Raw genomic sequence first — 72,089 nt, 5'->3', positions numbered from 1 at the left:
TACAACCTGCAGAAGGCTTCAACCTTCTCTCGTTCTCCAAACTTCCTTGGAAGGGAGCTCCAACCCCCTTTGCTCTTGTACTAGCTAAGATACTAGTACGTAGGTGCTAGCCTACAATCTTCTTTCCTTCAGGTACCACTTTTCATCAATTTTCAGACTGGATACTCCTGAAGCACAACATTACAATCTGAAGACCATGATTCATTCACAAATCATATAAAACAACCAATACTAGCATCATCAATCTTTGAATCACTGAACCACTGAAACCTTGTCAAACCCAGTCACCAGAACACAGAGCAGACTACAGAACTCTGCAATAACAGTCAGATCCAGCTGCAACCCAAAAATCAAGCTCCAAAATATATATGCTACTACTATGAAGGCAACCCGCGTATACACGTGGTTTTACCGAAGACAACTTGCGTACAGATATAAAAATCATTTTTCATAACTTGCAGCTGTACCAGATTTCAGTTATACCCAGAACATAAGATTGCGTCAGTATGCAGATCTAGAAATTCGCATAATCAACCATATAAAGATAGTTCATTTCAAACCATTTGATCCTGATCTCTCCTTAGATCTTGTTCTCCATCAACCGATGAGATCTCTCCTTAGCTCAGATCAAGCAATACACCATCAACCAATAACCTGCATACTGGATCTAATACTTCATCAGATATTCAAGACATTTCAGATACCCTTGCCTAAAGATTTCCTTCTCCTTATATAGCCTTAGGCCTTGTTCAATACCAAGAGCCAAAACCATAGAAATCCAATACCATCAACTTCAAAACTAGGGATCAACACGTCTGTCAAGACACCAAGGTCCAAAACCATAGGCACAACTTCCAAGGAATAACTGCCGTGGACCAAAGATAAGTTTTCCACATACACGTGCTTTTACTGAAGCCAACTTGCGTGTACACGCGACTTGGTATATAGCGAACCTGCATATACGCGACTTGGTATATAGTGAACCTGCTTGTATACGCGACTTGGGCTTAATGAACCTGCGTGTATGAACTTTCTCTTCTTCTTATAGTCTGATCATCAATTCCTTGCTGCTGACCTTCTGCACTATGATTTGTCATCAGTGTGGTTTGCCATCAAGGACAACACTTATCTCATAATGCCAACAATCTCCCCCTTTGGACTTGATGGCAACAACACCAAATCACTCTCCCCCTTTGACATCAAGGGCAAAGGGTTGTGCTCCCCCTGAGTACATGCTGATATCTTTGCTTGGCTGTGCTGAAACATGCTTCCTCTGACTGTAGGCAAGATCTGCAAAATATGTTCTTCAAAGGAACCAAGACTGATACACCATAAGGGACCTTCCTATTACCAAAAGACTCAATACATACATCCATACTCCCAACCAAGAGGGGATACATTAGAAACAACCAATTATATTACATCATTCATCCCAGGCATAGTGGGGAAACCAACATAGGCCGTTATATGACCTTGACACCATAAAAGAGATATCACAGAGGAGATACATGACATAGAGACAACAAATCTAGACCAAGACTTATGAAAGTCACAAGCAACATCTGATACACCTCTTTTAGATCAGCATCCAAGATTTCCTTCTGAGCTCCTTCTCCTGAAACCAACAGCAGTTGTGTACTAGAACCAAAAGCATCTAAATGCCAACAATGCTTTATGAAACTTTAATCTGCTCCCCCTGAACCTATGCCTGCTGCTCCCCTGAACCTGTGCCTGCTGCTCCCCCTGAACCTGTGCCTGAAGAATTCTGGCATACCCATCTCAGACCTTCTCCGACCAAAGTCTGCCCTTGCTGTTCAGAACTCCATATACACGACTTCTCCTGCAGAAAACGGCGTATGCACGCGGATATGCTTTCTACAACACGCGTACACCATACACGCGACTTTCCCAGCATAAATCGGCGTATATACGCAGATATCCCTTACGTAACTTGCGTATACCAAATTTTCTGTAGAACAGACAAGCTTCAACAGCAGGATGAAGCATAAACTACTCCCAGCTTTTGTCTGAGATATTCAAAAGTTTCCCTGGGCAGTGGTTTTGTGAGAATATCAGCAACTTGTTCCTTAGAAGGAACATACTCCAACTTGACCTTCTGCTCAAGCACTTGTTCCCGAAGGAAATGGTACTTGATTGGTATGTGCCTGGTCTTTGAGTGCATGACTGGATTATTTGAAATGCTGATTGCACTTGTATTATCACATAAGATAGAGACTGGTGAAGTGCAAGTGATTTGAAAATCCTGCAAGGTCTGTATCATCCAAAGAAGTTGTGTGCAACAAGATGCCGCAACCACATATTCTGCTTCAGCTGTAGATAAGGCAATCGAACTCTATTTCTTGTTGAACCAAGATACTAATCTGGAGCCCATAAAGAATGCACCACCACTTGTGCTCTTCCTGTCATCCACGCTTCCGGCCCAATCTGCATCTGTATAAGCATGAAGTGTGAGATCTGTATCTCTAGGATACCATAATCCATAATTTTGTGTCCCTTGAAGATATTTGAAGATTCTCTTCACTGCCTGAAGATGAGTCTCCTTTGGATTTTCCTAAAATCTCCCAACTATTCCGACTGCATGCATGATGTCTGGTCGGGTACCTGTCAAATAAAGCAAACTCCCAATCATGGATCTATAAGTTGGTTGATGAACTGCTGCTGATTCATCATTTGCACTGAGGCTGCATCCTGTAACCATGGGTGTACATACTGGCTTTGAATCTTCCATGCCATACTTCTTTAAGATCTGCTTGAGGTACTTGGTTTGAGACAAGAAGATGCCTCCTTCATTTCGTTGGATTTGCAATCCAAGAAAGTATGTCAATTCTCCAAGTAGTGACATTTCGAATTCTTTCTACATAACCAAGGCAAAGTTTTGACTCATAGTCTCTTCATTGCTACCAAAGATAATATCATCTACATAAACAACAAGTATTAGCAATTTGTTATTTTCAATTTTTATATAGAGATTTCTATCTGCTGATCCTTTCGAAAAGCCTTGTTGGTGAAGATATTTGTCCAATCGATAGTACCAAGCCCTTGGAGCTTGTTTGAGACCATAGAGAGCCTTTTTTAATTTGCATACAAGGTTTGGATCATTCCCAAGAATGAAACCATTTGGCTGCTCAATATATACTTCTTCTTCCAAGTCACCATTCAGAAAGGCTGATTTCATGTCCATTTGAAATACCTTGAAGTTTTGAAAGCTTGAGAGAGCAAGGAACATTCGGATGGCCTCAAGTCTTGCTACAGGAGAAAAGGTCTCTTCAAAATCTATCCCTTCTTGCTGCGCATACCCTTTACAAACAAGTCTGGCCTTGTTTCTAATTACTTCTCCATTTTCATTCAATTTATTCTTGAAGACCCATTTTGTCCCTATGACATTCTTATCTTTTGGTCTAGGAACCAGTTCCCAAGTGTTGTTCTTTTCGATCTGCTCAAGTTCTTCATCCATTGCTTTGACCCAACATTCATCTTTGCATGCCTCTTTCACATTTTATGGTTCAGTGGAAGAGAGTAATGCCAAATAGCTTGAGGCTTCTGCAATTCTTCTTCTTGTTTGTATTCTTGCTTCTTTCTGCCCCACAATCTGAGATTCTGGATGATTCTTTTGAACATATCTGGATGGAGTCTTCTCTTCTATTCTTGCCTGCTCCTCTGGTTCTTCTTGAGGTTCTTCTTCTTCATCATTCTGCCTTTGAGTGTAGCCTTCATCTTCTTCAATGTCTTCATGATGAACTTGCTAGGAATATATCCCTTCTCATCAACCACTACATCAATGCTGTCAACAATTTTGCCAAGTCTTTTATTGTAGCACTTGTATGCTTTGCTATATGGAGAATGACCAAGAAGAATGCCTTCATATGCTCTTGGTTCAAGTTTGCCAAGTTTCTCATCAGTATTCTTAATATAACATTTGCTCCCAAATATTTTGAAGTGCTTCACCGAAGGAGTCTCACCACTCCAGAGCTCATGAGGTGTTTGAGTGTTGTTTACTCGGACATTTGTTTTGTTAAGAATAATAACCACAGCATGTGCAGCTTCACCCTAGAAAGTTGCGGGAGTACCTGATTCATCAAGCATAGCACGAGCCATGTGTTGGATTGTTCTATTCATTCTTTCCACCACCCCATTTTGCTGAGGAGTTCTAGTTGTAGAGAATTCTCTTCTTATCCCATGTTTTTCACAGAAATCGAAAAATTCATTTGAGGTAAACTCCCCACCTCTGTCAGATCTGAGGCACTTAATTTTGTGTCCTGATTCATTTTCAACCAAGGCTTTGAAGGATTTGAATTTTTCGAATGCTTCATCTTTGTGCTTCATAAGTCCTAACCAGACAAACCTGGAGAAATCGTCAATGAATAATATCAAGTATTCTTCTCCTCGAGGTGTTCTTTTTCTGAATGGACCACATGTATCTGTATGTACTAGCTCAAGAGGCATGCTAGCTGATCCTTCCTTCTCTGGAAAGTTAGTTCTGGTTTGCTTTCCAAACTGACAAGATTTGCATATAGTGTTGTCTGGAATTTTGATATCTGGAAGACCACGAACTGCCTGATATTTGCATGCTTTCCTTATTTGTGAAAAGCTTAGATGCCCCAACCTTCGATGCCATAGCCAGTGTTCATCATCCTTCCTCAAATAGCATTGTTGTGGTCCTTCTTCAAATATGTATATATTATTTGGAGTCCTTCTTCCTTTGATCACTGTTTTACCTGTATCAAGATCACGAACACAACATCCATTTGATCTAAATATTACCTCTGTTCCTTGATCGCACATTTGACTGACACTCAGAAGATTATGCTTCAATCCATCAACATACAAAACATTTCCAGCTTTGACCTTCTCTTTAAATGGAGCCACACCTTTTCCTTTTATGGCTGCAGAGATATCGTTTCCAAAAGAAACTTTCTTCCCTTTTTCTAATGCGGTATATGACTCAAGCTTTTCTTTGTCCCCTGTCATATGCTTCGAACATCTGCTGTCAATGTACCATAGACTTTCTTGACCTTCTACATAAAAGGATATCCCACATCTTTCTGGTTGTGGTTCCTTTATTCTCCATGTTCTGACATTTGAGTTTTGCTCCTTCTGAATTGTCTTCCGGAACCTGCTCCTGCATTCAGAGTCTTCATGACCAAAGTTATTACAAATAGAGCATTCAACTTCATTTTCAAGAACCGAAAAGTTGTTATAAGTCCTTTTCATGGTTTCAGTCATTCTCCCTTGCTTTTGAGCTTCTCTAGTCATGATTGTCTTGTATGCAACACATTGAGCTGCTTTGTGACCGAAGTTATGGCAAGAAAAGCATTGGCCATTAAAGAAAATTTCGCGATAATCAGATCTATCATCCAACTGATTGTAGCTTCTATTTATTCTTGGAGCAAATTGGGAAGATTTTACCTGTGGCTGATTGTAGCTTCTGTTTGTCCTTAAGGCAGTTTGTCCCCAAATTTCTTGATGGTCTTTATTTGTTCTTGAGGTAAACTGTCCCTGATTCACCTGATTACTTTTATTTGGCCTTTTCTCGTTTTTCCTTGCTGCATCAAGATAACTTTTAGAGGTAGAGGCTTGAGATGTTTCTCCATGATATCCAAGACCTGTCTTGATCAGAGGAGATCGCTGCACATTGATAATCTCATCCAAGGTTTCAGATCCTTTAACAAATTTAAGATTAATAGCTTTTGTTTTCTCAATCTCTTTTCTAAGACCAACAATTTCACCTTCTAGTTTTTCAAGATGTTTTTCCTTTTCATCAATTTGAAATTGTAGAGTATCAATGATCATATTCTTTTCTTCTATACATCTCTTGAGTCTAGTAATTTCATCATAAATATTATCCACATCTATAGCATCCATATAATCATCATCTTCAAATGCCATTAACAACTTATATTCATTACCTCGTTCATCTTCATCACTATTCGATAGACCATCACTATCTTCATGAGTGTAGTAGCTTTTCTTATTTGCACTCTGTTTCTTGTTCCATCTAGCAGGTTCCTTTCCTTTATCCTTATAAGGAAATTTTGCAGCATAATGACCTACTCTTCCACAAGCAAAGAATTTAAAAGGTAACTTACCTCTGAACCTTCCAGAACCCCTTTGAATATTTCTGACAAAATTTGATTCTTCTTCCTCTTCTTCTGGGACGTGGCTTGCTTCATAATAATCTTCTTTGCCTGATGCCTTGAAAGCAGCTTCTCTTCTGTCTGATGGACCTCCCTTTCTCATTTCATAAGCAGTTAGAATTCCATGTAGCTGAGACATAGTAAGAATTCGTAGATTTTCCTTTTCTTCTATTGCAGATACTTTAGATTCACACTTGGGGGACAATGATCTTAGAACCTTTTCAACCACTATAGCTTCTTTTATTTCTTCACCCAAATTTTTCATACAATTAACAATCTCATCTACCCGAAGAAAATAGTTAGCCACACTTTCATCATTATACATCTTGAGAGTCTCATATTGAATCCTGAGAGTTTGAAGTTTAGCACGCTTTACCTGTTCATCTCCTTCATAGCTCGTGACAATTTTGTCCCATATCTCTTTTGCGGATTTGTAGTGCATTACCTTCATGAATTCCGTTTGGGATATACATCCTAATAGGGTACTGACTGCTTTCGCATTTGTTTCATACTTCTTTTTCTCAGCTGCATCTATAGGAGTAGCTGAAGGAAAAGTGTAGCCTGTTTCTACGATGTCCCAAACTTTTGTACCAAGAGATTGAAGATAGGCAGTAACTCTTACCTTCCAATAATTCAAGTTTGTCCCATCAAAAACCAGTGGCCTGATTGATGCTTCTCTCTCGTAGTTGCTCATGATGAACGATCTACCTTCAAGCGATCAAGCTTCTCTGAAGGACCTGCTCTGATACCAATTGTTGGAAATAATACTGAGAGGGGGGGTGAATCAGTATTATCAGATCAATAAAAAAATTTCAATGCTCAGAAACATATACGCTACTTCAGTTAAGTGAACCAGCGTGTACACGCTATTGTGTCTAAGGAAAACAGCGTATAACCAGAAAACTTATAATTCAGTTAGTTTATCTTCAGTTAAGTGCATCAGGTCATTATTCACCATATTAAGAGTAAACAGATGCAGTATAACAGAACAGATCATCACACAAAATCCATACACATGAACACCATGATATAAGGTGGAAACCCAATGTGGGTGAAAACCACCTGCTGCAAGTCATCTCTATCTTTCTTTAATAAGAATTTCAGTTTACAATCTTTTGTACTAGTGCAGCCTTATACCAGTACGCAGGCTACAACTTGCATAAGGCTTCAACCTTCTCTCGTTCTCCAAACTTCCTTGGAAGGGAGCTCCAACCCCCTTTGCTCTTGTACTAGCTAAGATACTAGTACGTAGGTGCTGGCCTACAATCTTCTTTCCTTCAGGTACCACTTTTCATCAATTTTCAGACTGGATACTCCTGAAGCACAACATTACAATCTGAAGACCATGATTCATTCACAAATCATATAAAACAACCAATACTAGCATCATCAATCTTTGAATCACTGAACCACTGAAACCTTGTCAAACCCAGTCACCAGAACACAGAGCAGACTATAGAACTCTGCAATAACAGTCAGATCCAGCTGCAACCCAAAAATCAAGCTCCAAAAGATATACGCTACTACTATGAAGGCAACCCGCGTATACACGCGGTTTTACCGAAGACAACCTGCGTACAGATCTAAAAATCATTTTTCATAACTTGTAGCTGTACCAGATTTCAGTTATACCTAGAACATAACATTGCGTCAGTATGCAGATCTAGAAATTCGCATAATCAACCATATAAAGATAGTTCATTTCAAACCATTTGATCCCGATCTCTCCTTAGATCTTATTCTCCATCAACCGATGAGATCTCTCCTTAGCTCAGATCAAGCAATACACCATCAACCAATAACCTGCATACTGGATCTAATACTTCATCAGATATTCAAGACATTTCAGATACCCTTGCCTAAAGATTTCCTTCTCCTTATATAGCCTTAGGCCTTGTTCAATACCAAGAGCCAAAACCATAGAAATCCAATACCATCAACTTCAAAACTAGGGATCAACACGTCCGTCGAGACACCAAGGTCCAAAACCATAGGCACAACTTCCAAGGAATAACCGCCGTGGACCAAAGATAAGTTTTCCACATACACGTGCTTTTACTGAAGCCAACCTGCGTGTACACGCGACTTGGTATATAGCGAACCTGCGTATACGCGACTTGGTATATAGTGAACCTGCTTGTATACGCGACTTGGGCTTAATGAACCTACATGTATGAACTTTCTCTTCTTCTTATAGTCTGATCATCAATTCCTTGCTGCTGACCTTCTACACTATGATTTGTCATCAGTGTGGTTTGCCATCAAGGACAACACTTATCTCATAATTCCAACATAATAAGGTGCTCATAAGTTTAATCTGAGCCCTTGGATGTTATAAGGTTAGAATTATATAGTTTTCTTTTGTAAAATAAAAAGAAAGGAAAAGGGTTTGTTGGCTTAAATGCACCCATTAAGTGAAGAAAAAATGATAGGATAAGCAAAGGGTAAGTAGAGAAAGGTTGCCGAAGTATGATGATTGATTGGACAAAATGTACAATTATCATGTTTACTATATGTTTCTATGTCCATGATGTAATTACACAAAGCAAATGAAGGTCTACAAGATAAATTAATTAACTTCCTTCATCCCTATTCATACCTCTCTTTACTAATTTCCATTTCCCACCTTCGTACAGTTCATATTCACTCATTTTCCATAAAAACCCCTTTTCCTAAGGTTGAAATCCTTTTTACCTAGGAAAAGAGAAAACCCCATGTTAAATCCACTTTTAGCCAAAAACCCACAAAAAATTGTTTAGCCTAAGTATTAATGTATATATGTGAAAATCAGATAACTCACAAAAAGCATTATACTTAGTCTATTTTCCTTTCCAATCATATTTTATATTAACACTAACTTAATGTATTAAACCCCTAAAAGTTCCCCTTTCTCGTATATATTAACACCTTTTATTTAAATATCACAAAACCTTTAGTTTTATAATAGAACTATATATTTAATAAAACATTGCATCAGCGGATTACAAGCTTTTTAAAATGCATACACTCTCCCCACATTACGATATGAAATTGCGATGCACCCAGACCCGACACAATATATATCACAATCCATCGTCATATCACATCCACCCCTCATCACAAGTCCCGACTGAAGCAATAACGATCCGCCATTGCGATCTGCGATTATGATGTGCGACAGACCCAACGCAATATATATCATACCTCAATGCCACTTCACATCTACCTCCATCACAAGTCCCGGTTAAATTATTACCCTCTACCATTGCGATCTCCAATACATGATGGGAACCTAAACCTGACGTCATTTATCCACCCGCATTCATATTATTTCAAGTCTGCCATATCTGTTTTGCGGAGGATTTCTTCATTAAAATGTTTTTATGGTTTAAACATAAAACCCCTCTAATCCTAGTTTTAACCCATAATAAAGCCATCTGCCACGATAATTAATCATTGGGACCCTCCCCGCTGCTCTTTTGCTCCACCACCATTCGATCTAAGGCATTCAAATCCAATGACCCTCAATGATTTTGGGTTGGCTCTCTGTACGAGCATTACCTTCCCGAAAAACAGTATTCCACTGACCTCCCTTTGGTACGTGTCAGGCTCAGATTATTTCGGGTGACCCATCCCAAAACCGCCCACGCCTCATAATGTGGTGTGAAGAAAACCAAAACCACCTCCCGCATAATGATGAAATAGCCACTGCTCATTTTGCGCCATAATTCAAATAGAAGACTATTTTTCCATTTAAATGCAAAAATCATCATTTTGCTCTATTTTCCCTGTTTTCACATTTAAACCTCCATAAGCTGCTGCAACCAATAAAACCATCAATTTACCTTCGGATATGCTCTAGAATCCTTCCAATATCATTTCAAGCTCAATAAAGCCATTGAAGACCTCCTCTATCACCTCTGCTTTTCTTAACAATTTCTGTGTTTTGCAGGTAAATACTTTTGTTCCAGGCTTACAAAGAGAAACCTTGCATACAGTTTGAAGAAAAATCTAAAGGGATTTACTGTTGAAAAACACAGTAAAATCCTGAAATCCATGGTAAAGGTTACCAGCAGGGTTAAAGGATATTCACAAAGTTTAAAGAGTATTAGATGAAAGATCAAATGAGGGAATTAACCAGTGTATAGGATACAAACAATCAAGTAGCTTAAAGGGGCAAAATATCAGACAAACAAAGCCAGCACAACCTGAATAAAAGGGATAGCAAGAAGCAGTTCAATAGCTACCCCTATCTTCTTGTATGAAGATCTTTCCTTTCCTAGAACAAACCTTAATCAGTTTAGGATGTTTCCTTAGCTTCATTATTGTACAAATAACTCTCTTCTCGAGTTATTATGGGTTTGAAGTTGAAAGTTCATTATCATTGCTTTAAAGTCTTCACTATTCATGCTACTTTGAACCTGGTTGCACCTTTGAAGGAATGTTTTTGTAGACACTTGATGTACTCAGTCTTTCTGGAACCTTAATACAAAGAAGAGGATTCTAAATTTGGTTTTACATAGTTTGTGTTATCCTATAAGTTTTTCCAGTTATCAATCATTATGTTTTTCTTCATATGCTTGCAACTTGTAGAGATATCTAGGTAGGAATAATTGTGTCTCAATTTATTCCTATAAGCTCCTGAAGTGATCATCTATTAAGAGAATGGATTAATGAACTATCTGTTTAGCTAATCCCCTCTAATCAATAAATCATCAACATCTTGGGTAAGCTTAAGTATACTCCCTTGAATATTTGGAACGTAGTTCTAAAGGTTTTCACACTTACGATTGTTTTGTTTTACAGTCTGGAAACTGTGATAATCATATTATTTTATGTCTTCTTCTCACCACTATTTTTTATCTATATCACTGTGTAAAGCTTTATAGCAGTCCTTTGCTGAGATATTAATATTACCCAAAGGATTAAGTATTTCAATTCTAAATCTCCCTTTATTCATTGGTCTTCCAAAATTAAAACCAAAAACCTCCAAAACAATTATTTTAGATGCTCTGGCATTGGTAGCTGACCTACTACTATCTCAGAGGTACAACATTGACTACACAAAAGATTTCATTATTCTCTCCTTTTCCTCAGAGCACACTATTGTTGCAATAGTGATGTAGAAAAATCAAGAGTTCCATGAGCAGTCTATAAAATTTTTTAGTAGGGGACTAAGGATGTTGCTCTAAAATATAACATAATGGAGAAGAAATATTTTGCATTGGCGAAGGCTTTGAAGGATTTCAGGATCTACATATTGCATTCTCATGTAATTTCCTTTGTTCCTAATGCTGTAGTGAAGGAGATTCTCACTCAAGTTGACCCAGAAGGAAGGAGAGGTAAGTGGATAACAATTATTTTGGAATATAATGTTTAAATTAAGCCAACTAAACTAATAAAGGGTTAGCGACTAGAAAAAATGATGGTTGAGTCAAATCTACACGCATTGGAAATTAATTTCATTGTCGCCCAATGAGAAGATAATGATGAAGAATATGTTCAATAGGTGTCATAAAGGTTCCTCTCTTCCACTTGGCACATTGATAGCATATATGTTTTGTAGCACCTACATGCTCCACCTAGTTTAACAAAAAAAGAAAAGAAAGCTTTATTAAGTTGAAAGCCATAAAATTTTGCATTCTAGATCATTGGTTATATTGGAAATATGCACGAGGAATATTATTGAATTGTTTATTAGAAGATGAGGTAGGAAAAATAATGGAGGAGTTGCATAAAGGTGACTGTGGGGGGCATCATTTCTAGAAGACCACGACTAATAAAATATTGACAGTTGGTTTCTATTGGCCTACATTTTTTTATGTTCACAAAAGGGTTTCTAGTTTTCAGGAGTGTCAAATATTTGAAGGGAAGAAGAAAATTTTACCTCTACCCCTAAAGCCTATTTCAGTGGAGGTACCTTTTTAGCAGTGGGGATTAGATTTCATTTGGGAGATTCATCTAGTTTCATCAACTCAACACAAATAGATATTAACAGCTACGAATTATTTTACTAAGTGGATTGAAGAAATTCCAATCATACATGCCACATATTCAATGATTATTCAATTCCTAGAATGTAACATTCTCACGATATTTGGCCATCCTCATAATATTATTACTGATAACATTGTTTCATTTAAGTATAAAACAATGATTAAGTTTTGCAATAGATATAACATAGTGAATGGCCACTCTACTGCCTATTACCCACAAGGAAATGGTTTTGCAAACTCCTCTATCAATAGCTTACTCAATATCATAAAGAAATTGTTGCAGGAGAAAAAAATACTTGGCATAAGAAATTAATTAATGGATTATGGGAAGATAGGGTGAGTACTAAGAAATAAATTGGGATGTCTCCTTTCCAATTGGTTTATGGAGTTGATGTTTTTTTTCCTACTTCCCTAGGAGTTCTAGTAATGAGATTATCGCGGGAAGAAGAGGTGGAACCAAATGATATGCAAAGGAGGATTAATAAAATGATACAGTTACAGAAGACTAGAGAGGAGGTCTGTAATAACGCTTAGTTGATCTAGGATAAGATTAAGAGGATTCATGATAAAAAGATAAAGGATGATGATTTCAAGATTTATGACCTTGTGTTGAGATGGGATGTTAGGAATGAAGAAAAGGGAAATCATGGAAGATTTGAAAATTTATGGAAGGGACCTTATTAAATTGCAACTTTTCATGGCAAAAATGCTTATTTGCTGAGATATTTTACATGAGAACTACTTGTTGGAGGGCTTGTTAATGGAAGGCTAATCAAACACTATTTTACCTGAATTCAACTGGTTTGAACACATATTGTACATACTATTTTAAAATTTTCAGTACTTCAGGTATGGGTGGTTATAATAAGAAATTGAAGAGAGAAGTGAAGGCCCTGATTTTCATATGAGTTGCTACCATATGTAAAAAATGTTACAGTTAGTCAAGTCAGCCTTAGTTTTTTGAGAGTCAATAAATTTCCCAATTGATAAGGCTACTAGTCTATAGTGTTCTTGGCACCTCACATCAAGGATGCCATCCCCATTGGAGCCTATGTTAGGGTCCTATATATAGGAATCTTGATCATCTTAATATTTCAATTTATCTGAGATTAATTTGTAATATTAGTCATGTTGACCGCATTATTATCATTTAAAGAGGTTTAGATTTATATTAAGTGTCATGTAAATTTATTTATCTTTGCTAAAGGTTGAAATGTCTAAATTTTTTAGGTTTCCTTATTAAATGGTAATCGTAAGTAAATTATGATCATTATGGACAGATTATAAAGATCATATCATAAAAATCCTTGGTTATTATAGGTTAGTCAACATCCTTGCTCATCATAAGTGGGTCACCTAAGTTTAGAGGTTAAGTCTGTGATGAGCCCAATTTTGGTACAATTTGGGCTCATTTTGGCCTATTCTACTTGCTCAAACCATTCATTTTTTATCGCTTATGCATGCATTTCTTAGTTTATTCATGTTGTTTGTAGGAAGAAGGGTAGGCACTCTCTCTAGGTGACTAATGCATTATGATTCCAGGTTTTGGCATTAAAAGGGAGCAAAAGACAACGAGAAGGAGATAAGGAGACAACGAGGTGGCACTGCGGGTTTTGGGAGAGGATGTCCACGGTTCTAGGGACATCCCTCGTGATTCCCATCAAGAACTCAGAGCTCTAATCCATCTCCCCTCCGAGCTTAAAAAATGGCCAGCTGTTCTACAGGAACAACAGTTATAAACTGCTCTACAGGAACAGCAATTATGACCATCCTACAGGATCAGCAGTTAAACTCTAGTTGGACAGCCGAGCTCCTAAAATGTAGGACACTTGTTGGATCATAGTTTTTGTATAAGTATGAAGGCTTTAGCCTTAGATAGGTTGTTGAAACTCTCATATTGCTATTGTACTTTTGGAGCACAGTTCAATTTTCGTTCCTTTTTGTAAGCCAATTTGGCATGATATCAGTTATGAATAAAGAAGGCAGTTTGTGATCTAGTTCTGAGGTTTTCTTAAGGAGACTATAGCTCTCAGGTTAGGGCCCAACCTGAGAGCCATAGATCCCCTCTGCTATAGTGTTGTTTCCATTTCATTTCAGCACTTTAAGCTTTTCATTTACACATGCAATTCGAATTACAGGTTGTTGAGTTGGTTTTTTTCATGAGTTAGATAGGAGATTGCTTACGGTGAATTTGTTTCCACTTGCTTAGTGTAGCAGAGGATAGATATAATCGATTGGAGCTCCAACAAAAAGGTTGTTAAGGCTCACGGCCATCTCATCTGGGATTGGAGTGAAGTCCATGATTAACCACCAAAAATACGCATTTCTTTATTCCATGGTTGCTGCAAACACAGTCACGTTATGTTAGATGCTTCCACATGATTCACACCTGCACCACACTCCCTTACCACAGCTTCATGCACATTCTCCTTCACGTTTAGATTGTTGCTCATTGAATTTACAAGCATAGATAGTTTAGGTTGATGCATTTTTGGTTAAGTGACAGTCATAAGCATTTGTTTCACTTACACTGCTCTCTCTCGTTCCATCACTTTGTCCTCCATCTTGACCACGCATGCAGACATCTCTTTGACCCCTGCTCCGCTCTGTTACCTCACAAAGTCTTTCATTCCTCACGTACTTCCATTCTCTAGCCTTTCGTTGACATAGCCCTTCACCTTCCATCCTCCTCCCTACACTCACTTCCCATCCTAATCTTCCACTTCTAAAGCCATCACCAGCCTCATTCCTACCTTACACATCTCCCCCTACCATTCCATTATCCCTCCATCACTCCAAACACTCACGGTAGGTTATCCTGTAGCCAGTTGTAGACATCCTGGAGAAAATAGAGTATCCTGTAGGATTCTCCATAGCCATCCTGTAGGAGGCCACTCTCTCGGTTGCTGAGCATCTGAATGTGAGGAACCTCTGTGGATGGGTGCTAAGGATTCTTAGGGACCTCTCCTAGCCTCCCCAACCTATCCCGTGTTTTCCTTCCTTCTCCATCCCATCTGCACAACCAAACCCTAGTTAGCACAAGATCGCCATCATTCCACACACTTAAAGGAAAAATACAAAAACATAACTTTCATGATGCAAGTAGTTTAGATCCATGCATTTTCATTGATTAGAGGTAGTGACAGCATTGGTAGAAGTTGCATTTACATTCCTTGCATTGTAGAGGTCAGACTAGTTAAATTAGGGTTTCCTAGGTTTACATGCTTTGATTTGCTTTCAGTTCATTTTTGCCAAGTAAAGTAGCTTTCCTTTGAGATTAGCTTTCGTCCATCAATTAGCAAGCTTCTTCTGAAGAGCCTATAGAAGTTGGCTTGAGCCCTAGCGGACTTGTGCCAGCTGACCAAGTGACAGCTGCGACAAGAGCTAGTACTTGTGCATATAGCACCGTCACTTCCAAGTTTGTACGAACTACCGGGTTGATAAAATGAGAGACAGGAAGCCCCAGGAGTTGTAGCATTATTGCTACAATACTGGAGCTCACCATCTTTTTGGCGCCATTGCCGGGGAAGCGTCAGAGTATTAGTAATTGTTGCTTTTCTTCTACTTCCATACTCTTACTTCTGCTCAGTAGTTTACTTCATTTCCATTTTGCAAAAGTAGCTTAGCATTTCTTGCTTTCCTAGATTAGCATTTCCTGCTTTCCTAGATTAATATTTCTTGCTTTCCTAGATTAATATTTCTTTCTTTCCTAGATTAATTTTTCTTGCTTTCCTAGATTAGCTTTCCAATTTTTCAATTTCATTTGAGCAATATAGTTAGTTGTAGATCACTTTGTTTCAGTTTTGCAGGTACCAAAGAAAAAAGAAAAAGCACTCAAAACAAAAGAAAGAAAAGTCCTTTCCATTTCATGCCTCCTAGGAACCGTGATAGATCAGGAAAATTCCTACCAAACACCCCCACCACATCACTGAGTCACCCTTCTCTCTTCTTTGGTGACAGTGACCCAGAGGAACCTATAGGTGAACATCCGGAGATATACCAAGACCCTATAGAAGAAGACGAGTTAGAGACCACTCCATCTGTAGCCATGGCTGATAATAAGAGAGAAGATGAAAGAATAGAAGGAGCTTTCCCCATCCGAGAAACCAATGGAGAGATGAAAATGAAAAACATTAGCCCCTCTGCTTTGCCTCACTTCCATGGACTAACCACTGAGGATCCTGATACCTTCTTGTTTGAGTTTGCTGTCCTTTGTAGAACCTATGACTATACTGAAGATGAGAAAAAGCTGAAGCTTTTCCCTTCCACTCTTAAGGATGCAGCCCTACGCTGGTTCATGGGATTACCTGGGAATAGCATAGCTACTTGGGCTCAGATGCAGCAAGCCTTCAATACCAAGTATAGGGATTATTGTAGGTCCAAGGAAACTAAGGGAGAGATCTTTCGAATGACCATGGGGAATGATGAGTCTTTAGAGGATTACGAGGAGAGGTTCCAACTTAGCTATAAACGGGCCAGGTGCACACTTGACCCTGAATCTCTCAAGTTGGTTCTACTCCGAGGAGTCCCTGAAGATCTCTTAGACACCCTTCACATGTTAGCTGGGGGGACATTTACCAACTGCCTTATGAGGACATCAGGACTGTGTTTCGAAATCATTCCAGGGCAGCTAGAAAACGAGGTAGAGGAAATCTCCTCTCCACTGGTGTCCCTTTCTACAAACATGATTTTACAAACCAATTAGAAGATATTAAGAGTGAGGTGAGACAGACCATTGCCATGCAGCTGGACACATTCAGGATCCAGCAGAAGAAAGAAGAAGCTGAGAGAGCCTTGGCTATCTTCTGTCCTAGGTGCACCAGAAGACACCCTAAGAACGAATGTCCATTGCATTCGGTTGAAGTGTGTTTCGTTTGTGAGGAGGACCACCCAACAAATCAGTGTCCAACCTTACCTAGGTTTAAAGCCATGTACCAAGGAACCGAAGCCCCCACTGAACCTCTCTACTTCATCAACCAACAGAGGTCTCAAGGATCTAGACCTTATCAGCAGGGGATGCAAGGGGCATCTCAAGCTTATTACAACCCCAACCAGTGAACTCCTATGCCTTCCTGGGGTCCCCCTGCTCATCCTTCATGGTCCATGCCTCCTCCATGGTCTTATCCACCTCAGTATCCTACTCAACCTCCCTCTCATCCATATCACTCACATACCCAGTCGCAGCCTCAATGGAGTGCTCCTCGGTCGGGGTGGAGGCCCCAATACAACACTCCTCCTGCCATTTTGCCTCCACCACTAGTTCAACCTCAGCCTTTACCTCCTGCTCCCCCTAGGCAACCTCAGATGCCTGCTCAACTGAACCCGAACCCCAACAATAGACAGGATCAGCAGGTATATACTGGGGAGACCTCATGCCCTACCTATGCTGTGGAGATCCAGGAGATCAATCTTAGATTTGGAAAGACTCTTCCAGATCGCCAACCTCCTCCCCCAGAGGATGAGGAAAACCATCAGGAGAGTGAACCAAAGCCTATTCCACCCTTTCCTGAGAGGCTAACAGCCACCACACAACCTAACCCAGAAGAAGATGAGATTTTGGGTGAGCTCAAGCAGTTGTGTGTAAAAATCCCACTTCTCCAAGCCATCAAGGATGTGCCAATATATAACAAGCTGGTTAAGGAGAAGTGTTTCAAACACCCAGGCAGATGGAAGAAAGATGCCTCAACTATCAATGTCATAGGGCAACTGTCTAACCTTATGCTAGGACAAGTCATCTGCCCAAAGTACCTAGATCCTGGAAGCCCTGTAGTAGATGTTCACATCAATGGCACCATTATCCCCCACACCTTGATTGATCTGGGGGCAGCCATCAATGTGATGACTAGAGATACCATGCTTAAACTCAACCTTCAGGGTTCCTTGAGGAAGACCTCGACAGTACTGCAATTAGCAGATCGCTCCACCGTGACTCCCAAAGGGATTGTGGAGGATGTCTTGGTCTCTATTGATTCTTGGGAATACCCTGCTGACTTTCTGGTTCTGCAACCAAAGGCCAAGCTTACTGGATATCCTCTCATCTTGGGAAGGCCTTGGTTAGCTACTGCAGATGCTTACATAAGTTGTCGGGCAGGAAACATGACCATCAAGAATGGTCCCATGTCCAAGCAGCTAGTCCTATACCCTCCTACCCAACCTTCTTTAGAGCATGATTTACCACTCTGGTTGGAGGAAGGAGAGGAAGACAGGGTGTACTCTGCACCTCTGTGAACCCTAGATACCAATAGAAGAGACCCTCCTACCGAGGATGATTTGATTGAGACCCTGATCCAGAATCCACCTTCCAGTGCACTATCTTTAGAGAAGTTGGTGGAGGATGCCCAAGCTAGCACCTCAGTGGACCTTTGTACAACCGGCCCGGTCACTCCCAGAGTCAAAAGTGTGGAGTTCGGCCCTGAGAGAGCATTAAAGATCAACTCCTCCCTATCTCCTTCCCAGGAGAAGGAGTTGTGTAGCCTATTGGCCAGCCACTTAGATGCCTTTGCTTGGTGCTATAAGGAGATGAAAGGAGTCCATCCCTCGGTCTGTACCCATCATATATACATCAAAGAGGAGTGTAAACCAGTTAGGCAACCCCAGAGGAGAATGAATCCAGCCCTTAAGGACATTGTCAAGGAAGAGTTGCAAAAACTGTTGGATGCCGGATTCATCTACCCCATCTCAGATAGTGAATGGGTGTCCCGTCTAGTGTTGGCTCCCAAGAAGAATGGGAAGTGGAGGATCTGTGTAGATTACCGTGAGCTGAACAAAGCTACCAAGAAAGACCATTCCCCCTACCCTTCATAGATCAAGTGTTGGATGGACTGGCAGGAAAGAAGTTCTTCTCTTTCCTGGATGGGTTTAGCGGGTACAATCAAATCCAAATCAGCCTGGAAGACCAAGATAAGACCACCTTCACTTGTCCTTGCGGTACCTTTGCCTACAGAGTCCTTCCCTTTGGGCTATGCAATGCTCCTGCTACTTTTCAGAGAGCTGTCTTGAGCATCTTCTCGGAGTTGGTCCATGATGCAGTGGAAATATACATGGATGACTTTACCCCTTATGGGGGCAACTTCCAGGAAGCATTGACCAACTTGGGAAAGGTCCTAACCAAGTGCACCGAGATGAACTTGTCCCTTAGTCCAGAAAAATGTGAATTCCTAATGACTGAGGGGACCGTGCTAGCCCATACTATTTCTTCCCAAGGATTGCAGGTGGATCCTAACAAAATTGCTCTCATCAAGAGGGTTCCACCTCCTCAAAAAGTCAGGGATGTCCGGAGTTTCTTGGGATTATCAGGATACTACCGGAGATTCATTAAGGACTTCAGCAAGTTAGCCTCACCATTGTTTGGTCTGTTGGCAAAAGATGTGGAGTTTAAGTGGACTGACGATTGTCAGAAGAGTTTGAATGAGTTAAAGGACAAGTTGGTGTCAGCACCAATCTTGAGAGGTCCAAACTGGGCCCTACCTTTCCACATCCACACTGATGCCTCAAACAAAGCCATAGGTGCAGCCTTAGGAAAAGTGGAGCAAAAACTTCCATATGCCATTTACTTCGTTAGAAAAAACTTGTCCAAAACAGAGCTGAATTACACTGTAACCGAGAAGGAATTCTTAGCTGTGGTCCATGCACTGAACAAGTTCTGACATTATATTACCGGTTACCAGACTTTTGTACATACTGACCATGCTGCTATTAGATATTTGATGAATAAACCAGATGTGAATGCTCGTATTATTAGATGGTTACTTTTATTGCTGCAGTTTGATCTAACCATTGTTGATAAACCAGGGAGAGAAAATGTTGTTGCTGACTTCTTGTCTAGATTGGATTTATCTGCAGGTGAAGATGGGACGGTGGATGACCAGATGCCTGATGAGCATCTGTTTGCTATATCAGTACTCTCTCCATGGTTTTCTGATATAGAAAACTACCTTGTTTCAGCTCAGTTCCCTCCGCACCTCTCTTCAAAAGAGAAGAGCAAAATCATCAGAAAGAGTGCCTCATTTACATGGATTGGGGGCAATCTGTTCAAGCTTGGCCCTGATCAGATCTTAAGGCGTTTTGTAAGGGAAGAGGAAGTCTTTGACATCCTCCTCACGTGTCATGATGGGCCTTATGGAGGACATTTTGCAGCAAAGAGAACTGCCTTCAAGATCCTGCAGGCAGGCTACTATTGGCCCACACTGCATCAAGATGTCAGAAGATATGTCAGCCAGTGTGACCAATGCCAAAGAATGGGGAAACCGACCCAAAGGGATGAGATGCCTCTCTAACCTCAAGTGACTCTTGAGCCATTTGAGAAGTGGGGCATGGACTTTGTGGGCCCAATCAATCCCTCTTCGAGGCAAAGATCCTACATCATTGTGTGCACTGACTACCTGACGAAGTGGGCAGAGACCAAAGCCATCAAAGCAGCAACAAAAGAAAAAGTGGCCGAGTTCTTGAGAGAGAACATCTTCTATAAGTTTGGCTATCCAAGAGAGCTGGTCACCGATCAAGGGAGCCAGTTCACCTCCCACTTGGTTGAAGATCTCCTAGCTCATCACAAGATAAAGCATAGAACCTCCACTCCCTATCATCCTCAAGCAAATGGGCAGGTGGAGGTCACCAATAGAGCATTAGAAGGGATCTTGACCAAAGTGGTGAGCAGCAGCAGAAAGGACTGGGCAGATCGCCTGGTTGAAGCCACCTGGGCTTACAACACCACTTGGAAGACCACCACTGGCTTCACACCTTATGAGCTGGTCTATGGGAAGAAATCTTTGCTGTCCATTGAGTTTGAGTATAACACTTTGAGGATGGCAGCTCAGCTAGACCTAGATCTCAGCCATGCACAACAAGGAAGGTTGTTGCAGCCGAATGGACTGGATGAGCACCGCATGCAGGCCCTCCTTCACTCAGAAGTGGTTCAACTTCAGAGGAAGGTGTGGCATGACCAACATCTCCATGACAAGTAATTTCAGCCGGGAGATTGGGCTTTGTTGTATGACTCCAGATTCAAATATTTCAAGGGGAAGTTGAGAACCAGATGGCTAGGACCATATGTAGTGGAGTAGTGCCATGACAATGGATCTGTCCTCATTCGAACCATTGATGAGGAAGCCATTCCCATGCTTGTCAATGGGCACCGATTGAAGATCTACAGGAAGCCTCCCTCAAGACAAGAGTTTATCAGCACTATGGAGAAATCTGTTTTGGTCATAGAGAAGGGTTCTGCCTCCACTTTGGGCATACCCTGAAGAAAAAAAGAAAAAAAAAAAAAGAAAAAAAAGAAAAAAAAAAGAAAAAATAATAAAGATCCTTGGGTGAAAACCTCTCTGAGGCGCCCAAGGCAGGCAGTAGGGGTGAAAACCTCATTGAGGCGCTCCTATTGTCTTTCAAAAAAAAAAAAAAAAGAAGAAAGTTTAAAAAAGATCCTTGAGTGAAAACCTCTCCGAGGCGCTCAGGGCAGGTAGCAAGGGTGAAAACCTCTTTGGGGCGCCCCTGCTATCTTTTCAAAAAAAAAAAAAAAAAGAGAGAAAAAAAAAGAAAAAAAACAATGAGCACAATAAAAGTTTTGCATGCAGATGTTCTATGGAGGAGAAGAAGCCTCTCCACTCCAAGCCAGGGGCCTTCATCATGCTATCAAAGGATGTCATCAACACCTCCTCCAAGAATAACAATGTTTTTCAAGGTATGTGCAATTTTTATCATGATTTGGATCTTCTACAGGAAGATACAGTTTTCTACAGGAACAGACAGTCTTCCTACAGGAAGATGCGGATCTTCTACAGGAAAGTGCAAAATTTCTACAGGAAGCTCTGTGTTCTACAGGAAACTTCCTGTAGAAGGTTGCGACGGCCGAAATGTGTTTCAAATGAAGATATAGCGACCAAGGAGTGGATTGAATGCATGCATGCCACTGATGGCACCCCTGAACATTGCTATTATCTTGCTCCACCATCCTCGTCGCCATGCAGCCAAGATCTGCAGCAGCACAACAAAGCAATGATTTCTCGTAAAAAAACATCTTTCAAAGAAAAACCAAGCACTGAGAGCCATACCACATCCACGTTATGCATCAGAAGCGCTGGGATCGTGATCGAGAAGCCAGAACCGCCAGCATGCAGCATGCACCCAAGGAGGTGAGACTGTTGTAAGGCTCCCGCGGGAATCCTGTAGCAGTCAAACCTGCAGGAGTGGATGCCATTAATCGCCCAGCCATCTGCAAGCAAAACGCGGGCGCATGCAACCAGAACGTCCACCACAGCGCCAACATCCTGTAACCATGAGCCTCCGGGACTGTGTAAGCCACATGCAGCAGGTAGATCCGTCGTCCAAAAACCTGAAAATCATATGCAGACGCGCGCAGGTAAGTGTTCTAATCCTTCTCTCCATCAAATCGCATGGATATTACTTTGATTTGTTTTGCATGGCATAAAGGTGAATGGTTGAGCGGCCGTAAGGCAAGTTGACTGGCCACATCGGCTAGTGAAGGGATAGTCAGATGATGAGGTGGCAGCCACGACAAAAGACACACGTAGCACGAACGTGAAGATTAGTCCCGTCAACCGTGAAACGAGTTTAACCGAAAAGGGCGGCGGCAGATCTGTGGGAATGAATGCGACAGCAAGCGAATGTGCAGGCGGATGATGGGTGACATCACCCAACGGTCCGGTGGGGATAGCTCACCCCCCGCGCCACGAGCTGCGCCGATTCAAAATCTAATCGGCTCGATTAAGCGTGTATATCCATCAACCTCACTTCAAAACTCGAGTAGCTCCTCTGATTACCTCTGCATGTTGATACGCCAAGCTCTCGGCTACCTGAATGCTGGTAAGGCACCTCTCGACCGCTGTCCAACTATAGCTCCCCCCGAAGTCTGCGCACTGCTCCTACAGGAACAGTTTCTACAAGAACGCAGTCCTACAGGAAGCAGTATCTACAGGAAAGCAGTCTCTATAGGAAGGTGAAGTCTTCACGTAAAAAAGGTGGCGGAAAAGAGGTAACCCTGAAACTCCTTCCGCAATTGGTTTTCGAAGGTGGCAAGGTCATTATTCACAGTCTGGTCATAAAAGGTATTGGATTGTCGTGCCCATATTATCGCTTCTACAGGATAGAGGTATAATTAGGCTGTGGTTTTGTGAATTCATTGCATGCTCTGTCTATAAGACCGAATTTCCTTTGTATCTACCGCCTTTGGTCAAAACCACTGTGTTCATCATGCCTAGTGGGTTTATCAGGCGAGAACCCACAGATTCCGCCAAATTAAGGAGAAATCCAGCAGTGGTTGAGCTCTTCACTAGAGCACAATGGATGCCTTTTTGTGATAAGCTAAAAGGCTACGATGATGAAGTAGCCGAGGAATTCTTGCAGGCCGTGAAGCCTAAATCCCTGATAGGTAAGTTTCAGAGGTCTCAGCCTCCAACTCACCCCAGAGCATATAAGTCGAGTCACGGAACTGCCCATGGGTCTGCCGTGGGATAAAGAAGAGCTGAAGCAGAGCCAGCAAGCAAAGAAGGAGTTCTTCCCGCCTGAAGAATCATTCACAGAGGACAAAAATGGGGTGAAAAGGACCAGCATGTTGCCACCGTGGAACGAAGTCAGTTTGCAAATTATGAAATATATCACCTGTGAGGGTTGTTACAACATCATATATGCGTATCACTTCAGGCTGCTCAATGAACTAAGACACCAGATTGACCTCCCTGCAGCACAGAGGCTGAGCATTCCTTACTTTTTACTGCAGTCCTTGATGGAGTGCTCTACAAAGCTCAAGGACGGAATCCCTGATCAGATAGCCCATCATGCACTGATAAAATTGCTTGTGGAGGATGCTCTCCACTCATATAAAGTCCCCCTCGCATGGGAATCATTTAGGAACTTAACAAGAGAAGGGGACATAAAAATGTTGCTTGAAGAAACGGGGTCCTCTAGCGGTGAAGAAGAAGAGCCCGTAGCCAAGAGTAAGAAAGGGAAAAGCAAAAAGGTCCCGACTCCAACACAGAAGAAAGAACGAAAAGAGAAGGAGGAGGGAAAGGATGACAGAGCAAAAGAAGACACCCCCATCCTGTCAGCAAGGGAACAGAGGTTGAAAAGCAGGGCAGTCAAAACTGAGGTGGTCCCTGCCAGCCCAAGCACCTCGTCAGCTCCTGCAGGCAAAGCCAAAAGCAAAATCCATGCAGCCAAGAAAGAAAAGGTGGCGGAAGTTGCATCTACAGGAACGCAAGCACATGCTTCTACAGGAAGCCCGAAAACACAAAAATAGGCTTCTACAGGAAGCCCGAAAACAAAGACAAAGGCTTCTACAGGAAGCCCGAAGATCAGTAAGGAGTAGGCTTCTACAGGAAGCCCAAGAGCAACAACCAAGGCTTCTACAGGAAGCCCGAAAATCATTGGAGGACAGGCTTCTACAGGAGGCCCAAAAACGGAGAAAGAGGCTTCTACAGGAAGCCCGAAAGTGCAACCACAGGCTTCTACAGGAAGCCCGAAGACAGAGATAGGGGCTTCTACAAGAGGCCCGAAGGTCATTGAGAAACAACCTCCTATAGAGAATCTGAAGATAAAGAAAGAATCTTCTACAGGAAGCCCGGAAGCGGGCAAAGCAGGGTCTTCCACAGGAAGCCCGAAATCTAAAAAGGCGAGGCCTTCTACAAGGAGCTCCGAGAGAGCAAATCGCAAGAAAGAGAAGGCTGGCATTCTTGAGAAGGAGGCAGCAGTGGCACTGGCTGCCCTCAGCACACCTCCAAAACCGAAAGAGAAAAGGGAGAGGGAGACCCCTCTACCACCTGAAGTCAGGAGAAGCAAGAGGATGACCACGGGCAAGCCACAACCTCATCCCAGCAGCCAAACCACTTCAGGGGATGTCCCTACTTCACCCAGTCCAAGGACCCCCTCTAAAACATTAGCCACCCCAGAAAAGGGGAGCCCAAAAATAACCTCCTGGACTCGAAAGATAGGCCAGTCGCCTTCCGAAGCCTGACTCAAGGAAATGGAAAAGGGGAAGGAAGCATCACCTTCATCACCACCAGGGGCAGAGAAGGCAGGGCCATCAAAAGCAGAAAAGAAAGAGCCTGTTCTGGTCCCGAGTCCTCGGCCAAGGACAAGGAGCAGGAGCAAGGTTGCTCAAGGATGAGCAAATGGTTCAACTGGGGGGTGATGATGAGCCCCAATTTGGTACAATTTGGGCTCATTTTGGCCTATTCTACTTGCTCAAACCATTCATTTTTTATCGCTTTTGCATGCATTTCTTAGTTTATTCATGTTGTTTGTAGGAATAAGGGTAGGCACTCTCTCTACGTGACTAATGCATTATGATTCCAGGTTTTGGCATTAAAAGGGAGCAAAAGACAACGAGAAAGGAGATAAGGAGACAACGAGGTGGAACTGCGGGTTTTGGGAGAGGATGTCCACGGTTCTAGGGACATCCCTCATGATTCCCATCAAGAACTCTGAGCTCTAATCCATCTCCCCTCCGAGCTTAAAAAACGGCCAGCTGTTCTATAGGAACAGCAGTTATAAACTGCCCTACAGGAACAACAATTATGACCATCCTACAGGATCAACAGTTAAACTCTAGTTGGACAGCCGAGCTCCTAAAATGTAAGACACTTGTTGGATCATCGTTTTTGTATAAGTATGAAGGCTTTAGCCTTAGATAGGTTGTTGAAACTCTCGTATTACTATTGTAATTTTGGAGCACAGTTCAGTTTTCGTTCCTTTTTGTAAGCCAATTTGGCATGATATCAGTTATGAATAAAGAAGGCAGTTTGTGATCTAGTTCTGAGTTTTTCTTAAGGAGACTATAGCTCTCAGGTTAGGGCCCAACCTGAGAGCCATAGATCCCCTCTGCTGTAGTGTTGTTTCCATTTCATTTCAGCACTTTAAGCTTTTCATTTACACATGCAATTCGAATTACAGGTTGTTGAGTTGGTTTTTTTCATGAGTTAGATAGGAGATTGCTTACGGTGAATTTTTTTCCACTTGCTTAGTGTAGCAGAGGATAGATATAATCGATTAGAGCTCCAAAAAAAGGGTTGTTAAGGCTCACGGCCGTCTCATCTGGGATTGGAGTGAAGTCCATGATTAACCACCAAAAATACGCATTTCTTTATTCCATGGTTGCTGCAAACACAGTCACGTTATGTTAGATGCTTCCACATGATTCACACCTGCACCACACTCCCTTACCACAGCTTCATGCACATTATCCTTCACGTTTAGATTGCTTCTCATTGAATTTACAAGCATAGATAGTTTAGGTTGATGCATTTTTGGTTAAGTGACAGTCATAAGCATTTGTTTCACTTACACTGCTCTCTCTCGTTCCATCACTTTGTCCTCCATCTTGATCACGCATGCAGACATCTCTATGACCCCTGCTCCACTCTGTTACCTCACAAAGTCTTTCATTCCTCACGTACTTCCATTCTCTAGCCTTTCGTTGACATAGCCCTTCACCTTCCATCCTCCTCCCTACACTCACTTCCCATCCTAATCTTCCACTTCTAAAGCCATCACCAGCCTCATTCCTACCTTACACATCTCCCCCTACCATTCCATTATCCCTCCATCACTCCAAACACTCACGGTAGGTCATCCTGTAGCCAGTTGTAGACATCTTGTAGAAAACAGAGTATCCAGTAGGATTCTCCACAGCCATCCTGTAGGAGGCCACTCTCTCGGTTGCTGAGCATCTGAATGCGAGGAACCTCTGTGGATGGGTGCTAAGGATCCTTAGGGACCTCTCCTAGCCTCCCCAACCTATCCCGCGTTTTCCTTCCTTCTCCATCCCATCTGCACAACCAAACCCTAGTTAGCACAAGATCGCCATCATTCCACATACTTAAAGGAAAAATACAAAAACATAACTTTCATGATGCAAGTAGTTTAGATCCATGCATTTTCATTGATTAGAGGTAGTGACAGCATTGGTAGAAGTTGCATTTACATTCCTTGCATTGTAGAGGTCAAACTAGTTAAATTAGGGTTTCCTAGGTTTACATGCTTTGATTTGCTTTCAGTTCATTTTTGCCAAGTAAAGTAGCTTTCCTTTGAGATTAGCTTTCGTCCATCAATTAGCAAGCTTCTTCTGAAGAGCCTATAGAAGTTGGCTTGAGCCCTAGCGGACCTGTGCCAGCTGACCAAGTGACAGCTGCGACAAGAGCTAGTACTTGTGCATATAGCACCATCACTTCCAAGTTTGTACGAACTACCGGGTTGATAAAATGAGAGACAAGAAGCCCCAGGAGTTGTAGCATTATTGCTACAATACTGGAGCTCACCAGTCTGCATCAAAGAAATCATGAGATGGATTAGGCATAGATTCAAAGGATGTGGTGAGTCAGTTTGAATGTCATTTCAATGATAGGTTATGATTTTAGTCGGAAAATAACGTTAGAAGGATATTCCTTTCCTTTTCCCAAACATTGCATTTTTAGGAGGTGTTGCACATTCATAATTTTCATTTCCAATGACGATTATCACCATCATATTTGCTCCCAGCCGTTTTGCAATATTATTTGAACTTTAGTCTTCATTCCACATCACTAATTTTTTCTCCATTTCTATCAAAAGTTGTGGTTTTATCATTTTTATTCGTTGTGAAAGGGAATAAGGGGCGCTACAAATCCACACAGTGCTGCAATTCTCACATACCGTTGATCGAATCTTCTTCATCGGTGCAAATCTAAGTCTAATTTTTTTCCTTAGTCTTGAATGAATCTTCAAATCACATGTAGGAGTTAGAAAAACTCTAAAAATCTTGCAAGAGAGATAAATTCATCATCACCACCTTTTTGAAATCGTTGTGTTTCTTCCTTTTGCATTACATTTTTATCCTAGTTGTTTCGATTCCACACATCAGTCTATATTTCGCAATTCCTGTTGCCAAATCTATGTTTTCCCTCTATGTAGCCTCTATATGCAATGTATTCCATGGTTTTAAAACTAAATTAAAGCTTATTTCCCTAAGTGTTTATTCTTAAATTTCTTCAAAACCTAAATACTCTCCCCACTAAATTTCTGCCTTTTTTGCACTATGGCTGTCCCATTTGTCAACTATTGTGAATTTGCAAGTTTTTAGTGTTTGCAAGATGTTGTTAAGAATATTATGGATCATAGAAGTCTTAGTTCAAAAGTTTACATTGTTTAGTCTTCTGTGTAATGATTCTTGTCTCTTAAGTCATCATAAAAAATTTAAGATATCATATCTCCTCCACTATTACACAAAACAAATTTCTTATAATCCTAAAATATTTACTACTGCAAGAGAAAAATCATATCAAATTCAAATGACAAGAAGCACAAGGGAGGTTCCACTGACCGATTTGAGCCATAAGATTTCATAGTTATCAATGAAGAACCAACCATCATAATGGATTTTGAGCAAGTGGGATGTATGAGGTTTTCTGAAAATGTTTAGGGGTATCATTTACAATCGACTAAGGATTTTGCTAAGTGTTCTGATGGTTTGTAAACAAAGGTGGGGACACTTACTTTTCTAGTCACAACCTAGTCAATAGCTGGGGTTACTTAGATACCTTTGAATGGTGAGGAATGATTTAAGGGTGTGAAGTTTGATATCATTCATTTCAAATATTTTATCAAACCAAAATACAAGAAAGGGTATGGGTCTTCTATTCCAAGAAGCTATCTAAAAATCTGCCATAGTAAACTGCTAGAGGTGATTTAAGGGTATTTCACATTTGAAGTGAGGTTTAGTAAAGCCTATCACTATCATATTAGTCTACAAATGCATTTTAAAAGTAAAAAACCTTTTAATATTACTTCTTACTTGTTTAGGAGTCTTTTTAAAATGGTTGAAAGAGTTCAAGCCAAAGGGAGCCCTATTGAACCTAGTCTGTTTCATTTCTCATTAATCAAACTACTAAAGGTAAAGAAGCTTGAAAAGAGAGAGCAGTAATGCAAGGAATTTTTGGTTTCCTCATGGTGTGTAGCACAATATTCTAACATCCATAGGACCAAGAATGATGCCCCATCAGTTGTAGTACAAGAGGCCTCACGTGCAACTACTAGTTCAGTCAAAATTCCTTTTACTAAGAACAAATCAGTTGATAAAAGGAGTGCTAAGAAGCTTCACTTCTCATATGAGGTATAAAAAGTGGCCAAGATACCGAGAACAAGAGCTTTGGCTAAGAGGTTTCTTGTAGATTCGACACCTACAATTGTTCAAGTTGTTGAATTAGAAATTACACATAAAGAAGAAAAAGTTGATGAAAGGGACCAGAATGTTAAATATTTGGAAGATCAGTTGGATAAGGCTCATTTGACAATAGCATATTTGCAGCAAGAAAATAGAGAAATTTTACATAAAGTATCATAAGAATCTGTTCAACGCAGTGAATGAGAACCATCAAGGAAAACATCGATACATGATGACAAAGGCTAAAGAAAATAGGTCATTGATGTTGAAGAAGTAAAGGAGACAGTTGAACAATAAAAAATACCTAGAATTAGGTTTGTTTCCAAGGTGAAAAATCAAATAAAGGAGACTATTCATCCAAAACAAAGGTTGGTGTTTTATGAGCAGAAAGAGTTTGAAAAACTATTGGAGCATCTTAAAGGAGTTCAACAACAGGTATATCAACTTGCAGAAAAAGATCACATGGATAAGTTGTATTTTTTAAAATAGTTAGAAGCTATTAAACCTTTCCTTGAAAAAGATAAATAAAAGTTTAAGTGGACCTTTCCTTGTCATAGGCAAGTGAAAAGTTTGTATGTTCATAATTTAGTGTTAAAAATAAGACTCACATTGGTAAAGAAAAATCTCACTAAGGCGAAGGAATCTAGAAGAAAGAGGAAGAGGGGAAAATTGCATATTCTAGCAGAGGCTAGTACAAAGGTAAATATTCATCAGGAGGATACCACTTAGATCTATTTTTTCTCTTTTTCTAAAGAAATAGAAAAGAGTCAGTTTTGGTGAAGCATGCAAAACACAACAAGGACTTGCTGCATTTTTTAAATTGTCTTTGATTCTTTAATATAGTGGTATTTTGAAGTTTTGATTGTCATGAGAGGATAAATATGAATGTAACAACAATTATATTGAAACCTCCAACATTTATACCACAAGAAAGTCGTCATATGTTCAGAATTTTGAAGGCATTGTGAAAGGTGACAGTTTTGCTGTGAAAGTGGGGGTTATTCAATAAAGAGGTCTGCAAGCACTATGAAGCTTATATAAGAGGTTAACTACCATGACATGAACATTTTAAAGACACATGTTTGGTCCATTTTTCATAGGAGGGTTGCAACAATACAAAACATGGAGGGCTACTTCAACATGCTACAAAACTGGCTGATGCGCTGCGAAAGTGGACAATCAACACCATTTCATTTCATATTTCAAATTTTTTGTTTCTAGAATTAGTTTGGATAATTTACATAGGTGGAGTATTTTCTTAGGAGGTGTAGTTAATGTTTATTTACAAATATTCCAAGTTGGTGATGTTTTATACATAGATTTGTTGCAAGTAAAACGACTCTTATTTTTAGGTATATGCACCAAAAATTTGATGTATCTAGTTAGAAGTTTGTTTTGTTCAATAATTTTGACCACCTAGAGTGGGGGATCAAACCTCATGATGTATATAGAGTGTGAAAACATAGTAAATGGTTTTGTTAGTAAGATTAGAGGGAAACAAACTTTTATGCACTGTATTTTTTCAAAAAAATTCTAGTGAGTGAATGAAAGGAATAAGGTGATTTGTAGGGATTCCTTTGTCAGATGTTGATGAGGTGTTGTTATATATTATTTTAATTTTGTATTATGTGTAACATATCTTGAATTTATGTATTATTTCTTGGAAAAACCAGATGTTTAATTCAGAATTCATCCTAATGGTGCTCTAATTTATTTTTTCCACGTAATCTATGTTTTCCTCTTAAAGCAACATTTATAATTCATCTATAGTTTTGATGCTCTATGTGTTGTCTTCCACCTTTCTTACACTCACCATATTACAAAAATTTAACTCGATTTCATCACCAAGACTACCTACATTGCCTCTATGGATATAACCCTTTCTCTTTTCATCATCTCACTAGACAAAAATTAATTTGACATGACTCCATGCCCAATGGTTCTATCACTTCTATCATCAACAAACATTTGAAAAAGAGTCCTTATTTAACTTTATACCTAGCCTAATATCATATCAGTTGAGAAACCTAAGTGAGAGAGCCCTCTCCTAAGCTAGAAGTCTTAGGCTAGAAGGACTAGATTCTAGCCTAAAAGTGGTTTGTGATTACCTCTGAAATTTCTCTCTTCAGCCTAGGGAAATTTATAGAGTGTTAACACATAATATAATTATTTTTTTGGGTCTACGATCTTTACCAATGGAGCATGTTTCAACAACTACTTAAGATTCTAAAAAATAGCCTCACACTCTTCTGTCCATTCAAACTTCTTACCTTTCCTCCGCAATGATGTAATACGATAAGAAATCCATGAGAATTTCGTGATGAACCTCCTGTAATAACCTACCAATCCCATGAAGGATCTCACCTCATATACATTTATAGGTGTTGTCCACTCCATGGTAGCTCTTATCTTTTCTGGATCCACTGCAATTTCCTCCTTGGAGATAACATGTCCCAAGAAATGTACCTCAATATGAAAGAAACCACACTTGTTGATGTTAACATACAACTGATGATCTCTCAAGAACCTCAACACTGCTTCCAAATGCTCGACATGCTCTTCCTCATTTTTCGAATATACCAATATGTCATCAATGAACATAACAACACAATTTTCCAAATAGTGATGCAACACACTATTAATCAAACATATAAAGGTAGTTGGAGCATTAGTCAAACCAAATGGAACTACAACAAACTCATAATTCCCATACCTGGTCCGGAAAGTTGTGATGTAAATGTCCTCCTCTTTAATGTGTACCTGATGATATCAGGACATGAGAATAATCTTCAAGAACATTGCTTCCTCCTTCAACTGATAAACAAGTCATCAATTTTCGACAACGTATACCTATTCTTGATGTTCACTTTGTTCAAGTGTCCATATTCAATGCATATCTTGAGAGTACCATCCTTGTTCTTCATAAACAATACTGGTGCACCCTAAGGTGATACACTTGGCCTACTGTATGCTATGTCAATCATCTCTTTTAGTTGTAACTTTAACTCTACCAACTCAGGTGTGCTCATCCTATAAGATTCTTTTGATGCTGGAGTTGCCCCTCGTACCAACTCAATACAAAAGTATACCTCCCAGTGAAGTGGAAACTATGAAATATCTGGAGGAAATACATCCTAAAAGTGTTGTAGAACTTGGTACCTTCTGAAAACATCTACATATTAAACTTCTTTACCTTTGTCACTAGAGATATGTACTAGAAATAAAACACACCCTTTCATGTAACTATGCTTGGCCTGCATAACAATCACCATCCTAAATGATGTGGCTTTCTTCTTTCCCTATAAGACTCTCGGTTCCCCATTATCATCCAAGAACTTAATGGATTTGTCATAACAATCCACCTCGGTCTTATGAAGGTATATCCAGTCCATACCCAATAGCATACTATATGATCCGAACGGTAATACGTTCAAGTGCGTTGATGTACATGTTCCAATAAATTCAAATTCATAAGATCTTACCCAATGATGTACTCTTTTCTTTGTGCCTATAGCCAACTACACTAACCAAGATTCTACATGCACTTCTTTATTCAAACCACACTTATCCACCAAGTCAGGACTAACATAACTATAATTAGATCTAGGGTCAATCAAAATAGAAATAAATTGATCACAAAGCTTACCATCCATCTCAATGATATATGTCTGATGGTATGCCCGTATGTTGTCCAGTGCTGAATAGATACGTGGAATTCTATGTCCAACATCCCCAATAGTTTGTGCCTCCTTTTCACTATAGATCTAAGGCCTACCATGCTAATTTTGTGGAAATTCTCCCTTAAGGTTGTAGAAAATCTATGATAGGTTAACCTAATAATGAAATATAAATCAAAGTAGAATACTATAGCCTACTTATACTATCAATTCGCAGAAGCTTAAAGATTGAGCTAAATGATATAACAACAAGAAGAAGAATCAATGGCACAATACACATGAAAATACTTTGGGGAAAGTCTCAGATAAAAACCCCACACTATTGTATTATCACACATGGTGGAAATACATAGGAATTATACAAATCCTTAGCTCTCACAGCTAGCCAACTCTCAGTACAATCCTCACGGATGCTCACAGGCAATATTGGATTCTCTCTAGCCTTCCTCTCTACCCTCCTAATCTGAAAATGAAATATTAAATCAATATTAAGGTATTAGAGACTCATCTGCAGGAATGCCTATATTATTTAGTGCAACGGATCGAAAAGATTGAGAATAATATAGACAATGAACATAATAAACACACACATCAACACAGAAAATAATCAAGGAGTTCACCAAACTTCCTGGCTACATCTCCTGGTCTAGCTTTCAATGTCGACCTCTATATTATGTCTTCAAGAGCAGATGATTGAAAGTGTGAGCTCGAATAGAGTCTCAACACAACGGTGACAAAACAACAGGGATTTACTTGAAATCCTTAAGTCTAAAAGAGTGCACAGGCTCTCCCTCTTGCTCTTTGTCTTCTGCTTTCTCTTTATCTCCTCTTCTCCATCCTCTTTGTCTGCCCTAGAGTTTCTTTTAAGCCTCTTGGCTCTGTCCATTCATCTACATTCTTGGGATTTTTGGCTACTGAATGTTGTCTATTCAACTCCTTGTTGAGTGTTAAATAATCATTGTAAAATGCTTAAGGTATGGTGGCCACCTATTTTCAAACGGAAAGACTGGCACGACAAAAAATCCCAAAGAATTACTTCTTTGTTTACATAGAGAAATACACAGGAAAAACTCTAAAATAGAGGAATCAAATGGATGTTATGCCTCGCCCATTATCAGTCCTTTGGCATCCCACACCGTAGATCTATTCTCATCCGACGGTTCACATCCATCCTGATCATCCAACCTGCTCATGCATTCTACACTGTTGATCTGCGACCATTTGATCTGATGGCTAATGTGCATTTCGGATGACTTAGTTGTGCAGATGTCACCCGCTCAAAAAAATGGTTTTATCTCTCCTTGTTGCATGCTACATGTAGGTTAGTGTATGGGATCGAGTAGATCCCATCCAATACCACTTACCGCCTAAAGCCCACCTAAAATACCATTTACCATGGAACCCAAATAACATAAAGTTGCATTCATAAATCATTTTGGGTTCGTGTTTTATCGTTGTAGCACCATATGCCATGTCTCCTTTGTATTTCAGTTTTATAACGGAAATACACCAATACACAGAAAAATCCTGATAAAACACTTTTATATCAGAACTCAAATTTTATAGAGTCACATTTATAAACCCTTTTGGTTCTGCCTTGATCGCTATCACAAATTGCACGGGCTATGGGTCTTTGCCCCTTTGTATTATTATGATGTGATATGGTGATACGATATATTGAAATCAAATATTGCATGGGCTTCAGGCCTTTGGTAAGTCCTTCCCTTGGAAACCTGCAATGAGATGGTGTAATCCCAGCCATTGATCTGCATGCTCAATCAACAATTTGTGATGTGTCACTGATCGCAGTCGTATTTCCCATCGGGTTGTCCCCAATACACTCCGCCTATGGGATATCGCCGAACCCTTCGATGTGATTCGCCGATTTGATCTAGACCATTGATTGGTTTGATCCAATGGCTCTGATTCAAAGATACTTCAACCTTCGTTGTACTCTATTTTCTACCGTTATTCATCGTTTTTCCTCTGTGATAGTGTTTTCCGATAGTATTAAAGAGTTAGACTTAGAGGTTTTAGGATCCATTTTGGATCACGCCTTCCCATTGAAAATATTTTGGACCACCAAAAGATGGTTTTTAGGCATTGATCAAGTGATGATATAGCCCTATCACTTGTGTAACTTCCATCCATTGTGCTTTGATTAGATTTGAACCTTTGAGCCCTATTCTCAGGTACTCAACATCCCCTCAACACATAGTTCTCACCTTCCCATCCAGAACCGTGTCTTCCTATAACTCATTGATATATTCAAGCAACAGATCCTCAATAGAAGACAACTAACTTTTCTCTTCAGCATCTTCAATCATTGATGGTTCATACAATCTCAAGTTTTCTACATTAACGACTGAATAGATCTGCATATAAGCTGGTAAATCAAGGTGAAAAGCATTTTCACCAATTTTATCAAGTATCTTGAAAGGTCCATACCTTATTGGTTTTAGCTTCTTACCTTCACCCTGCATTCTGTCTTTGCTGATGTATAGGCAGACTTGATCACCAACTTGAAAATTATGCTCAGCTCGATGCTTGTCATGTCTTGCCTTGTATTTGGCTTCACTTCTTTCCAGTTGTTCCTGTACTGTTTGGTGAATTTTCTGGACTTGTTCAATGAACTTGGTTGCTTTGTCCACATCACTATGTCCATCAACTGCTATGTATTTACCAAAAACAAAATCCAAGGGAGACTTTGGTATAAAACCAAAACAAGTCTCAAAAGGAGATCACTGAGTAGAAGAGTGCTTGGCATAGTTGTAACCATGTTGCACATAACAAAAATGCTCATCCCAAATCTTGGGATGGTTGCTGCAATAGCCTCTAAGAAACTGGATCACTGTCATGTTGACCACTTCTATCTAACCATCTATTTGTGGATGAAATGTTGTGCTCTTCTTCAATCTAGTGTCCATCAAATACCATAAACTTGACCAAAACATCCCAACAAATTGAGACTCTTAATAAGATACAATAGAAATCGGTAACCCAAAATGAACCCATACATTCTGAAAGAATAACTTTGTTGTTTTTTCAGCTCTAACCTATTTGTTACATGGTATTAAAATACACATTTTATTGAACCTATCCACAACAACATACAAATAATCATGACCTTTCCTATATTTTGGCAATCCCCCAACAAAATCCATGGAAACACTTTCCCAAGGATGAGAAGGAATTGGAAGTGGAGTGTACAAGCCTAATTTTCGATTATTGGACTTGCTTGTAGCACACATATTACACCCTTTGATATATCTAGAAACTGTCTCATGCATTCTTGGCCAATAATAGAACCTTTGCAATTGTGCAATTGTTTTACTTACACCAAAATGACCGGATATGAGAGAAGTATGTTCTTCTCAGATTATGTTAACTCTTTCAGTTTGTGGAATGCATAAATTTCCTAAATGATATAAGAGTTGGTTCTTTACATAATAATCCAAATCTTCTACTTGCTTGCCATGACTTAAAGTCGCATATACATCTTTAAAATCTACATCTTGAGCATATTGTTCAATGTAGCTTTCATGCATTACTAAGTTATGATTATGTATAGTAGATGCATTTATGATTGGGCTTGATAACATGTTTGCAACCTTATTGTGTATGCCCTTCTTATATCCAATGACAAGATGAAATTGTTGTAGAAAACCCATCCACCTATAATGTCTTGATTGTTGTAATTTAGTTTGTGAGTGTAAATATTGAAGTGGTTAATGATCTGTATGTATGTTTGTTTCTTTACCCATTAGGTAATGTTTCCACTTTTTCACACTTTGTACTAATGCATACCATTCTTTATCATATGTGGGAGAATTAACTACTGCAGAAGTAAATGTGTCAGAATGATAGCATATGGGTTTTTCGTGTTGCATCAACACCGCTTCCATGGCATAGTCACTAGCATCTGTCTCAATCTAAAATGGATGTTGAATATCTGGTAGTGCTAGTATCGGTGTTGTATTGATTTTCTCTTTTAAGGTGTCGAAGGCTTTCTGTTGTTTGCCTCCCCACTTAAACACTTTTTTCAATCTTGTTAAAGCATGTAATGGAGCTTCAATCAAAGAAAAGTTAGCAATAAACTTTGTCTAGTATTGTGATGCCCCTAGGAAACTCTAACCTCTATAGCAGATTTGGGTTTAGGCCAGTTCACAATGACTTCAACCTTAGAGGGATCTATCCTCAATTCACCACCCCCTACAATATAACCAAATAATTTAAAGATGTTCTGCCAAATTCACATTTTGATAGTTTTACATAGAGATTTTCTCTTTTTAAAACATCGAAAGTGTGCTTTACATGCATTATATGCTCTTCCCATGTCTTACTAAAAACAAGAATGTCATCTAAATAAACAATTACAAAGTAATCAATAAACGGTCTGAGTGCATCATTCATAACTCTCATAAATGTAGCAGGAGCATTAGTTAATCCAAAAGGCATAACCAACCATTCATAAAGTCCTTGCTTTGTCTTGAAAGCAGTCTTCCATCCATGTTGTTCTGCAACTCTGACCTGATGATAGCCACTTCGCAAGTCTAACTTAGAAAAGTAAATTGCTTCTTTCAATTGATCTAATAAATCATTAATACGAGGAAGAGGATAATGATTCTTGATCGTTATTTTATTTAGTGCTCTATAATCAATGCACATTCTCCATGAACCATCTTTCTTTCTCACCAGCACGATTGGAGATCCACATGGTGATGTGCTTGGTCGTATAAACCCTTTATCGAGCAACTCTTGTACCTGCTTCTTTATTTCTGCATTCTCTAAAGCTTACAACCTATACATTCCAATGTTAGGTAATCGAGCATCTTGCTGCAAATAAATATCATGTACTATTTCTCACTTGGGTGGTGTTATCACTTAAGAATTCTAATGCCCAAATTTCTCACATTAGTTTGATGGTAAAGGTCGTTGCTAGTCTAAGTTAGATTTTTGTTTGCCTTAGAGTCTGAGTCTTAGGAGTCTTGATGGTACACTTAAATAAAGGTCAACTATGCATTCTCATCCATCACCGGTCTCATAACCATGTGTCAGCTTTGTTCAAAGGTTACTATGTGCCACAAAGCTCCTTAGGTGATTTTGTAGCGCATATATCCTTTTAACTCTTTTTAGCAGTTTCGCAGCGCAACATGTTTTAGGTGATTTCGTAGTGCATAAATTATATTTTAAAATGGCTGCGCTACGAAATCGGAGATTCGTACAATCCGTAGCAAATCTTTCCTAACTGTCAAATCTGTCAAGTTCAGTTATGGTTGCATCATTCACTGCCAGCTTATACACTCCACATATCATGTCCAACCACTTATCTCCATCATTACAGCCGCTAGATACCTTGGTACACTCAGATTGCAAGTTCAAAGAAAAGCCAGGTATTCACAGTCTTAACTATGATTGTATTCGTTGCATGAGGAACAAGTCTGCAAGTTTTCAATTTGAATGCATTGTTATCAAGTGAGGTAGTTATCAAGTGAGGCAACCATTCAAGCAAGGCAGAGATTGAATTTCGAGCAGCGATCGTATTTCAAACCTTCATTACGCTGAAGTCTCATGGAGGGATCGACAGAAAGAAAAGACCACAGATCAGGCAGATGTTTGAGAAACGAACCTGAAGGTGTAGACATTATATTGAAAAACAAAGAAGTTGAGCATGAATTCAATCAGGTTTGATGTTGGAATTTTTGTGAGAAACTCCAGGGAGGTCATGAACAAATCACCAAGGAATTTGCTTTGCATTTCACTGGGCTAAATTCAAAGGTTAGGATGCTTGAATTGCAAGTCTCACTAGAGGTAATATCCAAAGTTACTGAGATTACAAGGGGACAAGAAACTTGGTTTAAGAATTTCAAATTTGATATGACCCCCTGCAAAGAGTTTCTGAAGCCGAAGTACATTGACTCAGATTTAAACAAGTCTGTGCCTAGAAATTATGTCAAGGACTCATATGCCAACCTTCTTACCTATATACAGAGGCACCTTACCTATGAAGGGAGATATAATAAGGTGTATTCATATCATTTCAAGCTTCTGCTACATTTTACAAGAAAGATATCCCTTGATTTACCTTTTTACTTATTTCGTAGCTTAAGCAAAATGTGTGATAAGGTGCAGCTAAGGAAAGAAGCCTGTGAGACCTCATTGCTTCACCATGGTTTAATTAAGATGATCGTTTTTCATGAAATCCAGAGAGTAGGTAAGGACTGGCCCACATTCATATTCATGTCTGGTTTCAAAAACGGGACTGGTCTCAGTCCTCAAGCTACAAAAGATCTTCCGACAACAACTAGTCATCAGGCAGAAACAAGATCCAGGAGGTTTGCAAATTTGAAGGCTAGGAAACAAGTAAGGGAATCCACGAAGCCATTGACTATTCAAGATACATCCCAGCAGTCCCTTAAAGAGAAAACTCAGGTCAAAGAAGGTGCACATGAATCAAACACAGGTGAAGGAGTCAAAAGAAGAAAGACTAGGAGCCAGATAGCTAAAGAAAGAGGCAGGTCAATGATTATTGAGGAAAGCCCTGTTTCAAAGGGAGACTTGAATGACTTACTGCAAGCCATTGATATTGAAGAATCTCCCCTAGTTCAAGCAGATTTGATAGAGTCAAAAAAGACAAGGTTAAGAGAGTCAAAGCCTCGAAAAAACTCAAGTTTGATGATCAGGTTGATCAATTTGTCTTTAAGCCATGAAGACCCATAACGAGGAATTTTAAACAAATACAGGAGGTACTGCCAAGAGCAATTGAAACAGGGAGGTAACACAGCCTCATGAAGGAAGAGATAAAGGAAAAGCAGTTACCCTTCAAGAAGAAGATAGTATGGAAGAGTTGAAAAGGAGGTTAGAATTGGAAAACTTTGAAATTGCTAGATTAAAGAAAGCCTCAAAGAAATTTGCAATTGAGGAGGCTTATTTTAACCAAATGCAATCTCGGTGGGAGGAAAAAACATTTCAAATACCCGAGGTGGTTGATTGTAATGTTCAATTCTGTAGCTGGACTATCCCTGCAATAAAGGAAGCACAATTCATCAGAAAGGTCAATACAAACCTGAGAGCTGGGATCACAGTCATGAAGAAACAAATTGAAGACTTAAAGATACAGTTAAGCCAATAGAAAGAATTTCCTTAAGGGAGTCACACATCAAGTAAGGTTATGTTTCAAATTTTGATGGTTTTCCTTGTTATAATCTTTCTTGAAGAATCATACGTTTCCACTCAGTTTTGAAAAGATTTGGAGCAATTGAAAAGGAAGTTTAAATATCAAGAGGCTCAAAATAGCAAAATTTTGGGTTGAAACTGTGTTTTTGGAATTACACAGCAGTTTTGTAGCGCGCTACGAGACTGCTGAAGATGATGACTAATGCATAGTAGTTTCGTAGCGCACTACGAAACTGCTGAAGCTACATAATTTAAACTCAGTCAACCGATTTTGAAAGACCGAGGGAAATTTTTTGAAAAAGGAATATCTTCAAGGGATCATCTAAAGGTATCAACTTTCAACAAGGTCAAGACAGGTGGAGGAAATCAAATGATTACAGTAGCATTTCCCTTATCAATACATTTAATTAACAATCATAAACATAATTTAGTAATAGATTTCTTCACATATAATCATTTGATATCATTAAAAACATAACTAATAGAATGCATATAGGTGTAATTACTCAAATCTTCAAAATAAATAAATAAATAAATAATAATAATAGTAAATAAAATTTAGAAATTATAGATAAATAACTCACTAAAACCCAAAAATAAAAAATAAATAAAAAATAAATTATAAAAAATAAAAATAAAAATATATAATAATAAATAATAAATTTGTTAACTAATCTATTCATTTAATTAACTATCAAAAATTAGTTAATTAGTAAAACATAGTAATTAATCAATAATATATATATATATATATATATATATATATATATATATATATAAAATAAAAAATAAAATAAAATAAAAAATAAAAATTGATTTTTCATAAATTTATTAAACCTAATAATTAATTCAAGAAATAGAAAAATAAGTAATTAATATATCCCTGTAAACTTATTAATTAATGAATTAATTAATCAAATTAATAAATTAATAATGTAAATAAATGAATAAACATATTAATAAAGAATAAATAATTAAATTAATTAATTTGATTAATCAAACAAATTAATTTATTATTTAAACAAATTAATGAATCAATTGAACCAATTATTTAAAATAGAATTAATAAACATAATAATTAATTCTATAGATAATAAAATTATTTGATTAAGTTATCCCCTTGAATAAATTAATTAATTAATCAATAATAATAATAATAATAAATAATTTAATTAATTAATTAAATAAAAAGATAAGAGCAACCTATTTTCTTATTTCTTTTGTTTTAATAACTTATATATATACCCTAATTATAGCTCTTGGATACATCATTATGATTTTAAGAATATCTATTGACGCATTCTCCCCTGATGATGGACTCACTTGGTAGTCCGAAACGTTGGGTTCATAAAACTCTACAACAGGTCATTCCTCCTCTACCTAAAACTATCCTCACCTGTATGGATTCATTATTTAAAAACATCAAATCCTACCATGGAAGGGATATGATGGACAGCGCATCAGAACTTGAGAAATTAAGATTATCGAGAGCTAAACTCATTTCGAATCTAAATTTTCTTAAAAATTGTAGAGATAACAATCTCATTCCTAAATTTGCTATATGCAAACATCCTCTCCAGTTTGGTAGAAATCTATCAAGCTTCAGAAAATTAAGTGAAACCCTGGTTAGAAATGAAATCAAATGGGTTAGGTCAAAATTAGTTAAAACTTCTCATAAACTTTTTTCCTCTCATCTATACCTTTCCTCATATCTCAGACATGATCTATGGCATTCTTTGGATGCTGTTACATTTATAAAATAGGATAAATGGCTAATTAAAGACACCAGACAGAAATTAAAGAAGCTAAACAATAAATGGTTGTGAAGAGCATAACCAGTGCTCTTATAAACACCACGCTTATTCCAGTTTAAGGATCCGAAATCTTGATGGCCACACCATAATTCAAGCTCAACAAATGCAGAATCCGCTTAATGACATCCTACCAAACTCCTCATCCACTAACAATGTTCCTCTTCTCACCATTTATGAATTATATAGCACAATTAATGAGAACAATATGTGTATAACAAACAACGTAGTTAAGAATAGTGGGTGTGTAAGTGAAGATGCGAGGGGAGAAAACTTGATAGACGGAGAGGATACCTCCATAATGCAATCCAGCTTACAATTTGTACCTCATCTTGAACGCAAACCTGTTTAGATTCAAATGTTATAAACAATGCATGTATAAATAAAAAATGGAGCAGCGTGGGTATAAATGAAGATATGGTGGCAAATGAAAGTGACACCTTCACCATAACAGCTCAAAAAAAGCAGCAAAATCTGCTTATTCCATATGCTGATAACGTACCTCTTCTCACCATATCTAAAATAAACAACATAGTCAATGAGAACAGGAGGTGTATAATAAACAGCGTAGTCAAGATCAATGGATGTATAAATGAACAATCCGGCTTACAAGTTGTGCATGGTCTTCATGCCTCTAGAGCACAAGCCAATTTAGATTCAAATCCTATAAACAACACAGTTATGAATCAAGAATGGAGCAGTGTGGGTATAAATGAAATCAGCAACAAGAGTGCTGACGAAATAAGAACAAACAACTTGGAGATGGTTCCGAATATTAGCGATGTGGACATAACCGGTCTCTCCATCAGGAACAACAATACGCTGGACACTCTGGCTCACTCCAGATCACATCCCCCATTTGATGTTATAGAAAATAATGACAACCCAGCTATAAAGGTTAAGAAAATACAAAGGTATAAATCAACTGATGATAATAGCGTAGATATGAGCAATAACGTAGATAAAACCATCAGGCCATCTACCAGTTTAAATTTAGACAAAGCCAAGGTCATTAACTTATCAGACATTAGTCTTGATTATGCAACTGAATCCATTTTGAAAAAAGGTCTAAATTTTGCCATAACCCCGAATAAAATTCCTATAGAGGAAGTCATCAGTAATATTGAAGTAGTTATTGAAAGCCTAGATATAGCAAAAAGTGAAGAAATCAGACAAGATATTGCAAAAATTCTGAGAACCTCTAAACCGCCTACATCTAACATTTCCAGAGAAGAAAAAAGAGCTCTAAACAACCTTAGAAAAAATAAAAGCATATTCATCCTAAAAGCTGATAAGGGCAATGCTACTGTAATCATGAACAGAATAGAGTATGACAATAAAATGGAAGAACATTTAAATAATAGTGGATGCTATAAAATTATCAATAAAGATCCCAGTGAGAAAATCATGTGTGAAGTAAATAAGAAAATCAAAGAATCATCGCTGGATGATGTCACAAAAAAGAAAATCATTCCTAATAGTTCCATTATTCCTAGAATTTATGGAGCTCCTAAAGTCCATAAACCTAACATTCCTCTCAGACCTATAGTTAATACCATAAGGTTTCCCTACTTACCTTTTGGCAAAGCACTTAGCAAAAAAACTCAAACCCCTGGCAATACCCCTTCTTATATTAAAGACTCCTATTCGTTTGTTCAATGGATTAATAACATAGAAATGAAAGATGAAGACCTTATGGTTAGCTTTGATATTGTATCCCTTTATACCATGATTCCTATTGATGAAGCCATTGAGATCATGAGAAAAATCACTGATAAAGAAACTGTGGATCTTCTGGAACTATGCTTGAAATCCTCTTACTTCAGCTTCAAAGGTAAAATTTATGAACAAACTCATGGTGTGGCTATGGGCTCTCCTCTATCCCCCATAATTTCCAACATCTTTATGGAGAACTTTGAATAGAAAGCTCTTAGGTCATTTCCTTACACCCCTGAAGAATGGAAAAGGTTTTTTGATGACATATTTGCCAAGTGGAGTCATGGAAAAGAAAAACTTGACCTATTCCTCAATCACTTAAATAGCCTCTCTGACCATATAAAATTCACTATTGAAATTGAAAACAACAACCAACTTCCCTTTCTTGATATCCTTATAACTAAAAGAGATGGGTCTCTTGGTTTCCAAGTCTACAGAAAGAAAACCCATACAGAAAGATATCTTCATGCAAATTCCCATCACCACCCTAAACAGAAGATTGGCATCATTAGGACCTTAACTACCAGGGTGGTAATAATATCTGATGCAGACCATCTAAATGATGAGCTTAACCATCTTCACAAGGTGTTTGAACTAAATGGCTACAATACAAATACCATCAAGAAAGCTATGCACCTATCCCTAAAAAAGATTAACAATGATATTAAAAATCAAAATTTATCCACTCCTCAAGTCTCCCTTCCATACATAAAAGGCACCACTGATAAAATCTCTAAAATTCTTAATAAACATAACATTAATGTAGCATTCACCCCTGCTAATACTATCAGACAATTATTCAACTCTGTCAAGGATCCCATAAACCTTAAACATCAAAAAGGTGTTTATGTGATTCCTTGCTCATGTGGTAAAGAATACATAGGCGAAACGGGTAGGTCTCTTAATATTAGAATTAAAGAACACACTGTTGACCTAAGAAGAGAAAGGACTTCTAAATCAGCCTTAGCTGAACATGTTCACTCTTCCTCTCAATACATCTACATAGAAGACGTCAAACTAGTTAGAAAAGAAGACCACTATCTCAAAAGGAAAATCAAGGAAGCCATTGAAATAGAAAAAAGGAAGAATAACCTAAACCGGGATGATGGATTAAAACTAAGCAACACCTCGAAACTGTTAATTGAAACCTTAAAAGCCAATAATTAACTATATTCCCCTAAAAAACTTTAAAAAGGTAAAAATAAACAAATAATAAAATCATCAATTATGTAATATCCTCCTTAAACAATACCTTTAATTAACAATCATAAACATAATTTAGTAATAGATTTCTTCACATATAATCATTTGATATCATTAAAAAAATAACTAATAGAATGCATATAGGTGTAATTACTCAAATCTTCAAAAATAAATAAATAAATAATATTAATAATAATAATAAATAAACTTTAGAAATTATAGATAAATAACTCACTAAAACCAAAAAATAAATAAATTATAAAAAATAAAAATATATAATAATAAATAATAAATTTGTTAACTAATCTATTCGTTTAATAAACTATAAAAAATTAGTTAATTAGTAAAACATACTAATTAATCAATAATATATATATATATATAGATATATATATAATAAAATAAAATTAAAATTAAAATTAATTTTTCATAAATGTATTAAACCTAATAATTAATTCAAGAAATAGAAAAATAAGTAATTAATATATCCCTGTAAACTTATTAATTAATGAATTCATTAATCAAATTAATAAATTAATAATGTAAATAAATGAATAAACATATTAATAAAGAATACATAATTAAATTAATTAATTTGATTAATCAAACAAATTAATTTATTATTTAAACAAATTAATGAATCAATTGAACCAATTATTTAAAATAGAATTAATAAACATAATAATTAATTCTATAGATAATAAAATTATTTGAATAAGTTATCCTCTTGAATAAATTAATTAATCAATAATAATAATAATAATAATAATAAAATTAATTAATTAAATAAAAATATAAGAGCCACCTATTTTCTTATTTCTTTTGTTTTAATAACTTATATATATATACCCTAATTATAGCTCTTGGATACATCATTATGATTTTAAGAATATCTACTGACGCATTCTCCCCTGATGATGGACTCACTTGGTAGTCTGAAACGTTGGGTTCATAAAAATCTACAACAGGTCATTCCTCCTCTACCTAAAACCTTCATTGGAGAGGTTAGGAAAATGGTTTAAGGCTCTTACAGTTGGAAGCATTCACAGTTGGGCAGAGTTTGAAGATAGTTTTCTAAGGAAATGGGGAAATAGAACTAACCCTGTCCGAGCTCTTACTGAATACAACAATCTTAGAAGAGCTCCTAATGAAACCGTCCAAAGCTTCTCCAAGAGGTTTAATAAAATATACAATTCCATCCTAGTCCATTTGAAACCTCCTGGGGCCTTGGCACAACTGAGGTATGCCAAAGCATTTGATTCTGACCTCTCTCTGTTACTTAGAGAAAGGGATTTTGCTACTCTTGCTGACATGCAAAACGATGCAATTAAGTGGAAGTAAACATGATTGTTGCTAAGAAATCAAAGATGGAAAAAGCTAAACTGAAAGAAAAAGAGAAACCTTCCACTTCAGCTCCAGAAGATAAGTTTGACTCAATGATGAAGACCATGGAAAAAATGATGGATCGGCTGGCTCTTGGGAGCACCTCTGCTCCTCCAGCGCAGTAGGAACCTCAATTTAGGAATCCTCAGTTCAGAAGACCTCAAAATTAGCAAAGGCCAAGAGAAAATAGAAATCAACAGCCAAATCCTCTAGTAAGACCTCCTTTCTAGCAAAATTTGGTGGATGAAGAAGATGAACCGGAAATTCCTGAGGAGTCCATCCATTGTCATGATGAAGAAGTGTCATGGATTTTCTTGACTAAGGAAGAACATGATGAGTCCAATATGACCAAACTAGGAGAAGAACCTTCAGACTATTTGAAGGGCTATCAGTATGCTATCTTTGAGATGCAAAAGCAGTACAATCTCAGGAATAGAAACGTGCCCATTACAGTAAGCAAAGCATAGCCCAAGAAGGATGCCTCAAAGTCTATTGAAGATAATAAGGACAACTCAAAGGTTGCTGAAGCAAGCTCCTATTGGCATTATGATTCAGGTTTGGCGCTATGGCACAGGTGTTGTATTTGATGGCAACTCACTCAAGAGGCAGATCTTTATTCAGGCTCTCAAAATCATAGAAAGTGAGATAGCCGCAGGTGAGCCTAAGAAAAGCTGCGGACCTGCAGGTAACCCAACCAAGAAGTGAGGACATACCCGTAGGTACTCTGTTCAAAAGGTTCGGACCTCAATTTCACTCACTTCAATGCAGAGAAGCGCGCGCTCGTGGGAATTCTTATGAATGGTCCGTGGTATTTAGTCCGATTTATATGATCTTATGGTTTTGGTCCAGGTATAGCATCTAAATTATTGAACCCCGGTTTTGGTTCCCTTGTATCGGTTCTATATGGTTTTGACCCATGGTTTGAGTATGGGCTTGCCTATAAAAATGAAAGGAGATCATTTAGCTAGACACTTTTTGAATATAGAATATCTTAAGATCTGAAATTTTGGGTGATCGGTTTGATAACGCTAGATCTAAATCAAGGTGAATACTATAAATTGTAACGCGGATCTATCGTGATCTCATTGGTGCATGATCAGATCTGTGGATCTGACAGTCTGTGGCACATTGGAAGACTAATAAATTGGCTCTATTCAGAGGTCCGCAGGCGATCCACAGCGCAGGTGCGGAGGTACGCAGCTCAGCAGAAGGTGAAGGTGCGGAGGTACATAGCGCATCAGAAGGGGATGGTGCGGAGGTAAGTAGCGTAGCAGAAGGAACAATGCGAAGGTATGCAGAGGAACATAAGGACCAGGTGTGGAGGTACACTATCAGGCAGACAGTGCAGGTGCGAATTTGCACCGAGGTACGCAGTGCAACAGAAGGAGTAGATGTAGAGGTACGCAAAGCAGAAGAAGGATCAGGTGCGGATCTGCACAGTTTAGACACAGAAGAGCTGTGGATATTCACAGGTTTCTATTGGTGAAGTTACGGACCTTTCTTGAAATATTTGTTGGGTGCCTTTTATCTATTGCTACAGAGTTTTGGGTTTCGATTACTGGTATTGCTTTTCTAGTTACTGCATTCTGAGAAGTTATTGGTTGACTCACTGTATGATTGTAAAAGGAGATTGGTTGATTCACATGTACTTGATGATTATTTGATGTTCATGGATCCAGTCAGAAAATTAATGAAACGAGGTCCTTGGAAGAAAAGAAGTAGGTCAGCACCTACGTACTAGTGTCGTGGCAGAAAAAGTCATTTGGGCTGACACAACTGACCTCCCTAGGAGTCTAAACTCTCTAGCGACAAAAAAGACAAAATGGAGTGATCTTTCTCTAAATATACCTTTTATAACATGAAAAGTACAAGTGTTTAGGCTTACCTTATTCCAAAACGCTATTGTTGTAGTTCGTCCTTGCCAATCCGGATGAGCTCTTCCTTCAAGTCAATTCCTTCAACCACAAACAATCAAACAATTACCGAGCACTTGTATTTCATATAATAAAATATACATTCAACATGCAGACCAAGGAACACATGAAATAACTCATTAACACAAGCTATTGAGAAAAATAAACCAGTTTGTATTAATAACGAAACAAAGAAACTCTTACAACCTGGCCTTGGTGTTGTGCAAGTTCCTCCCAGGGTCCATCAAGTGTTTTCCTCTACTTTGACAAAGCTCACCCACTTCCAAGTAGAATCATGTAAAGACAATCTCTCCTCACAAAGGTTCTAATGGAAGACCTAAATCCTGCAGCATTTACCCAAAGAAAATGTATAGCTCCAACCTCTCCTCCTTCTGGCTCAATGCCTTCATTTATAGTGCTGTAAAGAGGTTATTCAGGTCCACTATCAATGGGATCATCCCCCTCTATGGGTGGGATAGCTCCCTTATTGATGGGATAAGCTCCCTCTTAATAGAGATACATGAACCAACTGGAGGCGCATCCATTTCATCAAACCGACCTCTAGAATGTTCTAGAAGTAACCACAAGTAACTTTTTCAAGATAAAACTTGCGCATTTTTCCTTTTACAGAAGGACGCACCTGTCCTTTAACATACAGAGCGTCCATGGACGCAGTTTTTGTGAACATGACCTGCGTCCCCGCAGGTAAGGCTAGAGAGAACCTGCGACCCCAGAGATAAACATAGTTTTTTACAAGACTTTCTCTCTTCTTTGAGTTTGAGATGGATAACAGAGGCATAAGACTTGCCTAAGAGGGTAGCATGACTGTTGATTTGAGCCATACTTACTGTAAGTAGTCAAGGTGACATTTTTTAGTGTAACAGATTGCCCCCTAAAGTGCGAAGCCTGGAATATATTGGTGTTTTGTAATTCTAGGAAGGGTGAAGCGCTTTATCATTTCAAGGATTGACTTGTGGATGACCTGGTTGGAACCTGCAATTTTCAACACAAAATACATGTATAAGATTATATCATCACTGAGGTAGGCATTCCCATACTCAGATTCAAAACTTTAACTAATGGACTAACTATTCTGATACAGGAATGATCTTGCAGTACATCATTTTTATAGACTTTTGTAGACACAGTATGGACGCAGCCATCTGTTTATGATTAGTCTACATAGATAATGAATACAAAACTCCTCACAGCCTGGATGGTAGAAACTAGATCCAGGGTCTTCACTTCTACTTCCCGAATTGGTACGATTCTAAACATGTGATTAAATGATTTGATGTCGAACATGTTAGAAACCACTTGATTACCAGTCGATGATGTGAACTGTTAACAAGCGTGAGAGAGACCACCAGTAATGTCAATGGTTCTCAAAGTACCAAGCACAACCCGTGAAATGTGAATAGATGTTTGATGTCGAACACTTCACGGAATCCTTTGATCGAAAGTCAATGATGTAAACTGTCGTCAAAGGCGAGAAACCTGCCATTGATGCATGCAGACTTCAAGGTACTGTCGATTCCTAAGTCATCTTTCTAGATAATGTGTCGATGTCGATAGAAAGTGACTCGTTGCAGGCAAGCCTGCAACACGAAATCATTGTTCAAGTTGAAGAAATGTTGCTGTAAGGACTGACTCAGGGATGGTCAAATGGATGATAAGTATTTTGCAGATGAAAGTTTTGCTTGCAGACCTCTTGAACACATAACGACACAACAGATGGTTTGGTGACGAATAACTCAAAGTTAATCCCTGAACCCGGTTAAAGATTTTCAAAGTGATTTGGTCAACTGTGAGGTAAAAGATTTCCCAACCCAGGTGAAATGCAAAAGTGTCGTGTTCAAGAGTGGTAATAAAGTTTCGTTTGAGACAAAAGGTGACAAATAGGTTCATTCTTCTCTCTTTTCCCCCACCATTTCTGGCAAGTACCTCTTTATTTTAAACAAGCTTGAGGAGGATAACATATGCTTGGTTATAAGCTCATCCTTCGGACGAGTCCAACCTAGTTTAAATTCGAACCCTAGGAAGGAGTGGTTCGTTCCTGTTTGTAATTGAACAGGTCCTTTACTGTAAAAGTTTAACGAGCCCAGTATAGGAACAACTCGGCGTTTTTCAATTTTAGAGAGTCTGAAAAACTTAAGGAAACTCCACGTTGAACTTTTTCGTAAATTTGTGTCCCTCAAGCCCGAAAAAGTATAAAATAATACCTGGGGGAACCGCTTGATCTTGCGACCAAGGAGTACTTTCATAATAGTGTCGTCGACCTGAAAAGTAAAAGGCGATCAAAGACACGTCGTTTTATTTCCTTATCGAGTTTGAAACGACAAAAACCCGGCAATCTTTTCCTGATTTTACGGTCAGAAAAGAGCTAAAAGGGGACCGTCTTTTAATTCCGTTTTAACGAGTGAAAAAGAAACACTCGGCGATCTTTTCATGTTTTAGGAGTCAGAAAAGGGCTTAAAAGATGACTCTGATATTTTTATTTGTGAAAATTACAATTTCCCTCGAAATCCCTTTGTCCTGCACAAAAGCGACACATTACTCATACCTGTTTAAAATAGGCAAAAATACATCGAAAAACATCTTTTCATGGTAAAAAATGAACTCATTCACCCAAAAAACCTATAAAAAGACCTTTTACCATGTCATTTTTACCGTTTGACTTTGGAGGTTGAAAAAGGAGCTTTTGACAAGAAACTTCCCGTGGTCGCTGCGGAAAATCTGACCGTCGGAATCGAACGCCGCTTCATCCAGGTATTTTACACATCCTACTCTGCATTTCTATCCGTTTAGAATTAAGTTTTAGGTCTCTGTTTCATTTTTTGGGGGGTTTTGGGTTCAAAATGCGCCTCTCGGCGGACGCAGGTGCCCTTCGGGTGACCTGCGTCCCCCGACTTTTTCTCACACGGGAAAATGGTCGGGGGACGCAGCAGCCTGCCTTCAGGCCAGCTGCGTCCGGACGCCCTGTGCTACAAAGCTAGGGTGCGTCTTCCGAGAAGTGCGCATTTGAAAACCCCAACTCCTCAAAAAACCACCAAAATTCTTCAAATCAATTTCTAATTGTCTTTTTTGATATGCAGGGCATTAATCATGTTAGACTGGAGAGAGAGAGAGCACGTAGAGGAAGATGAAGCTGCAATAAACCACCAACCCTCTCTGGATGCCCTAAGAACATGCGGATTATACAAATATTGGACCATACCGGGCATGAGGGGCCAGGTAAGATTCTTGGAATGGCTGGTTGAGCGATGGAACGTTCAAGATCAATGCTTTTACATAGGAGGGCACCAGCTCGAGATAGAGCCCTCGGATGTATACTTTCTTACTGGCTTGCCAAACAAGGTGAGCAACTCAATCTTGCGGGGACCAGGCCGGGTGGCCAATCCCTTGATGATCTCTGCGAGGAGTGGTGCAGACCTGGGACTCGCCATAAAAAAGGCGTAGAGATAAAACACATCACTCTGCCGGAACTCAGGTTCATTGCGTTCACGGTCACCATAATTTGCGGCGCGGCCGCTTTACACATTGCTTCCGGATCCCAAATGCGGATGGCAGTTGACTGTTACCAAGGCACCATCTTCAACTGGTGTGAAGCTGTGTCGGCTCATATGAAGAGCCAACTGACCAAGGCAAAGAACGGACGACTAAAGACTTTTGGATATGGGCCTATAGTCGTGAGCTTTGCCTTGGAGAGAGTTCCAATGCTGATCCCTCAGCAACTCACTGTTGATGATTTGGGTCCTCGGCAGCCAAAGCTGATTCGATGGGTTGCGGTGATGGCCCGGCATCCTGACGAGGGCGCGGCAGTGGTTCGATTCTCAGACAGTTACTTTGACTGGTTAGAGGGCCAGCTTTTTGTGATACAAGACTTTCCATATGCCGGAATGGATTTCAGAGGTGATCCGGACATGGTTCTTCCACAGGGAGAACAATGGGACGACAGAGGTACTTTTATTTTCACAAGTTTTCTAGTTATGTATTTTTTTATTTTTCATATATATCGTCTCAAACTAACAGTAAAATTTTCAAAATGCAGATGTTGGCCCACAGCGTCCAGCCAATCTCCGGCCTTATGATAGACGACATCCAGCTGCACCGGCACCGGCCCACAGGACGCGGCTGCAAACGTACTAGCTGAGTTGGAGCATGACCTAGATCGTCTCACGGTAGACATACCTGAGACTACTATGGACGACATTCCTATCAGGCTTCAGCGTTTTGTAGTTGCGGTCCCTGGACCGTTTAGGAGATTTCTGCGTAAGGTAGCCCGCGCAGTGGTGTCGTACAGAGAGCACCACCAGTGATTGACTAGTCACTTTTTGTAGTCACATGTGACATTTTTGACTTTTTGTACTATCATTTTGCCGATCATAAGGTGTTTTCAACCTATGATCGAAGACGATGTATATATTTTTGGACACACTTCTATCTATATATATCACTATTACCGGCTTATCTTGTTTAACATGTATGATGAAATGTCTTTAAATTTACTTGCATGATTATTATAAATGTCTGTCCAACACTCGAGAAGCAATTGCATCTGCTAATGTATTCAGGGACCTTGGAATATGTTGATATTCAATGTAATCAAATTCACGTTCCAAGAGACGCACTCTCAAAAACAACCTTAACAACACGGGATTTCTAATGGCATAAACTCTATTAAGCTGTAATACAACAAGTTCAGAATCTAACCTCACAATCAAACGTCGAATTCCAAATGAAATAGATTCGGATAATAATTCAACCACTGCACTGTATTCTGCAATGTTATTCGTTGTTTGACCGAGGCTTACCCCATGCATAGAAACTAACTCGTCAGAGGGTGAATAGATAACCCAAGCTGCGGAAGAGATATTCCGTGTACTACGACAAGCACCATCAGCAAATCCAATGTATGTTTGGAGAGGCGTCGACATCTACAATATCAAGAGTAAAACCAAGATAAGCCAGAATAATGACGAAAACCACACTCGCTAAACTAAGCACACTGACTAAACTAACACACTTGCTAGCTAGAAAGAAAATCTAACCTATCTAAAAATTTCTCCATACCCATCATTTTAAGCATAATACCTCTTTAGGTAAAGTCCATTTCTGGGTTTACCCAAAGAGTCCCCATCAAAATCAACTAACTCATAAGCCCCTTTTGCTAGCTTTCGCTTTACAATGTAGGGCCCATGCCACATGGGAACGAATTTTCCGGCACCTAGCTTATCGTTAGCTTGATCATATAATAGTACTAGGTCTCCTTCCGAAAAACTTCGAGGGGTTACATTTTTATCGTACTGAGCTTTCATTCGTTTTGCGTGAGTCTCGATAGCTAAAGTAGCGTCACGTCGAGTCTCATCTAATTTAGCCAAGTATAACAACCGTTTCTCCTCTTCGGAAGTAGCTGGAAGTAATTCGACAGCCATTTGAAGTGATGGGATTTCGCATTCAATAGGTAACACAGCTTCTAAGCCATAAACTAGCTGAAAAGGGGTGAAACCTGTTGAATTTTTCACTGAAGTTCGATATGCCCATAGCGCCGAAAATAACATGTTATGCCAATTCGTTCGATGGATACCAATGATCCGTCGAATCATGATGACTAGAACTTTGTTGATTGACTCAACCAAACCGTTGGCTTGCGGATAATAAGGTGTAGAGCTATCGTGGCGCAAACCAAGCTGGCTTGTAAGCTCAGTCATCATGACATTTCGAAAATGGCTCCCATGGTCAGTAATGATTGCTTGTGGGACACCAAACCTAGTTATGATATGATTGAATACGAAAACTGCAGCTGTCTTGCCGCTTGCGTCGAATGTAGGCATCGCCTCGGCCCACTTAGTAAAATAATCAACCGCGAGGATGATATACGCATGCCCCCCGGCCGAGTGAGGGTTACAAGTAATAAAGTCAATACCCCATTTGGCGAATGGACCAGCGGCAATTATAGGGTGGAGAGGAGCAGGTGGAGCGCGCATCTTTCGATCAAACACTTGACAGTTGTGGCATTTTCTGACGGCAAGGATACAATCTTTAAACATAGACGGCCAGAAATAGCCAGCGCGCAACACCTTCTGAGCTGTGGCATACCCAGACATATGACCGCCACATGCTCCAGAGTGACAATCATTCAAAACTCTCTCAGCCTCATCGTGAGTTAAACAACGTCGAAAAACTAAGTCTGCCCCCAGGCGATAAAGTGTATCTCCAATAATTCTGTATTGCTGGGATTGAAACCGAATTTTTCGACGGTCTTCCTTGGAAGCTTCAGGCCGAAAGGTTTGGGTTTGGAGATAGATGATTATATCCCCATACCACGGATCTACAGTGCTAATAAGAAACAAAGATTCGTCCGCAATGGACTCCTCTGCCACAGTCTCTGTGTCAGCACTCGGGAAATCACACATCAATTCCGCGAAGACTAAAGATTTCTTAGACTTGGACTTCTCAAACTCCAAGTCGAACTCTTGCAGGATGACGATCCATTTAGAGTACTTGCCCCCTAGCAGTTGTTTTGTCAAGATATAAATCATAGGGTTGCAATCCGAAATAACAGTAGTTTTGCGGAGAAGAATGTAGTGACGAAACGCTGGACAGCTTGAACGGCTGCCAGGGCCAATTTCTCCACATGTGAATATTTTAACTCAGTTGGATTTAAGGTTCTGCTAAGGTAATATATCACATGCTCTGCCTTGAATTCATCTTCTTGAACTAACACCATTCCAATGGTGGAATGCGAAGCTGCGAGGTATAAGAAGTAGTCCTGGTTGTAGTTGGGAGGATGCAATAACGGTGCATGGGTCAACGCGTGTTTTAGTGCATCAAAAGATTGTTGGGCAATCTCGTCCCAAAAGAATTGTGCGTTCTGTTTCAACAACCGTGTAAAACCTTTAGTGACCTCGGCGTAGTTAGGGATGAATCGGCGTAAAAAGTTCGCTTTCCCTTGCAAACTTTGGAGTTGGCGCAAACTCGAAGGAGGAGGCAATTGGATGATAGCCTCGACTTTCGAGGGATCGACGCGAATGCCGGCTTTGGAAACAACAAATCCCAGCAATCGACCTGTTTCTATACAGAAAACACACTTGTGGGGATTCAACCGAATTCGATAATGCCTACACCTCATAAAGATTGCTCGTAAATGGACAAGGTGATCAGCTCGGTGTAAAGAATGAGCAGGCAAATCATCGAGATAGGGTTGCACAATGTGCTTGATGTCATGAAATGCATAAGACATGGCCCGTTGAAAAGTAGCGCCGGCATTCTTAAGCCCAAAAGGTAATTTGCAATAAGCAAATGTCCCCCATGGACAAATGAATGCCGTTTTTGGTTGGTCGGCAGGTAGAATATTGATTTGATTATAGCCTGAGAAACCATCCATGAAGGAAAACATCTCACTTCCGGCACAATCATCAATTATTTGATCGATATAAGGCGTAGGATAGTTGTCTTTTGGACAAGCTCGATTGATATCCCTATAGTCGATACAGATTCTTATTGTTCCTTGTTTTTTATTGACGGGAACAATATTCGATACCCAATCCGTTAACGGGATCGGATAAATGAAACCTGCTTTCAACAGCTTTTCGACTTCTGCTTTAATTGCAGCTGCTTTTCGAGGGTGAATCTGACGCAACCGTTGCCGAATGGGTTTAGCATCCGGGTAGGTTTTGATTTCATGAACAACAATGGCAGGATCGATTCCTGGCATTTCCTCGTAGGACCAGGCAAACACGTCGCGGAATTCTTGGAATAGGGCCTTGTAAGTTTGGATTTCTTCTTCAGTACATGCGGCACCTATATGAATGTTCTCCTCAATTCCGGGCTTCACTGATATATCAATGGGAACAGTACGAGAAATATTCCCTAAATTCAGCTCTGAATCAGAATGTTTCGTTGGATCCTGAGCGTCTTTGACATATTCAGCGGTAAAGATAGATGAAAAATCATTTTCAAATGCATCGCCCTTAGGTAAAAACGAAGATCTGTGATGGAGATCTTCCCATGGTAGATCATCTACACTTAGGATTTCGCGAAGTCGTTCGTCAGATGACACTTCTTCGGGAAACGTTATCCGTTCTAAGGGGGAGGTGAAAAGTGACTCTTCACTGACCACATTCATTTGGTCGGGCTCGGTTGAATGAAAATCGGTAAAAGACATAAGAGCTTCATAAGCAATTTCATACGGACTCAACGGCATAACATCACCGAGTGAATCTAGCTCAGAGTCAGAGGGAACATACCAAGGATCATCATGAATAATGTTTTCTGACGTGATCATATGAATCGTTGCAAATGAAGGATCTACATTGAGTGGAGGGAGAGGAAAAGTTCCCAGTAAACCGGAATCCTTAACTAAACCTACACCAATGTCCTATAAGGGATTGTCGTTTTACCAACATGTTGGATAGTTTCTGAAGAGGATGGGTCGGATGAAAAGTATGTCAGCTGATCAATAGTCACGATCTTACCGTTATGTGGAAACTTAATGACTCTGAAGACCGATGAAACGACCGCTGTCATAGCATATGACCAACTTCGACCCAAAAGAAGGTTGTAGTCTAGAGGGGCATCAACCACTTCCACATCCAGACTAACGGTTTTACCTTCGACCCCTATAGGCAATTCTTGTAGAATACCAAACGGACGGAACCCACGGCCATCAAAGGCCTTAAGGATGGTGGGGGATTGGTTCAACGAAGGAGAACCAAGCGATCTCCAACATTGAATCGACATAATACACGTAGAAGCTCCCTCATCAATCACAGTCCGATGAATAGGCCTGTTTTTGACTATCACTGGGATTTGGAAAGCCATTTGATGGGGGAGACGTGGTGTACTATTTTCTAGATCAAAGATCATTAGGTTCGGGTCCTGAACATCGACAGCTCCAATAGCCGACAAAAGCAATTTTCGTTGCGCTGGACATGATTGCAGCACTTCGAGTGCCGACATTGCTGAAGGTGAAACAGCTAAGTCTTCAACAATGTTGTAATTCTGGGCTGCTCTCGCATGTGGATTGAAAGCAGACCTTCGAAGTACACCCTTGGCGGGCGGCTTAATCACTAAGTCTGGGTTAGGTTTTTCGATCTGTAGTGGATCGGAACCAGGAGTTGAGGTTGATGGGTTAGAGTGAGAAGATTCTGCTTCTTTACCATCAACAGGAGCCTTACTACCATAATCTTGCGATCGAGTCGCAATCCTGACATGAGACATCATCAAAATGGGTTCTTCACTGGCATTCGAAGAAGAACCTATCATCTTATTCTCCTGCTCTGGAAATGGATTCTTTAACACAGCAGGAGTGGGAGAACCTTTAACTATTTTCACTACCTCGGCCCGATGAGGGCAGTCTCTCGTAAAATGATCTTCTTCACAAATGAGACAAGGATAACGAGGTTTGCGCTTTTCGTCATTGGTTTCCGATTTTTCTGTTTTCTCCTTTGGAGCCTTGTCTGCTTTGGCCTTCTTCTTTCCTTTCTTCTTTCCACCGTTTTTTGGTTTGGCCGTAGATGACTCTACGGCGTGAATGTCGGCGGTGAGTTCAGGAGAAGACTCTCCTGTCGGAGAATCAGGCAAAGTGATAATTGGAGTAGTTGAAGCCTTGGAAGACTTCTTCTTGCTCTTCGTAGTCACGATACCAATCATACCATCAGCGGCATGAGATCCCGAAGGAGCAGCAGCGATTTGGTTTGACTTGGAAGATCCGGAATTTTCTCGTGTAACGTACCCGACTGAGTATAAACTAAGTCAAGGTACTGTGCTTGAGCAATGACTTGCTCCTCAGTAACTACTCCGGCCTTAGCTACATCTTCAGTAATTCGTGGTAATAATGATTTGACAAACCATTCAGCTAAGATTTGGTCCGGGATAAAAACTTTCACTAATCTCCTTCGACGTCTCCACTCATGGATGTGATCAGAAATGTACGTGGATGTCGATTGTTTTAGCGAAGTTAATAATTCTGTACCATTATCGTATCTGACTGGTAACTGAAAATGAGTTAAGAACGAGGTAGCTAACTGGCTAAAGTTGTAAAAAGAGGCCCGTGGCAACTCAATGTACCACTTGGCGCGAGACCAATGAGTGTACGCTGGAAAAGACGTAAGCGGATAGAATCATCTGAGATGGAATTTGATGCACACCAGAGGTGGTAAGTCATCACGTGATTGGATGGATCCTCTCCAGACTTACCTTCGAACTTGGGTATATCGCTGGGCAACTTATTTGGCATTGGCGGCCAGAACTGTTGATATTGAATTGGATCGTTCGTTAGGCGCGTCAAGTCGGGTAAATCTAAAGTTGCAATAAAAGGTAACTGCCGGTTAGGATCTCTAAAATTCTGAGTCACAATACCAGCCCCAGGAGGAGGATATCCAGGATAACTAGGAACAGGAATCGCATTGGGGATATTATATCCTCCTGGAAAACCAGGATTAACCGGACCGTACTGGGGTTGCTGAGGTTGTTGATAAGTGTACCCAGGATACGGTTGATACTGGTAAACCGGTTGTTGGGCAGCTTGCGCAGGTTGATACGGTCCCTGGTACGGAGGTTGAACAAATTGAGGTTGAGTAGTAACAACCGTACTTGTACCAGGTGGTCCTACAGGCATCTGGACTGTGGTTTGGACTGTAGATCCAGACAACGGTACAGATGTCTGAGGAGTGGTTACAGGGACAGTAGAAACCGGAGCTGCCGATACTCCAGAAGTAAGCATGGTAGATGAAGCGGTAGTTGCTGCAGCCGTGTGAGGTGGAGTACCAGGTGCAATTGGCGGCTGAGTAACTACCGAAGTTACAGGGGTCTGAACACTTGACTGGACAGGTTGCAGTTGCTGGGGTGGACCAGGAACTACAGGTTGTCCTACTTGAGGTGCTGACTGTATACTTGGCTGTAACATCTGTTGACCCTGTGACGGATCCCATGTTAACAATCCAGGGTACTGACTCGTAATAGGTTGAGGATACTGAGATCCATAGTCGTATTGAGGATAGGGTTGATAACTGTAAGGTGCAGTCCCATATGATTGCCCTTGAGGTGGTTGATAACCTTGACCAGGGTATTGACCCGTAGGTTGATAACCTTGAGGTAAATACGAGTACTGGGGTTGACCTTGACCTTGAGGTTGGTATCCTTGAGGTTGGTACCCTTGGGGTTGATACCCTTGGGTTGCCATCCTTGAGGTTGCCATCCTTGAGGTTGATATTGATACTGAGGTTGACTTTGGGGTACATATTGAGGCTGGGGTTGATACCCTTGGGGTTGATACCCTTGAGGTTGCCCCCCAGACACGAATGAAGTACCTTGAGGTTGCCCCCCAGGCATTAACGAAGGTTGCCCCCCAGGCGGTAATTGGCCACCTTGAGGTTGGTTAACGGGAGTTGAACCTGACATCATATAAACATCACCTATACTCAATGGTACATTACCACTGTTTCCAACTAATAACCCATGATCAATGGGTCGAGGAGATGCTCCCGCATAGGTACCAGAAAGTGATTGATACCCAGTAGGAACAGAAGGACCACCATGTAAAAATGATTCAGGACTTTGCGTAAACACAGATGACTGACCAGACATATTTACAGGAGTATGAATTCCTCCGGGTGGAAAAGGAGTACGAGGTGTAGAAAAACCTACTGAGTTGTCTAAAAAATTGATTAATGCAAGGTACCAAGGTTCACTCCTAGGAGGACTGTAAAAGATGGACTCACGCTCCCTTAGATCAAGGGTAATTATATCTTCAAATCAGAAACGCCTATTTCTTCCTCTGGAACAAGTTCTTCTATAGCAATTAACCCAACAGGAAGATTTTCGGTGATAATTGTTTCTATTCTTGGTGAATCAGGAACACTAGGAGTTGGAGTAACAGGTTCGGAAATTTCAGGTTCTTCGCCTGTTTCACTGGCAGATGAAAAACTACCAGCAAGCTCGGAAACTGTAACAGCTTCGGGATTGTAACCTGTTTCTAAACTTTGGTAATCTGGATGGACTACCAAGGAAGATTCTCCTTCTTCAGGCGAACCTACTCTACTGCCACTAGGAGGAGTTACAAGGACCTTTAAACCTTCTAAATTACCCGGAATATCTTCTAATTCACCCCGCGATTAATGGAGTTTTCTTAACAAATCTAGTCCGGTGACAATCTCAGGAGACTGGCCCCCAATTCGACGGGACCGTCTCGGTAATTCCGCCACAATTAATGATTTTTAACTACAACACACGAAAACAAAGTAAAAAATTTCAAATCAAACCACCTAAGTCTTCTAAAGAATCAAACAAATTTGAAGCACACGCCTAAATAATCTAGAGTGTCAAAGCACACACAAACAGTATCTTCCGGACCAAAAGCGCTAGTTGGTGATTAGGTCCAACCTCGCAGGATTCAGTACAGAAATGGCGGGTGGAACAGTTACGCCGACAACCTGCTTAATGAATAGACTGGACCAAGTACCTCCACTTTAACCGTCTCGAAGTGAAGCGTACCCCCCAGAAAATCCAAGTGAGTATAGCCGACGTCTGCTCCAGGTACAGTGGGACCTTCCCTCCACCGTCACCTTGGATAGAATCCTAGATATTATGGCCACTAAGGTTACCAATCACAACAATTACACCTGGGGGAACAGTCTAAACTCCGACAGCACGCAAGGGCAGAGTAACAAGCTCAATCCCCTTACCGGCTCCTTGACAGTAATCCAAGGTTTACCGATAAGTGACCCCTGGCTCCTCGACAATGGTTAATCCGAGGTTTACCGTTTTTAATACGTACTGTCTGGCGTCGTTCCCAACGAGGGAGGAATGATCCCCTCACTGGTTCGGACACGAGCTCGTGCTTCTCCTTTAAGAGGAGCTTTCCCAGAATGTAACTGAAACAATTGGATTTGTTCTACTCAAGATAGACTAACTGTTTGGTTTTATAGTCTTGGAGAGTTAAGTACTCACCTACTCCAAGACCCTAGCCTAAGCTATGTTGGTGCTTCAGAACCCTAGAAAATAAAAGTTACTAGTTCAATTTTAATTTAAGCGTTACTTTTAAGGTTGTTCTTTAAGTCAAAAGGTGATGGAAGTGAAACTAGTGGTGTGTTGACTCGACTCAAAACCACTACAAAATGCACCTAGGATGATTTATCCACTACTTTGCTTTTTCGATGAATTGTTTTAACTAAAAAGTTGAGAGAATGCAATCTTTATAAACACAACTTCTTAATTGAAGACAATCAAAGAAACAATTCGATTTTCTTTTCCAAACATAAAAACATAACTTCTCTTTACATGCACGAAAAAACTCTTTTCTTCTTTGAAAAACAAAAAGCTACTTGAAACAAGACTTTTAAAGAAGATATTTTTGTATTTTTCTTTTAATAAAGCAAATAAAACTAATATAACCAAAAGCAATCTTTAACAATTATCAAAATCTATGAAAATCCACTCATAAGCAAACTAAAGGCAAATTTATTCTAAGCAATTCTAACAAGGCCAAAACTAACAATGATTATTCTAAGGTGTTTTACTTGATCACAATCAAATCAAGGACTAGCTTATTGCAGAACCAAAAACTAGCCAAAACAAAACTCTAATCTTTTTGTTCTTTTTGTAAAATGGAAATCAACACTTTATAAACAAGCAATTCGAAATTTGACCCAAAACAACTTAAATGGCAAGCTGCTCAAACAAGGAGACTTTACGACAGGTCCGACTTCTAAGAAGGTTGACTAACCAGAGAGATCTAAGGCTGGACAACTTTCTACGCTCAAAGTCACTATAGAACCTATGGAAAAATCAAACCCTAGGTCTAAATTTCGTTGAAATCCACTAAAACACTCAAAGCTCACAAAACCAGTTCAGGTGAGAATTCTTGACAGGGTACTAAAGGATCTGGGCAGAAAACACTAAGTAAAATCAAAATCTAAAAGCAATTTAAAGCAAAAATGGAATTTTCTTAACTTTTACAGGAAGACGCAGGCCACCCGTTGTCACAGGTGCGGGCCCGCTCTGTGCAGACGGCAACAGCGCGTCCAAGGACGCACTGTGCAGTACTCAGAGGGTGCGTCCTTCTGGAAAAAGGAAAAAAAACCAAATCTAACTAAATCTAAAGCTAAGCCACCCAAATACTAATTCTCACAGTCAAAAACCAGAAAATAAAAATGATTTTCTCAAAGCAAAGTTCATATAAAGGAAAAGACTCTCTCATTAATGGATTCCCCAGCGGAGTCGCCAATTTGTCGTGGCGGAAAAAGTCATTTGGGCTGACACAACTGACCTCCCTAGGAGTCTAAACTCTCTAGCGACAAACAAGACAAAATGGAGTGATCTTTCTCTAAATATACCTTTTATAACATGAAAAGTACAAGTGTTTAGGCTTACCTTATTCCAAAACGCTATTGTTGTAGTTCGTCCTTGCCAATCCGGATGAGCTCTTCCTTCAAGTCAATTCCTGCAACCACAAACAATCAAACAATTACCGAGCACTTGTATTTCATATAATAAAATATACATTCAACATGCAGACCAAGGAACACATGAAATAACTCATTAACACAAGCTATTGAGAAAAATAAACCAGTTTGTATTAATAACGAAACAAAGAAACTCTTACAACCTAGCCTTGGTGTTGTGCAAGTTCCTCCCAGGGTCCATCAAGTGTTTTCCTCTACTTTGACAAAGCTCACCCACTTCCAAGTAGAATCATGTAAAGAAAACATCTCCTCACAAAGGTTCTAATGGAAGACCTAAATCCTGCAGCATTTACCCAAAGAAAATGTATAGCTCCAACCTCTCCTCCTTCTGGCTCAATGCCTTCATTTATAGTGCTGTAAAGAGGTTATTCAGGTCCACTATCAATGGGATCATCCCCCTCTATGGGTGGGATAGCTCCCTTATTGATGGGATAAGCTCCCTCTTAATAGAGATACATGAACCAACTGGAGGCGCATCCATTTCATCAAACCGACCTCTAGAATGTTCTAGAAGTAACCACAAGTAACTTTTTCAAGATAAAACTTGCGCATTTTGCCTTTTACAGAAGGACGCACCTGTCCTTTAACATACAGAGCGTCCATGGACGCAGTTTTTGTGAACATGACCTGCGTCCCCGTAGGTAAGGCTAGAGAGAACCTGCGACCCCAGAGATAAACATAGTTTTTTACAAGACTTTCTCTCTTCTTTGAGTTTGAGATGGATAACAGAGGCATAAGACTTACCTAAGAGGGTAGCATGACTGTTGATTTGAGCCATACTTACTGTAAGTAGTCAAGGTGACATTTTTTAGTGTAACAACTAGTAGATCAGCTAGTACAAGAGCTAAGGGGGTTGTAGCTCCCTTCCAGGAGAGACTGGAAAACGAGAGAGGGTTTTAGCTCTCAGCAGGTTGCAGCCTGCGTACTGGTAAAGGACTGCACCAATACAAAATCATTGTAAAAGAAGTTTCTAATTGAAAGAAGATAGAGACATATTGTAGCAGGTGGTTTTCACCCACATTGGGTTTCCACCTTATATCTGGTTTTCTTTGGTGTGACTATCTTTTTTTTTTTCTTGTTCTTGCTCATTATTATATGGTACTGACATACAAATAAATAAAAGTATAAATCTGGAAGATATATTGAAAAGAATTTAATAATATTGATTCACCCCCCCTCTCAGTATTATTTCCAACAATTGGTATCAGAGCCAGGTCCTTCTACAGAAGCTTGATTGCTTGAAGGAAGATCCATCATCATGAGAAACTACAAGAGAGAAGCATCTATCAGGCCACCAATTTTTTACGAGACAAACTTCATATATTGGAAGGTAAGAGTCACTGCCTATATTCAATCTCTTGGTACAAAAGTCTGGGATATCATAGATACAGGGTACACTTTTCCATCAGCAACTCCTACAGATCTGGCTGAGAAGAAGAAATATGAAACAAATGCAAAGGCTGTCAATACTCTATTAGGATGTCTATCTCAATCAGAATTCGTGAAGGTTATGCAGTATAAATCCGGAAAATAAATATGGGACAAGATTGTTCTGAGCTATGAAGGAGATGATCAAGTAAAACGAGCAAAACTTCAAACCCTCAGAATTCAGTATGAAAATCTCAGAATTCACAACGATGAAAGTGTGGCTAACTATTTCCTTCGTGTAGATGAGATTGTTAATTGTATGAAAAATTTGGGTGAAGAAATAAAAGAGGCTGTTGTGGTTGAAAAGGTTCTAAGATCTTTGTCCCCTAGGTTTGAATCTAAAGTTTCTGCAATAGAAGAAAAGGATAATCTACGAAATCTTACCATGTCACAACTGCACAGAATTCTGACTTCTTATGAAATGAGGAAAGGAGGACCATCAAACAGGAGAGAAGCTGCCTTCAAGGCTTCAAGCAAAGGAGATTACTATGAGTGAGGACATGTGTCAGAAGAAGAAGAAGAATCAAATTTTGTCAAAAACCTTCAACGGGGTGCCAGACGATTCCGAGGTAAGTTACCTTTCAAATGCTTTTCTTGTGGAAGAGTCTGTCACTATGCTGCCAAATGTCCTCATAAGGATAAGATTGACTAGGGGAAGGAACCTGTTAGACAGAACAAGAAACAAATTGAAAATAAGAAAAGCTATTACACTCATGAAGATAGTGATGGACTTTCAAATAGTGACGAAGATGAACGAGGTAATAATTATAAACTTTTAATGGCTTTTGAAGATGATGATTACATTGACGCTATAGATGAAGAAGGTATTTATGAAGAGATTTGTAATCTCAAAATTTGTTTAGAAGAGAAAAATGTGATTATTGATTCTCTGCAATGTCAACTGGCTGAAAGGGAAAAACATCACGAAAAATTGGAACGTGAAATTGTTAGTCTTAGAAAAGAGATTGAGAAAACAAAAGCTCTTAATCTTAAATTTGTTAAAGGATCTGAAACTCTGGATGAGATTATCAATGTGCAGCTTTCTCCACTAATCAAGACATGTCTAGGATATAATGGAGAAGCATCTCAAGCATCCACCTCCAAAAGTTATCTTGATGCAGCAAGGAGGAGCGAGAAAAGGCCTAATAGAAATCATCAGGTAAATCAGGGACAGTTTACCTCAAGAACGAACAAAGTCTATCAAGAAAATTGGGGGAAATCTACCTTAAGGACAAACAAAAGCTACAACCAGCCTCAGGTAAAATCTTCCCAATTTGCCTCAAGAATGGATGTCAGTAGAAACTACAATCAGTTGGTTGATAGATTTGATAAGTAGGAGTTTCTTCAATGGCCAATGTTTCTCTTGCCATAAATTTGGTCACAAAGCAACACAATGTGTTTCCTATAAGACAATCATGACTAGAGAAGCTCAAAAACAAAGAAGTATGACTGGAATCACGAAAAGGACCTATAACAACGTTTCTGCCCTTGAAAGTGAAATTGAATGTTCTATTTGTAATAACTTCGGTCATGAAGAGTCTGAATTCAGGAGCAGGTTTCGGAAGACAACTCAGAAGGAACAAACCTCAAATTCCAGAACATGGAGAATGAAGGAACCACAACCAGAAAGATGTGGGATAAATTTATATGCAGAAGGATAGGAAAATCAATGGTACATCAACAGTGGATGTTCGAAGAATATGACAGGTGATAAAGAAAAACTTCAATCATATAGTGCTTTAGAAAAAGGAAAGAAAGTTTCTTTTGGAAATGATACCCCTGCAGTCATAAAAGGAAAGGGCACTGTTCAGTTGAAATAGAAAGTCAAGGCTGTAAACGTTTTGTATGTTGATGGCTTGAAGCATAATCTATTGAGTGTCAGTCATATGTGCGATCAAGGAACTGAGGTAATATTTCGATCAAATGGATGTAGTGTTCATGATCTTGATACATGAAAAACAGTGATCAAAGGCATAAGAACTCCAATAATTTATACATATTTGAAGAAGGACAACAACAATGCTATTTGAGCAAGAATGATGAACAATAGTTATGACACTAGAGGTTGGGGCATCTAATATTTTCACAGATAAGGAAAGAATGCAAATACCAGGCAGTTCGTGGTCTTCCAAACATCAGAATTCCAGACAATACAATATGCAAATCATGTCAGTTTGGTAAGCAAACCAGAACTAACTTCCCTGAGAAGGAAGGATCAGCTAGCAGGCCTCTTCAACTAGTCCATACAGATGTATGTTGTCCATCTAGGAAAAGGTCACCTCGAGGAGAAGAATACTTTATATTACATTGATGACTTCTCCAGGATAGTTTGGATAGGACTTATGAAGCACAAAGACAAAGCCTTCGAAAAATTGAAATCTTTCAAAGCCTTGGTTGAAAATGAATCAGATCAAAAAATTAACTACCTCAGGTCTGGTAGAGGTGGGGAGTTTAACTCAAATGAAATTTTTGATTTTTGTGAAGAACATGGAATAAGGAGGGAATTCTCTACAGCTAGGACTCCTCAGCAAAATGGAGTAGTGGAAAGAATGAACAGAATGGTTCAACAAATGGCTCGTGCTATGCTTGATGAATCTGGAACTCCCGCAACCTTCTGGGGTGAAGCTGCATTTGCTGCAGTCATTATTCTCAACAAAACAAATGTCCGGGTGAACAGCACTCAAACTCCTCATGAGCTCTGGTATGGTGAGACTCCTTCCGTAAAACATTTCAAAATATTTTGAAGAAAATGTTATATTAAGAATAATGATGAACATCTCGGCAAGTTTGAACCTAGAGCAGATGAAGGGATTCTCCTTGGTTATTCTCCTCACAGCAAAGCATATAAGTGTTACAACAAAAGACTTGGAAGAATAGTTGATAGCATTGATGTAGTGGTTGATGAAGAAGGAAACATTCCTAGGCAAGTAAATTATGAAAATATCGAAGAGGATGAAGATCATCCTTCAAATCAGACCGATGATGAAGAATAACCTCAAGAGGCACTAGAGGAAAAAATAAGGATAGAATAGAAGACTCCATCTAGGTATGTTCAAAAGAATCATCCAGAATCTCAAATCTTGGGGCAAAAGGAGGCAGGTGTACAAACAAGAAGAACAATTGCAGAAGCTTCAAGCTATTTGGCATTAATCTCCTCCACTGAACCACAAAATGTAAGAGAGGCATGCAAAGATGAATGTTGGGTCAAGGAAATGGATGAAGAACTTGAGCAGATCGAAAAGAACAACACTTGGGAGTTTCTTCCTAGACCAAAATATAAGAATGTCATAGGGAAAAAATGGATCTTCAAAAATAAGTTGAATGAAAATGGGGAAGTAATTAGAAACAAGGCCAGACTTGTTTGTAAAGGGTATGCTCAACAAGAAGGAATAGACTTTGAAGAAACTTTTGATCCCATTGCTAGACTTGAGGCCATCCGAATGTTCCTTGCTCTATCAAGCTTTTAGAAGTTCAAAGTATTTCAAATGGACGTGAAATCAGCCTTTCTGAATGGAGACTTAGAAGAAGAGGTGTACATTGAGCAACCAGATGGTTTCATTCTTGGGAATGATCCAAATCTTGTATGCAGACTAAAAAAGGATCTTTATGGTCTTAAACAGGCTCCAAGGGCTTGGTACTATTGTTTGGACAAATATCTTCATCAACAAGGCTTTTCAAAGGGATCGACAGATAGCAATATTTATAAAAAAATTGAAAATAACAAATTTCTAATACTTGTTGTGTATGTAGATGATATTATCTTTGGCAACAATGAAAAAACTATGAGTCAAAACTTTGCCTTGGTGATGCAGAAAGAATTCGAAATGTCATTACTTGGAGAGCTGACATATTTTCTTGGTCTACAAATCCAAAAAAATGAAGGCGGTATCTTTTTGTCTCAAAACAAGTACCTCAAGAAGATTTTTAAGAAGTATGGCATGGAAGATTCAAAACTAGTATGTACCCCTATGGTTACAGGATGCAGCCTCAGTGCAAATGATGAATCAACAACAGTGAATCAACCAACCTATGATCCATGATTGGAAGACTACTTTATTTGATAGGTACCCGACCAGACCTCATGCATGCAGTGGGAATAGTTGGAAGATTTCAAGCAAATCCCAAGGAACTCATCTTCAGGCAGTTAAGAGAATCTTCAAGTACCTTCAAGGAATTCAAAACTATGGCTTATGGTATCCTAGAGATACAGATCTCACACTTCATGCTTATACAAATGTAGATTGGGCCGGAAGCGTGGATGACAGGAATAGCACAAGTGGTGGTGCATTCTTTATGGGTTCCAGATTAATATCTTGGTTCAGCAAGACACAGAGTTCGATTGCTTTATCTACAGCTGAAGCGGAATATGTGGCTGCTGCATCTTGCTGCACTCATCTCCTTTGGATGATGCAGACCTTGCAGGACTTTCAAATCACTTGTACACCACCTATCTCCACCTTATGTTATAATACAAATGCAATCAGAATTTCAAAGAACCTGGTCATGCATTCAAATACCAAGCACATACCGATCAAGTATCACTTTCTCCGGGAACAAGTGTTGGAACAAAAGGTCAAATTGGAGTATGTTCCTTCTAAGGAACAAGTTGCTGATATTCTCAAGAAACCACTACCCAGGGAAACTTTTGAATACCTCAGGAAAAAGTTGGGGGTAGTTGATGCATCATCTTGTTGTTGAATCTTATCTATTTCAGAGGTTTTTGGTTGTACGGGAGTTTCATATAGGGTATACCCGTACATTCGCTGGTTTATGGATTGGTCAAAGACCATCTGGCACAGGTTCAGGGGGAGCATATATTCTTCTAATAATGCATTGTTGGCATTATGGTAGAAGATCTTGGAGGAGAAAGTACAGAAAGAGAACATGGATGATGATTTGAATATTGTTGCTAATATGTCTCTATCTCTTTTGTCAAGATCATTTATGGTGTATGGTGGATTATGGTTCTTCTTGAAGAATTTTTCTTTTGTAGATCTGGTCTATAGTCAGGGGGAGCATGATCAGCAGAGCAGAGACTTCAGTATGTTCTCAGGGGGAGCATAACCCTTTGCCCTTGATGTCAAAGGGGGAGAATGACCATGAGGATCTTGGGGTTGCCATCAAGTCCAAAGGGGGAGATTGTTGGCATTATGATTTAGTTTTGGCGCTATGGCACATGTGTTGTACTTGATGGCAACTCACTCAAGAGGTAGATCTCTGTTCAGGCTCTCAAAATCATAGAAAATGAGATACCTGCAGGTGAGCATAATAAAAGCTGCAGACCTGGAGGTGCCCCGACCAAGAAGTGCGGACATACCCGCAGGTAATCTGTTCAAAAGGTGTGGACCTCAATTTCACTCACTTCAATACAGAGAAGCGCGCGCTCGTGGGAATTCTTATGAATGGTCCGTGGTATTCAGTCTGATGTATATGATCCTATGGTTTTGGTCCATGGTATAGCATCTAAATTATTGAAACTCGGTTTTGGGTCCCTTGTATCGGTTCTCTATGGATTTGACCCTTGGTTTGAGTATGGGCTTGCCTATAAAAAGGAAAGGAGATCATTTGGCTAGACACTTTTTGAATATAGAATATCTTAAGATCTAAATTTTGGGTGATCGGTTTGATAACGCTAGATCTAAACTAAGGTGAATACTGTAAATTCTAAGGCGGATCTATCATGATCTCATTGGCGCATGATCAGATCTGTGGATCTGACAGTCTGTGGCACATTGGAGGGCTGATAAATTGGCTCTATTCGGAGGTCCACAGGTGATCCACAGCACAGGTGCAGAGGTACGCAACTCAGCAGAAGGTGAAGGTGCGGAGGTACGCAGCACAACAGAAGGCACTAGTGCGGAGGTACGCAGTGCAACAAAAGGCATAGTGCGGAGGTACGTAGAGGAATAGAAGGACCAGGTGCGGAGGTACGCTGTCAGGCAGACAGTGCAGGTGCAGATCTATACAGAGGTACGCAGTGTAATAGAAGGAGTAGGTGCGGAGGTATGTAGAGCAGAAGAAGGATCAGGTGCGGATCTGCAAAGTTTACACATAGAAGAGCTGCGGATATTCGCAGGTTTCTATTAGTGAAGTTGTGGACCTTTCTTGAAATATTTGTTGGGTGCCTTTTATCTATTGCTGCAGAGTTCTGGGTTTAGATTACTGGTATTGCTTTTCTGGTTACTGCATTTGGAGAAGTTATTGGTTGACTCATTATGTGATTATTGTTGTAGGGAAAAGTATCCGACTCGGATGACCCTATCCCACTCTAAGGGTGATAGTACCTCAGCAACAACTGTAAAGCAAACTACTTAAGGTTTACTTCTTTATGAAAGCAAAAGAGAGTGGAGAAATGCACTAACCGTTGCTTTGCGCTTAATGTCGAATCCAAACTCTTTTCTTTGGCCGCTTGCTCCTAGCTCCTTGCTCTTTTGCTGGCCCATCTACAATGAGATCCTGCAAAATAACACAGAAGGAAACTACAAGAGGCATGCAATCATAACTGGTTCAAGGATTAGTGTAAACCAAATATACAATTATCACAATATATCATTGAAACAAGAGCATATAGAAGAACCTCAATAGCTTTTATTAATGAAGAAGTAAAGGTTCTGAGAGCGTTACAACCATTGAAGGCCCCAATCCAGCAACACCTCCCAGCAGAAAGAATTTCTCCTCTTCACCTCTCTCAAGCAATCACCCAATAGCTCTATAGTGAAACCAACAGCATATCATTACTTTGCACAAAATTCCAGCCTCCTGAGCTCATAGGAGAGAGCTCAATATATAGATGAATTGAGAAAGGATGAGTCAGCTTGCAACTGATGTGTAGCTGCCTTGTGTCGTCTTTCTCTTCAGTTAATCTTTAGTTGATCTTCAGTTCTTGAGTCCACTTGGAGAACCTTGCTTCCACTTGGAGAAACAGAGCCTCTGACTCATCACAAGGCAAAATCCCTAATCCAAGTGTCATTTTTGGAAGATTCCATAGCAATGACTCAGTGTGCCACATGTCCAAACTCGCTCAACGTAGGTGGCCTTTGTTCTACCTGCTTTGCAACACAGGTACACCATGGAGGAGTTGTGTTTCAGCGCATAAGCCTAGTGGAGCACCTGCTTTGATTTTAGGATTGCTTGTTTTTGAGTGTTTTCAGGTGGAGAACTGATCTGAGAGCTGTTGGTTTGCTGACCTTGTTCCTCTAGGGGTAAGAACATCATGTTTAGGGAACTTTGGATCCCTTGGATTATTGACAATTCATGCCTGTTGTTGTAAGGCACAAAATTGTCTATAACAGATGCCCCCTAAAGTATGAGGTCGTTTATCGGGTGAAATGGTTTATTGAGAGGATCCGAAGTTCATTCAATCTGCTGAGAAGTGTCCTGTAATAAGATACAATACAATACATTATTTTTCATACATTTTCATGATCTAGCTGAGGCGGGCATTCCCATGCTCAGCTTTATAAACACATTTTGGTACATAGAACAGACGATCGTCTGATTGTAGACTGATAATTCTCTGCTGAAATTATCATCCTTTGAGAAGGATGATCATCTGCTGCAATGATGTACATATCAAATGTCTTAATATCCTGAATATATATCGCAGCCCGGATGGATGAAACTAGATCCGGGGTCTTCAATCTCTTCCGATCTTCACTCGATGTACAAGTCGATCCATGTGAGAATTTTTTGAAGTCGAACATGGAAAGACATCACTTGATTACCGGTCAATGATGTAAACCGTTAACAAGCGCGAGAGGAATCACCGATAAGGATGATGACCCTCAAGGTACGGCAGTACAATTCACATGGTGGGAATAAAGGACTTGGCGTCGACCACCATGCAAAATCTTCTGGTCGAAGGTCATTGATGTATACCTGTCGCCGGAAGTGAGAAACTTGCCATTGGGGCATGCAAGCTTCAAAGTACTGAAGGGGGTGTTCCTAGATCAACTCCTTGGATAATGAGCTGATGTCGACAAGGAGCGATCCGTCAAAGGAGGGCCTTAATGAATCCCACATCAGTGACACGGAACGGAGC

This window comes from Pinus tabuliformis, chromosome 9, assembly GCF_031772625.1.
Source record: "Pinus tabuliformis cultivar Carrire ecotype Pingquan chromosome 9, CPIR1, whole genome shotgun sequence".
NCBI classification, from domain to species: domain Eukaryota; kingdom Viridiplantae; phylum Streptophyta; class Pinopsida; order Pinales; family Pinaceae; genus Pinus; species Pinus tabuliformis.
Note: the sequence above shows the minus strand (reverse complement) of the source record.